Here is a 72,089-nt window from a genome sequence, read left to right on the forward strand (position 1 = left end):
TGTGTCCCTCCGCTTGTTTAGTCCGATGGTCGCTTGTTCTAGGACCCGGGTAAGCAGTTGCGGGGCGGAGTGGCCGTTCCTGAAACCGAATTGTTCGTTTCGAATGATTCCTCTTTCCTTGATATGTGCTATTAGCCTTTTCAGCAGTATTTTCTCGAATACTTTGCTGAGGGCGTCCAGGAGACTGATGGGCCTGTAGTTATTAGGGTTAGATTTGTCCTTGCCTGGTTTGCCAAATACAAGGATTCTCGCCTTTTTCCATTGTTCTGGATAATACTGCAATTGGAACATTGCGTTGTATATTTTAGTGAGTAGTGCGAGGGCTTTCGGAGTTAGCTTTTTTAAAATTATGTTCTGTATCTCGTCTGGGCCGGGTGCCTTCTTCGGGTTAAGGTGGTCTATTATCCACTTAATTTCGTGGATATTAGTCTTCTTAACCTCGGGCTTAGGTGCGTTTGCTAGGAATTCCGCTACCTTGGCCTCTGTTTGCCTAATGAAGGCGGGATCTGATGGTTCGTCATTGGGCGAAAAGGCCTCTTCCAGTGAGTCGGCTATCACCTCAGCTTTATCTTGGTTTTCGTATACTGGTCCGTTAGGTCCCTTAATTGTTGGGATCACGTGTGGTTCTCGCGTGAAATATCTCGCTAAGTTCCACACCGGTCTGGTATTAGTGTCAAACGTACTCAGTTTGTTATTCCAGATCTGAGACCTATACTCCACTATTCCGGTTTCGATTTCGACCCTGAGTTCATTTTTGCGTATCCGGTCTTCATCGCGGTGGTATCGGGCCCAGTTGCGCTTGTGTCTGTTGCGCTGTCGTATTAGATCTTTAATGTGGGCCGGTAATTCGATGTTAGTGTTTTGTCTAGGTTTGTGAACCGGAATACTCGCAGTTGTGGCTGCCTGGATCGCATTTATGAGTGTTTTTAGGGATTCATCCGTTTGGGCTGGGTTTACTATTTGTATGTCCTCAGTCCCCTGTAGGAGTGTATCGAGTTTTCTTTCAAATTTACCCCATTTGGCTGCTTTATAGTTGAGTCGGCGCTTGGGGTTATTCTCATATTCCTCCGGGTTCGCTTCCAGTGTAAATATTACTGGTTGATGCCTCGACCCTAGGTCGTTAATGACCTTTATGGTGTGTCTTTGAGGAATATTTCGCAGTAGGGCTATGTCTAGAATATCATCGACCTGTTCGTTTGGCGCTAGGAACGTGGGTTCGCTGGGGGCTGTTACCACATAGTCCTGGGATAGCATGTGGTTATACAGCCTTGTGCCGTCTGGGTTAGGTTTCAGGCATCCCCAGCTGGCGTGTTTCGAGTTTAGGTCGCCTCCTAGTATCGTGTTTCGATTTAGCCTTAATACTGATTCTATGTCTTGTGTGTTTAGATGTTTAGGTCTGGAGTATGCCGATATGACATTAACGAGTGTTCCTCGCACTGGCATGGCAAAGCCGCATGCCTCCAGCTCGACCAGTTCTGGTAAGTCAATTTCCATATGTTTAATGTCCTTCCTTACCAGAACTGCCACTCCTCCGACTTTGTTTGCCTTGTCGCTACGGTGTATTTTATAGCCTCTTATGGTGAACTTCTTCCCCGGTGGGAGGAAGGTTTCAGTTAGGAGGGCTACGTGTATGGTGTTCGCGGCTAGGAATGCTTCGAGTTCATATTTCCTAGACCTGACGCCCTGGCAGTTCCATATTAGAACTCGGAGCTCCTGCGTGTTGTTATTATTATTATTATTATTATTATTATTATTATTATTATTATTATTATTATTATTATTATTATTATTATTATTATTATCTTCGTTGGGTTCTTCAGCCATCCGGGGTTAGGAGTTCGGAGATTGCTTTAGCCAGGTCCCTTAGCCAGGGGTAGGGGAGCATGTTGGCCATCATAACACCAGTGGTTATGGCTACCGAGAGGTTCAGGTTCGGAAAGAAGGTTTTCAGGATTTCTTCTATCCTTTCCCTGAACGCCTTCACTGCCATGTTCCCCGCTGGCTGTTGTGCTTGTAGCTGTGTAGTTGGTGAGATTGGTGTGGTGAGAGGGGGGGGCGAGGGGGGTGGTGGTGCGGATGACGGCTGACTATCGGCAGGTTCTCTGCGGGGGGTGGAGCTGGCTTGGGGCGGGCCCTCTAGCAGCTCGGGAGGTGCTGGCGTGGACTTAACCTGCCTTTGTTTATTTTCGTGGGGCTGGGCCTTCCTGTTATTGTTGTTATTTGAGGTCTTAGTTCGGACGGTGGTGGAGACTGGTTGGGCTGAGGGCCCGGGGTTGTGTTTACCTACCGTCCGTACGGGTTTGAAATTTAAGATGCCTCCGCCTGATGGGCGCTGGTTGTCTGAATGACTTAGTTTTCGGCCCTGTGTGCCTGACGGGCCTGTGGGACCTGAAGGGTCCTTTTTACCTGAGGGGCCTAGGTTCTTTTTGCGTGAAGCGCCTGAGCCTGAAGGGCCTGCTTGGGCCTTAGGGTTGCCACGCTTGTTACCCCTTGGTCCTTTGCCTTGATGGGCGGCTTCGTAGTCCTTGCGGCTAGGACAGTCTTTAAAATTGGCCGCGTGTTTTCCCCCGCAGTTAGCGCACTTGGAGTACGCGGGGTCGTTGCCGTGGGGGCAGTCGCGGGACAAGTGGGAGGCGGCGCATCTGCGGCATCTGGGCTCCAGTCGGCACGCCGCCCCTGGATGGCCATGCCTCTGACACACTCCACATTGGGGGCCAGCGGCTGGGGGGCGGTATGGCTCGACCGACACCAGCATGTTCGCGAGCATCCGCATTTTCCGCAGATTGTCCGCGCCTGGGGTGTCCGCCACGGCAACTAGGAATAGGTTGCCCTTGGCTGGCCTATTCCCTGCTCTCATCCGCACAACGGAGAATGCGGGTATATCCTGAGCCTTCAAGGCTAGCTGGATTTCGTCCGCATTGCTTCCGTTAATGGGGGTCCTCACTACGAACCGCCTCATAGTGCTATTGGGCAATACTCTTACGAAGTTAATATTTAACCGTCTTAGCACCTCGATAGCGGTTTCATAGCTCTCAAAGCTCGTCATATGTAGCCGGATCGCTTCATGTGCGTCTACTCTCGGCCTGGAGAAGTAATATTTTCTCTCTTCATGCGGCAGCTTTTTGAGGAGCTCCATTTCAAGTGTCTTCGTGTCTTTGGTGTATACCGTAAGGGGTGGGGGGTTGACCCCTTACGGGTGACCTGTTTCTTTTGTTGTGGTGGTGGAGGTGGGCTCTGACGAGTCTGCCTCTTGTGTGTGGAGTGCTTGGGTTGGGTTGAGCCGATAGATGTTTCGGTGCTACTATCGACTCGGGTAGTAGCCGTCGCCCTGGTTTCCCGGCTGGGTGGCTGGGACCTCGGGTTCGGTCACCCCGTGCTGGCTGGGTCTCTCTCCCTCGGAGCTCTCAGATTCGGCCTCCTGGGATGCGCCTGTAAGGTCGATCACCAGTGAGGCCTCGTCCGACTCCGAGTCCGAGTTTCCCGCTCGCCCGGGTGGGGGTTGGACTTTAATTGGCGCCATTCGCCGAGTCCGCTTCTTCATCCTCCTCCCTCCCTTGTGCGCTGATGCCTCTACGCTCAGGTTGGCGGAACTGGGTCCCGCTTTCCCGGCGTCCGGCTGGCTGACCACTGGGTTCGGTGTGAGGGTTCGGTTCTTGTTAGGGGGAGAGGTAGCCTCCAGTTTGTGTTGGTGTTGCTCCACAGTCACTGCCTCAGCGGAGGCATGTGACTGTTCCTTCCCGTGCTCGGGTTCCGGCACTTCGGGGCCTAGCTCCGGTTCCCGTTCGACCGAGCACAACGTCACGCACCCCAGCTCAGCTTCCAGGCTTCGCCTGCTCTTATTTCGGGGTTCAGCCCTGTGGCTGGCCGACCGAGTGGGGAGCGGCTGCACTGGTATGTGCGAGCTGGCCTGTGCTGACGGGGTGGTTATTGGAGATGTCGTGGTGGTGGTAGTGATGGTGGTGGTGGTGCACGCATAGTTGCGCATAGCTTGCCCCGTCAGGTAAACGTTTCCCGTCAGGTTTATTAGCTGTGAGTCAGGGGTAAAGTCTGCTCTCAGCTCCTGCACTTTTCGTTCCCTGCTCTCGGAGCACGCTAGGCGCTGAGTCATCCCCAGCTGTCGCTCGGCCGGGTCATTGACCGGAGCGAGGGCCGGTAGCGTGACGCTATGCGCGCTGGTAGTGTTGAACCCTAAGGACGTGTTCAGTACATTGCTACTGAAAAATAATATATTGCCCGTGGGTGTTATTGGCGGGGGGCAGCGCTGTGAGAACTGCGATTTGCCCTCCGCTGAAGAACTGTCGGCCGTAGAGTGAGAGCGCTGTGAGAACAGCACTTCATTCACGACCGGCGAAATGACGCCCGCTGTTTGGGTAGAGTGCTGTGATAACAGCTGCTCCGCCTTAGCGGTCATCTCTGGACGTTCTCGGCGATCGGTGAGTGTCTGTGTGGTCCCAGGCTCATCGACAAATTGCTCTTTCGAAAGATTGCTCTTTTGGAAAGAATGAACCTGGTCCCGTGTGTGTAGATGTGGGGAAGAGCTTATACGAGCTAGTGAACGCGGGGTGATCCGACACGAACGGGCCCCTGGCTCACGGCAATCCCTGACTAACCCTAGGCACCGAGAGGCGGTAGCCGGTTGGGGCGAATGTGTGTCAATCTCGAAGTTCTTGACGGTCTCGATGTGGGGCGAGTAGTGCATAGCACTACCCGCAGCCGTTGAGAGGGGAGAGAGAGCGGAGCGATAGGCACGTAGGTCCTCTCGCTAGCGCAGTCGAACTCGTCCTCGTCAAACTGTACCTCTCCAGTCTCCGCTCTTTTATACCCGAAGTCGGTACTGGCTGCCTGCTCCTCGTGGAAAATATGTTTTCTTTCCAACTCAATATCGTGAGAATCCGTAGGCCGATTTACTTGAAATTTTGGCGAAGTTACATATATATAATGGGTTTCACATTGATGTACTTCGTTATTTTGTATATGGAAGAGTTTAGAAGATATCAAAAACCTGCTAGTAGGTACATTCTAGACTAGTGAGCTGGCTGCACGTGGAGATTACGTCATCCTGCAAGCTTCCTGCCTGTGACGTAGCACTCTCTGTCACACGCATATCTTGCAGCTCGTTCTCGTCCCTTTATCTCGCACGCTATCTTCAAGTGTTTGCGCCTTCACGTCGCAAATACATCGCGAATTAAAAACACAATGTTCCAGGACGTAGGCATTCCTGGTACAACACCTAACTATTAAAGTATAAAATAGTTTACCGAACGCAGTGGCTCAGTGGAGATATAGGACAGAAGGAGACGGCCTAAGGGCGCTTGCGCACGATGGCGGCTATACATAGGTTCTTATGGAGAAAGATGTCTCAGGGGAGACACAGGACTTATGGATACGGCCTAGGGGGCGCTTGCGCAAGATGCGGCTATACACAGGCTCTTATGGATAAAGCTAGCCCAGGGGATACTGCGCAAGATGGCGGAAATACATAGGCTCTTATGCCCTCCTCCTCTGACAGGGCAGCCGCGTTCCTCCTTCGACGGGGCATAAGAGGTCAGCTCATGGCTTTATGTCTCTATCCGACAAGTCTAAACATGCATAACTATGACGACGCGATCTTATGCTTAAGGCTTTACGCATCATAGAAGTGAGCACGTGCTCTTATTCTGTTTTAACGTACAGTGATGACGTCATCGTGGTTATACATGTTTAGACTTGTTCGTTATCAAGATTAGTCTCTGAGCTCCTGTACTAAATCCTCAATACGCTTTACAATCGTGTAGTAGATGCGATCTCTCAAAAAAGCCTCACCCAATGGCAAAAGGGAAAAAGTGCTCCTCCTCATCCGTTTGGCAAAAGGGCTTCTCCTCCTCAGCCGTATAGCAAAAGGGCAAAAAGGGCTCCTCCTCCTCCTCCTCATCCATATGGCAAAAGGGCAAAAGGGCTCCTCCTCCTCACAGTTACTGAGGTTACCTCAATCCCTCCTACAGGTTCCTGCGCAAATAGAATTGATCATCACATCACAAAAAAATAGTGCAGATATACTTACGTTACTAAACAGGTGTAGAGTTGTTCTCTTGTTCTCGTTGCATAAGTTCCGCTTGTAGAGGGAGCGGCAGGAGGAGGATGCGGTAATGAGAAGGTAAAGACGGTAATACTTTTTCTTTTTGCACGCACGAAAAAAAAATTATTGAATGTAGAATAAGCAAATGCTGTATGTCACCATCCGACATGACAAAACAGGTTCAATCGAGTTACAGAATGCAATTGCAAAAAAAAAGGATTGACAAGCTAATGCTGTATGTCTCGATCGGACAAGACAAAACATGTTAACTAATAGTCATTTCCTATCATGTTCTGAACAGAAAAACTTATAACGCGAACACACAATAGTTACTGTGTTGTATGTATCCATTCCATTCAACCCTGGTACAATTAGCACACACGCCAAAATATCGAATTGACAAGCTAATGCTGTATGTCTTCATCCGACAAGACAAAACATGTTGACTATTAGTGTTCAGAACAGACAAACTTATAACGCAAACACAATAGTTATTTGCTGTATGTCCCCATTCGACAAGACAAATTCAATCCTGTTACAATTAGCACAGACGCGAAAATATAGAGTTGATGATCTAATGCTGTATGTCTTCATCCGACAAGCCAAATCTTATAACGCAAAACATTATGAGATTTGAACTCTGTTCCCTTTCTCGAATACGTGCATTATGGGATTAATCTCTCTGTTGATACATGATAACAAACGGACTTCTATGCAATCAGCAAGTACACATGGAATTGATTGTAGAACATGCAAATATTGTATGTCTTCATCCGACGTACAGTTGTACTTCCTCTTAATCACTACCGCTGTGCAGATAAAATGATTTTACTACGTAGCAGGGGATACCATGAAAAATCGTTGTCCTAAGGAGATGGATTTTGCGAGATTTGAACACATGCAACAGAGAAAACATCTGTATAGATTTCGATCTCTGATGTAGTTACCGTAACAGAAAAAATCATACCACTGTGTAGATAATATGATTTTACTGCTTAGCAGGGGATACAATGAAAAATCTTTGTCCTACATCATATTGTGTTAAGGAGAAAAATCATAAATTCAAACCCTGTTCTAACACCATAGTTAGAATAAAAAATCATGGGATTCAAATTTGTTCACAAGGGAGAGGAATGGAAGTGTGATTCCTCTTAAATCAATAATCACTATCACTATGCAGATAAAATGTGCTGTGAGAGGGATGGGAAATGTATATTGTTAACTTACCTTTTAGGGTCGCCTACTCGGGCGACACACTTTTTAGTCGACACATACAACAGGTGTTTGAGGATGATTATGCTTGTTGTTTAAAGGCGCCTAACATCTAGGTCTTTGGCCCAACAGGTGTTTAGAACACTGAATTTTTGATTGTAACATTTTAATCTTATAGAATTGAAAACTAGAGACATTTCATTGTATACTCTCATGTTTTCACTACCTGGTGAGAAATAGGAAACCACGTAAATCTATCTGACGTACCACATAAATCTACTGACGACATAGGTTCTTCCCCCTCTCTCTTACTTTCAACGCATGCCCTAAACATGTAGCCAATTCGCTTGGTGTTGCAATGGCAATGCTACTTTACAGTGTGATCATTATTACTCTACAGCTACGCGAATGTACAGCCGCCCACCATTTGACAGGTGTAAAAATGAGAAACCACGGAAAACTATATTCAGTACTGCTAACAGTGGTGTTCGAACCCTAATATTTCCTTAATGCATGCTGATAGCTACGTCACCCAACCCGCGCAGCCAGCGACCGTGATCTTTTAACGGTCTGAGCCGGTAGCACAAGGAAGGTGGATACATCCGCCATCTTGCGCAATCGCGCCTAGGCCGTCAAGGTGAATGGCTAGTCTACTCTCAACGGTCTTAGCCCGGTAGCACAAGGAAGATGGACATAGCTACTATTTTGCACAATCATCTCTAAGCTGTAAAAATACGATTATGGATATGTTACGATCCAGTTGTAGTCAGATAACGTTGTAGGAACAGAACATTATGTGAATAATTTTTTCACAATATTCTTCTGCATTAGAGAGAGGCATGACAGACAGTGCATACACACATGCACTCAGCAATGTTGCATCTGCAGTAATTTAACACCCGTTTTCCTGTCGCGAGGAGTGCGAACAGCTTGTGCGGGCCAGCTTGCTCGCTTACTTCTAATGTATACAGTGTTAAATGATGATCCCTTTCTGTTCTTATTTGCAAAATTTCCCTTCCATGTTGTTCATCTCCAGGTAAGCGTGCACGTGCGTGTAATTCAAGTATGTACAGTGGTAGTGATTATTGATTTTATCGCAATACGTTGAGAACACTTCCTGCCTATGCTACAGCATTCTGTGCCTGCTGCAAAAAGGATCCTCAATATGGGTATCGCCTGCCTGCTGTAAAAGACACCTAAAAGGGGAGCTCTATATGTATGGGTCATCCCAATTAAGCGTATGTGTGCGTGTGGTTTACGTGTGTATAGTGCAGTGTGATGGTTTTGGTAATTTTTTATTTTACCGCAACACGTTGAGAGCACTTCCTGCCTGTGCTACAGCATTCTCTGACTGCTGTAAAATGAATTCTCAACATGGGTATCGCCTGCCTGCTGTAAAAGACGCGTAAAAGAGGCGATCTGTATGTATTGTTCATCCCCAGGTAAGCGAATGCTTGCGTGTAATTTAAGTATGTACAGTGCAGTGTGATGGTGGTGGTTGTTATTGATTTTACCGAACACCGCAACGCGTTCGAGCGCATCTGTGTGTGTGTGTGTGTGTGTGTGTGTGTGTGTGTGTGTGTGTGTACCCCTTGCCTGTTGATAGAAGTACATCCTGCCTATCGTAAATACAACAGTGAGCAGCCTATAATTTTTCTTTTCGTAAAACCACGGAGGACTTTAGCTAGCGCTGTTTTTTTTGCTAGTTGTTTTACGTCGCACTGACACAGATAGGTCTTATGGCGACGATGGGATAGGAAAGGGCTAGAAGTGGGAAGGAAGCGGCCGTGGCCTTAATTAAGGTACAGCCCCAGCATTTGCCTGGTGTGAAAATGGGAAACCACGGAAAACCATCTTCAGGGCTGCCGACAGTGGGGTTCGAACCTACTATCTCCCGAATACTGAGCTAGCGCTGTTAAAGGCCTGCAGATTATTAGATAATGTGTGGTCAGCTTACATTATCTTAGAACGATGTAAACGGGATTCTCAGTTTGTGTATCCCCTGCCTATCGTCTAAAAGGGGCTTCTAAAGTTGTGTATCCCTTGCCTGTTGAAAGAGATATCTTGGAAGTACTTCCTGCATATCGTCAGCAACCTGTTATTATTTCGTTTTCCGTAAAACCACGGAGGTCATTAACGACTGCTGCCGAAGACCTGCAAATTATGACGTAATGAGTGGTCAGCGTACATTATCTTAGAATTATGTAAAATGGATTCTCAACTTGTGTATCCCCTGCCTATCGTCTAACATGAGGGCTCTAAACGCGTGTATCCCTTGCCTGTTGTAAGAGGTGACTTGAAAGTACTTCCTGCCTACCGTCAGCAACCTATTATTTTCGTAAAACCATGGAAGACTTTGGCGAGTGCTGTTAAAGGCCTGCAGATTATGAGGTAATGTGTGGTCAGCGTACATTACAAGAATTATGTAAAAGGGATTCTCAACTTGTGTATCCCCTGCCTATAGTCTAAAAGGGGTGCTCTGAAATGGTGTATCCCTTACCTGTTGTAAGTGGTGACTTGGAAGTAATTCATGCCTGTCGTGAGAAACCTATTATTTAGCTTTTTGTAAAACTACAGAGGACTTTGGCGAGTACTGTTAAAGGCCTGCAGATTATGAGGTAATGTGTGGTCAGCGTACATTATCTTAGAATTTTACAAAATCAGTTTCGAGTACAGGCAAATTAATGGGAGGATTATTTTACTCGAAAGATGTGACACTGTATCAAACGATGTGAATTTTCAAAGAAAATTCGGGGCAAAATTTTTAAGTATATCGTATGGCTGGACGAAACTTGGGTGAATGCTGGGCACAGGAAGTCAAAGTGATGGACTGATGGCACGTTGCAAGGGACTATGGCTGGTGCTTCTTAGAAGAAAGGATGATTTATAATCGTGCATGCCGGGACATCTGAAGGTTTTGTTGCTAACGTTCTCCTTTCATTTAAATAAAAAAGAACTGGAGATTACCGTGAAGAAATGAGCCACGATGGGTTTTAAGGTGGTTCTAACAACAGTTATTGGCAAACATATAGTCGAACAGTTTCATTATAATGGGCAATGACCCATATCACTCTCTTCAGTTAGACAATGCATCTACAGTGCCGTGTAGAAAGGATGGAACGGTCGAGTGGCTCGTTAAGCACGGGATTGTAGTAGACCGCATTATGACGAAGGGAATTCTTTTCAGTGTCATTTATAACGTTAAGCCGAGGATTCCTCGGTATTATGTGGGTGAATTTGCTAGGAAACATGGCCACTAAGTCATCAGGCTACCACCTTACCACTGCCACTTCAATCCCATAGAACTGATTCGGGCTCAAGTAAAAATTATGTTGCCAGTAACAACAAGACACACACACACAATGTCAGAGATCGCAAGACTTGTCGTTGAGGGCATTGATCAGCTAACCCGCGAAAACTGGGAGGATGCCGTAGGACAAGTATAGGGGAATAGGGTAGGTGCAAAAAAGAGAAGGATGTATTGACACTACACTGGAGTGGACGATTTAATTATTCACGTAGGCAGTTATTCGAGCTCCAGTGAAACTGAAAGAGACAGTGAGAGTGAAAACGAGCAGGACAGTGCAGGGGAGGACATTGATGAATTGAAGCCCCTTATAGATGACTGATTGCTGTCGGCAGAACAGTGAGTTAAATTCTTTTACAATTCACTGCTTTCTGTACAGTACATGTCTGTACATTTTATTGCTATTTTCTGAGCAATTACGGGAGAAAGTCTAAATGTCTCCTTAATTTCATTATTGTCAGTCGTATTCTGAATGACTTCTTTTCGCGATGAAGTATCGTCTTCCTATTGTGCTTATTATACCGTAGTTTATTCCTGAAGTTTACGGGTGCCGTTAACAATCGGCGTTAAATTATAAAAGCTATCCATGCGGGCAGTATTCTATTCTGTACTTGACAAGTGCATTTTTTGTTCTTATTGTCAGGAACTGATGATTTTTGTAGTGATTATGAAATCTTATATTTATCGGCGATAACGTGTTCTGTCTTAAATGCTGGAATTATTAACACGAGCTTAGGAACCGTTCAAGTGTTATTGAATTGCATTTTTCCTACATGTTTTATTAAGCACTCAGCCTGTATAAAAGGGTGATATGCCGTAAATTTAGGTAAATATGACAACGCAGCGTACTTCGCAGTTACTACTTTCGCCGCTCAAATGTCAGACTTCAACTCTCGTGGACACAATTATAGTATTGCGTAAGAGAAGGATTAACTCCAGAAAATATTTCATGGTTAAACATACGCTCACAAATTAAGTGTTACGGAATCCAATGTCAGATTTAGACAGTCTATCATTGTAGGACGTACATATAAACCAAAATCTGATAGCAGATAAGACTACAAGTGCTCTTTGGCTGACACCCGAATTCATAACTGAGTTTCATCTCTATCTGTGTACAACCTCTTTGGATAAGATCAACTCTAGTTCGTTTGTAGCAAGTCGCTCTTGTGGATCACGTTGGCTTGAAGAAATAGAACCCCTTGTGCCTGTATCAAATAAATGTGGCCACGCGAATTTCAATCAAAATAGTTGGTAATTTATAGGATGAGTATATTCCACTAACCTAATGCCTCTGTTTTAGTCAACAGGATTTTTACATAACATGTTAGTTTCAATGCTGCTATCCTTACCTAGAAATGGTTCTGCGGGAGAGATATGTTCATTACGTCTGCCAGGGAGCAACCCACCCGCTCCTACAAGTGTATTTACTTTTTTAACCTAAAGTAGTTGTCTAGGCGTCATTATCAATTGTTAATGCCAAGGATGACGGGCCGAAATTATCAACCACTGCAAAAGAAGAAAGACTAAAGAGGTCCGCGAAGTTTGAAAGTGTCATTGCGTCAGACGGTAACCATATACTTTCTCAATTCCTCTTTTAATCTCGGGGCTTACGACAATAAATAAAGGTCATTTATTAGTGTTAACGTATTTGTATACATCCTGACCTGTGGCCGCTGTCCCATCGAGGCTTTATCTATGGCCACGGCGCATAGTGTTCGCACGGCAAGTAGAAATGTTATTTAGTTGTTGTAACCTACCTTTGCACATCCGGGCCAATCTCTATCATGAGAACAGTGGTCCTTCGGGGCCACACCCCGTTCAAGAGGCATTTCTCTATCGCCCCGGCGCATTCAGTCCGCACGGCAAGAAAAGTAATATAGCTATATCAAACCAACAACCAACAGTTGACAGCAGTGCTATTCTACCCATCTCTACTTACCTCAGCGCTACTAGTGGAAACCTAAGTAGTGATGCGCTAAATAATGGATAAACGTACTCTATAAAGATAGAATTTACATATCACCAATGTAGGACTTGGAGTTACGTAACAGTTGCGTCATATGTAATACGAGTTTAGTAAGTTAACAAGTACAGGGAATTTGACGTTCTAACAGGCAAGGAGACTGCTGCAGATATTGGGAACACTTATCTTGCTTCTATTGTGGGTAGTCGGCTGGTGATACGGTTCTGCAGGGAAGAATGTACTTTTACCGCTGGGATCTGTGTCAAGGCTGAAAGCGAAGCCACACAGTTAACTGTTCCTTTGTTAAGACCCAGGGGAAGAGCCGAAAACACCAAGCATCTCGCTGCGTGTGAAGAAAACTAAAAGGGATATTCACAACGGTAGATCGTATTAACAAGCTTTCGCATTTGAGCACTGCGTAGGTTATGCATATATTAACTGCTTAGTGTTTTAATAATTTTATGGGAGTGTGACCATCAAAAAGAAATCGTGTATAAGTGTATTAGTGTCAACTGTAAGTAGCAAGTAAGCAATATGGATACCTCAAGAAGGATGAAGAAAATAAATTATTGTAACATGGATCACTAATTCACCATGACCGCTTCTTCAGACGGGTGAAGATTGTTTGCTAAAAATGTGAGTATTATCCTCATGTTATTTATAGAATCTAAAGCCTTTCTTTAAAATGATCTATATGTAAGGATGCCCGAGTCGTAGATTTAAGAGACCCGAGGGCACAGTCAAAGTACTCAGGTTATTTTTGTCGTAATTGTATGTTTAGATATTATTATTATTATTATTATTATTATTATTATTATTATTATTATTATTATTATTATTATTATTATTATTATTATTATTATATGTTGATATTGCAGATTTTTGGTAATGGTCTCTACGAGTGTATGAAGCACAATTTCAGTTTAGTGTGGAGTCGTAAGCATATCTATTTTGAGACATCCATAGGTTCGTCGTCTGTGACTATTATTATTATTTAATAATAATATTATTTTTTGTGTGTGCAGACCAGTATACCGTGGTGTGAGGGTAATAATGTAACTAATGTTGTAATCATACTTATGGAGTCACTATCATAAATTTAAGGATGGATGATGGTAATCGTTATTTCTTTTTTTTCTTATTATTATTATTTTTCTTTTGCAAGTACCGTAATAAACAATTGGGTGATTAATATTAATATATAACTTCTATTCATTAGATTAATCTGTTGTTGAATAAATAGATACGATGTTGAATTACGATAACATTTTGAGATTTTGTAAGGTCCGTATGTAATAGAACAGTGTGATATACGACGTATTCTCAGATGAAAGTGAGAGGCATATATATAAATATATATTTTAGCAGGTTGACTGGAAATAAAAGTAATCAGCGTGGCAGCTGAGATGTATTGAATGCCGGCAGTGTGGAGCCGAAGCAATTTATTATTGAAAAGATGATATGAGGATGAGCCAGTCAAAAATTATTACGTACTTGAAGGGACCTAATGACGTTTCTACGGGTTAATTGTGATACAACATTGATTACTGACGTAGAATTTATTGTGTAAGTTTGATTGCCACTGAAATGTTATGTTGGCGTATGGTGAACACACAATTAATTTATTAGTAGTGCTTGATATGCCTCACCTTCAGGAAACTACTTTTTGCGGGACATCACGTATTATTATTATTATTATTATTATTATTATTATTATTATTATTATTATTATTATTATTATTAACAATCTTTTTACGATCCTTATTAACGACCCGATGTGGATTTCATACTGTCATTGTGGTTATTTGTGAGTTAGCCGCAAGAATAATTGATCATGGTTGTGGTTAATGGTTACTTCAGCGAATTAATATTTTTTTGGACGCTGAAATAAACCAACAATTATATTATGCTTGAGATAATGTAATATTTTCATGGAAAATTTTATGCTTGTTATTGATCTTTAATGTATATTTTTGTATATAATTAATGCTATTTTGCATGGTAGGCTATTACCTTTGACTGTGTCTCTCGTTTGGTGTAAATAGTAGAATAATTTAGGAGCTATTTTCTTAAGTGGGAGAGTATATTCTCTTCGGTGTAATGCAGAATAAGATAGGGTAGAGACTCGCGCACAACATAAAGAAAAGTTTTAGATTCTAAAGCAACAACAACAACACCCTAAAATTTAGTATGTTACCGAACTGTAACATTTAAATGAACATTTATGTATTTTATAAAGGAGCAAGTTATGGAATATGAATTATATTTGGAAAGTTCAGTAACTATTTGATGATAAATATTATTATTATTTTGGAGAAACATGTTTCAGGCAGTTGATGTTTCTTTCTTTACACAGTGAGCAAGTTTATTCTTTTGAATTGTAAAATGTCATGGAAAATATTATTTTTAACAAGGAAGTTCAATAAGTTCAGTTAATGAAAGTAAAATGTAACTACCAATGGTATAAATTACTAAAATGTGAGTGTTCTGAGTTATAGACTACACATACACAGTGGTAATAAATGATGGTGGACATTAGTGGCTACACTTAATATTATGTTAAAAATATTATTATTATTATTATTATTATTATTATTATTATTATTATTATTATTATTATTATTATTATTATTATTATTACTATTACTATTACTATTACTATTATTATTATTATTATTATTATTATTATTATTATTATTATTATTATTATTATTATTATTATTATTATTATTATTATTATTTTAGTATGTCACCAGTATGCTTTACAGGTTGGTTGGAAGGCCTAGTTAACCATGGTAGCAATTATTTAAGATAGTCAGTTGTGCATTAAATGAATTAAATTTATTGTAATTCTATTAATTAAATATATATATATTGTAACTTTTAAAATGTGTTATTATCAATTTGTTTGCTTTTGGTGGACGATTATTAGTATCTGAGAGGGTCGGTTTGTGGATAGCCACTAAAATCTTATTTGGTAAAACTTATATTATTATTATGATTATTATTATTATTATTATTATTATTATTATTATTATTATTATTATTATTATTATTATTATTATTTATGTTATCGCTAAGGCTTTCCAAAATAATATGTGAACCTGGTATAATGAGGAGGCATGTTATTAATCTTTCAAAGCAATTAAATATGCATTTTATAAGTATAATTATCATTTAATTAATTAAAATAGTAACATATTTATTTATTTACATAAATTCTGAATATTTCTAGTATCGTCTTTTATTGAGTCTGTTAGATGATTATTAGTATTTCCGACGATTGATTTTTATTAGCCACTGCAGTTTCATTTATAAAAAAGAAATTATTATTATTATTAATTTTATTATTATTTTTACTATTATTATTATTATTATTATTATTATTATTATTATTATTATTATTATTATTATTATTATTATTATGGTCCACCTATTATTTTACATCAACACTGTTACCATATTGGTGTGTACATCTACACAGGTAGTCATAGAATATTATGAACAAATATTATACATATATAAATTTGATAATTATTTAATTAATTATTCCAAAATTAATCAATGATGTGATAACGCATTTTATTTTGAAAAATAACACTCTTGGACATTGAAATAATGTAACAACGTGATATCAGTTTAAAATTTACCTTACATTAATTAATATTTGATCGATTGTATTCATTTTTCTTGATTTTGATTAATAAAATTTTATACACAGTTTTCTTAAAAACATTCTGTGTTATGATTTACATAGTAAGTAGACTATCGTAGTCAATTATCCCTATGCATTCCTATTCGACTACGGGAACTGATCGCACCTGGGACGGAGATCTCACATCTTCAGTAAGTATATTCTTTTCCGGGGCAGCCGTGGCGATACTGGACATCTTGTCAACACCGAAGAAGCTCTAGAAGCGTGCTTAACATGTACCTTCTCCTTTAAGATATCATTCTCCACTTTTCATGCTTGTAAATCCTGTTTATAATAAATAGAGAATTACAAGTACATTATCATTACCTCCATCCTCGAAGGAATGAGACGCCAGCGATTCGTTGTCCATTGTATGCCTAGGTTTGTTACCGCTATTCAAATTGCACTCATCACAGCTCACACAGGTCAAAGTATATATATTCATTTTTAACAAAACCAGCTCTACGTGTACTCTCAAAATGGTACCTAATTAAACACTTTTCATACTGGATATTGTTCTTCACTCGCTTCTTATTTACATCACACTTATTCCCGATTATTTCGCAAGAGAACCGGGAGCTACTGCATCTTCACTTACATCCTACGTTGACGCCATCTTCATAACCATATGCATTTGTAAATTGATATACCAATGTTTCCTTTTGTAACATTAAAATAAATGAGCTATAGGTCTAATTATTCAGTATTATTGTTATTATTTTGACGTTATTTTAATTATCTATTGTCCAATATTCCCGTTTCGACTACTATTTAACGTAAATGCATCGGAAAAGTGTAGTGATACAAGATGGTGGCGGCCGCACGTTTCTGGCTTCAGAATCCTGCTGCTCACTGCCAGTATTTACAATGTCCAAGAACTAAATAAGAGCTTAGCCTACAAAGGGGCTAAAAGTCAGGTTGTCAGTTTTACAAATAGGAAAAGTCCTCTCAGTTTTAATTACTGCGTTGATGGGGTGAAAGTTCCTTTTGGGGATCATTGTAAGTATCTAGGTGTTAATATAAGGAAAGATCTTCATTGGGGTAATCACATAAATGGGATTGTAAATAAAGGGTACCGATCTCTGCACATGGTTATGAGGGTGTTTAGGGGTTGTTGTAAGGATGTAAAGGAGAGTGCATATAAGTCTCTGGTAAGACCCCAACTAGAGTATGGTTCCAGTGTATGGGACCCTCACCAGGATTACCTTATTCAAGAACTGGAAATAATCCAAAGAAAAGCAGCTCGATTTGTTCTGGGTGATTTCCGACAAAAGAGTAGCGTTACAAAAATGTTGCAATGTTTGGGTTGGGAAGAACTGAGAGAAAGAAGAAGAGCTGCTCGACTAAGTGGTATGTTCCGAGCTGTCAGCGGAGAGATGGCGTGGAATGACATTAGTAGACGAATAGGTTTGAATGGCGTCTATAAAAGTAGGAAAGATCACAATATGAAGATAAAGTTGGAATTCAAGAGGACAAACTGGGGCAAATATTCATTTATAGGAAGGGGAGTTAGGGATTGGAATAACTTACCAAGGGAGATGTTCAATAAATTTCCAATTTCTTTGAAATCATTTCGGAAAAGGCTAGGAAAGCAACAGATAGGGAATCTGCTACCTGGGCGACTGCCCTAAATGCAGATCAGTATTGATTGATTGAAGGCCTGCCCAATAGCCACTCATAGCTGTTCGCGCTGTGGATGCTATATTTGCCGCTAGAGGCACTGCAATTCAACCTCACATGAACATCTCGGTTGGCGGTATTTCTACACGTTGTGTGCCTACTGGTAACGTCGTCTTGTTAAAATGCGTCATTTATATTACAGTGGTGTACTGTTGCTTACTGTTTTTTACACAAGCCTCTAGAAATAAAGTTCATAGAACTAGTTTCCATGAATTCCCTTGCCAAGAGCCGAGTAGTGAATTATGGATTAAAGCAATAAGCACACAAGGTATGGTACAGTAAATACGCAGACCATGTGACGGCAAAAATTAGGTTACTTATTATTGGTCAATTGCTCTTGTTCTGATGATAATAATATTATTTTCGATGTACTCGTAAATCTCTTGGCTCGAGGGACGGTGTCACCGTCTAGGAAGCCCGCCTCCCACTTCAGGGGAGGAATGAAAAATTTAGTAGTTATATGATCCGCCAACATTAGCATATTATTAGGGAAGGTATAAGCGATGCCAGACTCCTTGGGTTTCATGGCCATCGTATTTGGCACAAATATTGGAGTAGGTATCCCATGACTTGAAGGCTCTCTCATACTTCCATTATTTCCGTGGTATACTCTACATGAAACTCACATTGAGAATTGCCAGTGTCGAAACTGTGATTTGAAACTTGGATTATTCGAAGAGTGCAGCTGCCCATTCTTATCATGTAGCATAAGTTAATGTGCTCGTCTATGCAGAAGAAAGAGAGGAATAGTTATGGAATGTAAAGTGACACAATATACAAGTAGTTCCTCTTTACCTTTCCGGTTTTTCGTGAAAAATAACCAGAAAAGGAATAAATGGTCTCCTATAAGCTTCTAAATGGTTTTCTTATTTTTCGGAACAAAATGAATAAACTGTATCTTTTCCAACTTTTGCAACCGTTAGTTAGTGAGCAAATCGCACACGCGGATGAACCGGCAGCAGCGAATCCTGAGTTAGCAAGAAATTTTTAAACACAACTGGAAAGCATCGAAAAGGAAGCCGTAGGAGCACCATGCGTTTCTATGCCGAGTGCTGCAACGGCATATGTTGGAGGGTGTTTGGTAAGAGTCGTCGAAGATCACATGCCATGTCAAGAGAGTGTAGATAACATTAGTAGTATCAAGAGTCGATCTCCACTAACGTCATTAATGAAAATCAAAGATAGAGGTGGTCTCAGGTACCCAAAGCCAAGTTTTGTTTCACGGCTGATGAAACTGGGGCAAGTAACGGACGAAATGATATCGGTAACGTTGGGCGGCAGGGTGCGAATTCGCTGGGGGGGGGGGGAATAGAGGGATTTTGCTCCCCACCGATTATTTTATCTGAAAGGTCCCCCCCACTATAATTGCCCGGGGGGATTCTTTCATTATAAAATTATGAGGAAAATATAGAACGTATATAATTTATGACTGAAATTAATGATTTTTACTGTACATATTTTTATGAAATCAGCAATAATTCAAGTGACTGCCAGACCTTCATCAATAAAGCAACGCAGCAGTGGTAATCCGGGCCTGCAACCTTGTCCATCTGAAACCCGGAAAAAATATAAATTACTTGAAGCTCTTCTCCTTTGTCATTTCTCTAAGTAGCTCGAGCTTACACCACTCCTGTACTTCATGAAGAGGGTGTGTTTCCGATAAGTAGCCAATAGGACAATATTAAGCAGTGTACAAACCGACACATTTTTTCAGTCAAAACTTAGCCCTGATAGAGGAAGATTCCACTAATAAAGCAATAAATCAGGACAAATCGCACCTCGTCTGGCCTTTCGTAAGAAAGCGACAGTCTTTCAAAACTTCTCAGCTGATTGGAATGATGTTCTAATGTTTATCATTCTCGTTATAACAAGAAAATTCAAACAAAAAGATCTACAATTTACATTTGTCTGGGTGGAGGGGTAATTAAATTACAGGAGAAATTTAACCCCCCCGCCGGTAAATACTGCCTGAAATAAACACTAGTAGTTAAGCCCTATGTTCCTACCCCTCCCCCCAATTTATTTCCGATTTCGCATCCTGCTGGGCGGTCCTAAAATAGCACAAACATTAACCGAAATACTGTTGCCCCATGTTGCTAAAAGTCATATTCTATAGTGCAGGAAAAGTGATCATCCTGAGGAACTAAGCAGAATAATACTGCACACGTTTCTGGGGTCATCTGTCACTAACTACACTAATGATATAACAGATGGTATCGCCGAGAATATTTCTTGAGAGGAAAAACCATTTATGAGAAGAAAGTATCAAGGAAAATGGTTAAAGTCGTTCCTTTTCACTGAAAATCTACGGTGTGGAAGTAAAAATATCTAGTGCAGACCTTATATCCTTTTAAATGCCAGACATAAATGTCGACAGTTATGTGTGTTATCTGAAATGAAAATCCACAGCTGAATTGAACTCCTAGGGGTATAAGGTGTATAATATACAGGAAGTATGGTTTTAACTCCCGTTAGCAATGCTAGTGAGTGCTGATGTGAGGTGTTATACTAGCGCTGCAGTGGTCACAACGCGCACTGCCAGGCGGACATTGTTTCTGAAGAGAGCACTGCGAGTGAGCAGGCTTCGTATTCCTTGTAGGCTAAGACAACAGCAGTCGGAGAAGCAGAAGAAGAACATCAACAAGAACAACAACATGAGTATGATCAATGGATAGTCACTTGGCGTGTGTCACATACTGTAGTGGTGCCTTGTGTTACTAATATTCGGGGGCGGACTATGTAGTTTTTGTCCAGCTGGGCCGTTGATTGTAAACCGTCGAACTAGGTAGTGGGACGTAAAAACAATAACATTATTTTTGTGATTATTATTATTAAACAGTTTATTTACGTATCGTATTTTTCAACTGGTCGTAGTAGTTTGCAAAGTCCAAAAGCATCCAAATGTCTTCACTTTCTGTTGTTTAGTTCTGGTTTTATGCATTGTTGACAGTGTGGCGTATTATATATGGAGGTTATTTTATTCGTAATTGATTACAGTGCGTTTACGTGTAACATTTTCATTTGAATTTTGAATTTCATTTCAGACTACGTTCAAGTGCTCAAAATGTATCCAAGTCTTTACATTTGGCCAAACCACTTTCGCTTGTTCACGAAATATACTAGTAGAGCTTGCGTCCCACTGTGCAGGAATGTTGACGTAAAAGCTTGTATGAAGGTGGGTTGTCTGTTTTATTAATTTGATTGAATACTGTGGATTATTTATTTAAATCCAGGATTTCTTTTGGTTCTTTCCCAGGTTATGTGGTTCATGTATAATCGTAAGCTCTCTACGCAAAAAAGTACGAGTGACAAGGAAGATGACCCAGTCTACTACGGAAATCTTGCTCCTCAAATACGGAGAGTTAAAATATTTAGTCTGTGCACAAGTTTTGGTGGGATTGCTGCTCAGCCTTTTTTGCTCCAAGAGGTCACTCATTTCGGTGGATATGCCGGCTTGTTAGCTGTGTACAGTTTTATAGGATTCTTCACATTTGTTTCTCCATTTCTTATTCACAGCATTACAAAGAAGTATGTAACAGAACTTTCCCTCAATGCACATACTGGAAAATATACTGCTACAGTGTATACTTTCTTTGTCCAGAAGAGGAAGGTGAGTAATTCCCGGTTCCTTATATCCAAAATTGTAACTAAACTTAAGGTTTAGCCTATGTTCTTTGAACTGTATTAATTTTATTTTTTTCATGTTTATGTTACATCTGGGTTATCAATTCTGGTGGCACTTTACTAATGGGGGTGCATATTTAGGAATGAGAGGATTATGCAGAAATGAGGTAAAGTGATTCCTGAAATAGGAGAGTGGAGAAATTTTTTCTTTATGCTTGCCAGGGACTCACCAACCTGCCCTTAGTATTATTCTTACTTACATAGAAAATGGTTCATGTTTGTGGATTACTGTAGTCACGTCCTAGTTCGTGAACCATGGGCAACGTCTGAGTGGCCTAGTAAGTGGTCCTGAGAGTCAGGATACCAGTTGCTATGGAATGGGAGTGGGCATCTCGGACATATTCTGAGTCTTGGCCCTCCTTGTGCTCAGGCGGCTAGGACTATACAATTCACCGGTGGTCCATAACCCGTTAGAGGAGAGATCCTCACTTAGACTATGTGCAAGTAGGGTAGCATCCTGTTTCATGAATTTACCGAGCTCAGAACATTTTAAGCAAGCCTCGGACCTATGGGAGTAATGGAGTCCCTCTCCCATTTGACAGGCGAGGGACTCCTTCGAAACAACTTGGCGAACGAAATGGAATTTGATGGGGAGCTATCAATATTAATGGGGCTTATGGAAGAAAGAAGGTAGAACTGGCTGAGTCAGCAAAGAGGATGCATCTGGATGTGCTAGGAGTAAGTGATATTCGGGTAAGGGGAGATAATGAGGAAGAGATAGGAGATTATAAAGTGTACTTGGGGGCTGATGACCTTCGATGTTAGGCCCCTTAAAACAACAAGCATCATCATCATCATCAAGTGTACTTGACGGGTGTTAGAAAGGGAAGGGCAGAGTCTGGGGTAGGGCTCTTTATCAGGAATACCATTGCACGCAACATAGTTTCTGTTAGGCACGTAAATGAGCGAATGATGTGGGTAGATTTGTCAGTTGGAGGGATTAGGACAAGAATTGTGTCCATGTATTCACCATGCGAGGGTGCAGATGAGGATGAAGTTGACAAGTTTTGTGAAGCATTGAGTGACATCGTGGTCAGGGTCAACAGCAAGGATAGAATAGTGCTAATGGGCAATTTCAATGCGAGAGTTGGGAATAGAACTGAAGGATATGAAAGGGTGATTGGTAAGGGTGGGGAAGATATGGAACCTAATGGGAATGGGAAGCATTTGCTGGACTTCTGTGCTAGTATGGGTTTAGCTGTTACAAATACATTCTTAAAGCATAAGGCTATTCACCACTACACATGGGAGGCTAGGTGAACCAGATCCATAATAGACTATATCTTAACAGACTTTGAATTCAGGAAATCTGTTAGGAATGTACAAGTTTTTTTTTGCAGATTTTTCGATGATACGGACCACTATCTGATATGTAGTGAACTAATAAGTATCTCTAGGCCTAGGGTAGAGAAAGTGAAATCTGCCTGCAAACTAATAAGAGTAGAAAATCTCCAGGACGAGGAAATTAGACAGAATTACATGGATATGATTAGGGAGAATTTTCGAACAGTAGACAGTAAGCAGGTTCAGGATATAGAAAGTGAATGGGTGGCATACAGGGATGCTGTAGTAGAAACAGTAAGGGAATGCCTAGGAACTACTGTGTGTAAAGATTGGAAAAGGCGAACATCTTGGTGAAATGATGAAGTGAGAGCAGCCTGTAAACGTAAAAAGAAGGCTTATCAGAAATGGCTCCAAACACTGGCCGAGGCAGACAGGGATTTGTACGTAGATGAAAGAAATAGAGCGAGACAAATAGTTGTTGAATCCACAAAAGAAGTCATGGGAAGATTTTGGTAATAACCTGGAAAGGCTTGGTCAAGCAGCAGGGAAACCTTTCTGGACACTAATAAAGAATCTTAGGAAGGGAGGAAAAAAGGAAATGAACAGTATTTTGAGTAATTCAGGTGAACTCATAATAGATTCCAGGGAATCACTGGAGAGGTGGATGATGGAATATTTTGAGCATCTTCTCAATGTAAAAGGAAATCATCCTGGTGGTGTTGCAAACAGCCAAGCTCATGGGGAGGAGGAAAATGATGTTGGTGAAATTATGCTTGAGGAAGTGGAAAGGATGGTAAATAAACTCCATTGTCATAAGGCAGCAGGAATAGATGAAATTAGACCTGAAATGGTGAAGTATAATGGAAAGGCAGGGATGAAATGGCTTCATAGAGTAGTAAAATTAGCGTGGAGTGTTGGTAAGGTACCTTCAGATTGGACAAAAGCAGTAATTGCACCTATCTATAATCAAGGGAACAGGAAGGATTGCAACAATATCGAGGTATCTCATTGATTAGTATACCAGGCAAAGTATTCACTGGCATCTTGGAAGGGAGGGTGCGATCAGTCGTTGAGAGGAAGTTGGATGAAAACCAGTGTGGTTTCAGACCACAGAGAGGCTGTCAGGATCAGATTTTCAGTATGCGCCAGGTAATTGAAAAATGCTACGAGAGGAATAGGCAGTTGTGTTCATGTTTCGTAGATCTAGAGAAAGCATACGACAGGGTACCGAGGGAAAAGATGTTCGCCATACTGGGGGACTATGGAATTAAAGGTAGATTATTAAAATCAATCAAAGGCATCTATGTTGACAATTGGGCTTCAGTGGGAATTGATGGTAGAATGAGTTCTTGGTTCAGGGTACTTACAGGGGTTAGACAAAGCTGTAATCTTTCACCTTTGCTGTTCGTAATTTACATGGATCATCTGCTGAAAGGTATAAAATTGCAGGGAGGGATTCAGTTAGGTGGAAATGTAGTAAGCAGTTTGGCCTATGCTGACGACTTGGTCTTAATGGCAGACTGTGCCGAAAGCCTGCAGTCTAATATCTTGGAACTTGAAAATAGGTGCAATGAGTATGATATGAAAATTAGCCTCTCGAAGACTAAATTGATGTCAGTAGGTAAGAAATTCAACAGAATTGAATGTCAGATTGGTGATACAAAGCTAGAACAGGTCGATAATTTCAAGTATTTAGGTTGTGTGTTCTCCCAGGATGGTAATATAGTAAGTGAGATTGAATCAAGGTGTAGTAAAGCTAATGCAGTGAGCTCGCAGTTGCGATCAGCAGTATTCTGTAAGAAGGAAGTCAGCTCCCAGACGAAACTATCTTTACATCGGTCTGTTTTCAGACCAACTTTGCTTTACGGGAGCGAAAGCTGGGTGGACTCAGGATATCTTATTCATAAGTTAGAAGTAACAGACATGAAAGTAGCAAGAATGTTTGATGGTACAAACAGGTGGGAACAATGGCAGGAGGCTACTCGGAATGAGGAGATAAAGGCTAATTTAGGAATGAACTTGATGGATGAAGCTGTACGCATAAACCGGTTTTGGTGTTGGGGTCATGTGAGGCGAATGGAGGAGGACAGGTTACCTAGGAGAATAATGGACTCTGCTGTGGAGGGTAAGAGGAGTAGAGGGAGACCAAGACGATGATGGTTAGACTCAGTTTCTAACGATGTAAAGATAAGAGGTATAGAACTAAATGAGGCCACAACACTAGTTGCAAATGGAGGATTGTTTCTACATTTAGTAAATTCTCAGAGGCTTGCAGACTGAACGCGGAAATGTATAACAGTCTATAATGATAATTTATGTATCTATGTATGTACATAGAAAAATCCAGGAAATATTAGATTAGGAAATTGAGGCTTTAGGAAAGTAGATTAAAATTGTTAGTTTGGTAGTAGAATAACTACTGATGGAAGAAGTAAGGAAGACATAAAATGCAGACCAGCAAATGTAAGCCTTGCATTATTAGTTCAGCCTGTGGGTCACCATTGACAGAGACGCGTAACGACTGTAGTTTGTTTACTCGCTCGCGGCCTTCTCGGAAAGGATGTTCTGCAGCATTGCTCAGTGCTGCCAACCTCTGTACTTAGGAACTGTGCTTCGATTGTTCCCTGTTCTTGCCGTGCGGACGGTTAGGCTGGGATCTGGACAAGACAATTGGTCTGGACGTTTAGGATTCTTGCCGTGGACAAGACGATTGGTCTGGACGGTTAGAAGCCGCGAAGCGGCCCTAGGTCCCTATTTTCGTATACAGTTAGGATAGGATCTAGACAAGACGATTGGTCTGGACAGTTAGAAGCCGCGAAGCAGCTCTAGGTCCCTAGTTTTGTATATGGTTAGGATAGGATCTAGACAAGACCATTGGTCTGGACGGTTAGGATTCTTGCCGTGGACAAGAAGATTGATCTGGACGGTTAGGATTCTTGCCATGGACAAGACCATTGGTCTGGACGGTTATTGTTTTCTTCACGTTACATTTACTTCTGCTTTTATTGTGTTGCGTTTGGTAACGGATTTTGATCAACATTCTTCACGGAAAGGAGATCACATGCCGTTTTACATTGGCTAGTAGGAATACAAGTAGCTACTTAGAAATGAAAATGGCGTGCAATAATCTTATTTTAGGTTATAAAAGTAAATTTGCTTCTTGGGGTGGGATGGTGGGTTCCTGGACATTGCAATGAACACATCTCTCCTCTGAGATGCTCTCCAAGTAAGATTTTACTAATTCCATTTACTTGTAACATTACAAATATGGTGGCCCACGGGCTGAACTAATGCCGGCCTGTCTTAAGAAAATAAATTTGCTCACTTGAACATGGTAGAATTTTACTAACTGCTGCTCAACCTTAACATTATAAGGAAGTTTAAATGATGCAAATCTTACCTGGAATTGTTATTAGAGGAGAGATGTATTCACTATGATAGCGAAGGCTCCACCATCCCAACCCCCAGAAGTTTTTTTAAAAACTTTTATAACTGAATGAAATGTAGCATAACCATCGTCCATTACTTGAGCAGCTACTAGTACTGCCAATAGCTGACATATATTGGGAAATGACATCATTCCCCAGAGTGATGGTTTTGTCACTAGCCATACCTAATCAATCCAGACCAATAGCCTTGTCAATATCCAGCATACAGGTACCTCGTTAATTCAGCTTTTTGCCACTATCAAATGTAGAAGTGCTGCCGTCACCTGAGGAAATGCTAGAGGCTTACGCCACCTGACCCCCTTTGCTTGCCTCAAGCATGACGCTTTTGTCAATAGCTGGACCAAACAATGTAGACCAATGGTGTTACCTGTAGTTCTTTAGTTGGCAGCCTTGTGCAGCATACTAACTTGTCTTCCGAGAACAACAGAAAAAGACAATTATACTGCACCTAGACGCTTGCTCTGCAAGTGATGGCTGCTAGTTTTAATGTTGGGCAGCACATAGTAAAATTTTGCCTCTCACTTCCATATAATACCACATTGCAAACAAGTCTTTCTAATTCTTATATATATATGTATATATATATATATATATATATATTCAAAGGAATTTGTATATTCTGAAACCTCATAAATTATTCCAGATCTGTAAATGTTCAAAATGAACTCGGCGCAATTTGCACAGCTGTTAGCCGCGTTTAACCAGCAGCAGCAGGACTTTGTCTTCCAACTTGTTGCTGTTATGCAGGGTGGATCTTCATATAATAATGGCAAGGTTAATTTTTCAAACATCAACCCTTTTGTAAATTTTGATCCCAAAAAAAAAAAAGAAAAAGAAATTCACTTGCTACATGGAACGTCTCCAAAATTACATGGCTATGAAGAATGTTATGCTTGTGGGTTAGTTGAATTCATCAGTCCAGAAAAATCTCATACGCACAACTAGTAGGTATTTTCAAGCATATGCTAATCCCAAGAAAAAGTGCAGTTGTGTCTCTGCATTACTTCCTGAACTTATATCAGAAAGAGAATCAGAATGTCGTTGAATGTGTTGCCGCACTTCAGTGTGACCTGAGCATATGTGAATTTATTGTGAATGTGATTGCACTATTTCGATACATCAATCCAGTACAACAAAATTCAATGAAATTCTTGCAGAAGGAATTACCTTAGAAGCTTCATGGGTTGAAAGTTAGGTGTTAATACAGCAAAATAGTTCATGATGCATAGTATTCCTACAGTGATGCCAATAAAATAACCAAAACTAGTGATCATTTTTGAGAAGACCATTCTCAAGGTGCTTTTCGTCATCGCTCAGCCTCACCAGGTCGCTGCCACCATTCATTGACTTCAGGGCATGTTTGCAAAGTGGGTATCACATCGCTAATAAAGAATTCACTGACAGGACCAAATACAAGCTCTACAAACACACTTGACACTCTTGTAAACAGTTAATCCAGTCACTCCTATGGACTAAATTAGCATCAACACATGTTAGGCCACCTAATTTTGATATTATTGACTTATTTGAAACTGAACCAGATTCCGATAAGTACGCTGTTATGATACTGCTAAATGGAAAACCTCAACAGTTTGAGATACAGACCATTGCAGATAAAACTATTGAAGAGCCCTCTTTCTTTTTTCATTTTAACATCATTGATCCAAATAAAATAGTCTTTGGAAGTTTGTCAGTCTAATTGCTCATAAATCAAAGTGTAAGATTCTCAGCATCTCTTCCCACATATTGGGCAAAGACAGGCAGGCCCCATATTATTAAATAAGCATGAAAAAAAAAGAAGAAAAAAAAAAAGTGTGTGTGTGTTTTAAATGAAGTTCAAGAGAAATTGATCCATTATTATTCTCAGTCTGTGGGCAATCCTCAATCTCAGTAGGCCTACACATTTTTGTGTGTCATAACAAAAGTGTCAATCAATAAACGCCAAGCACCAGGCACTTCTTGTTTAGCATAAGGTATTGGTGCCGCTGGTTTATTCAGCTCAGTTTTCCAGATTTATTTACATTTATTACAATAACTTCCCATTGTGTACTGTGCTTTCCTATCAGCTTATCACCTGCAAAGTGTGGTCAAGTTCTTCAGGCATCTTCTCTGATACTACGAGCCCTTCCATCTCTTAATAATAATGATAAGTGCTGTTTTAGTTGCCTTATACCGTAATCAATTTGCATTCTACATAAAACAAGTCACAGAATTACATGAGATGCATGTGGTGACTTTTTATAACTCCCCTTTTATAAATATATACAACTAGCCTACCAATTCTTATCACACGATTTGAAACGTTATGGATTTTCAATTTGCATAGAACAACAAATAATTACAGTTCATTATATTGAAATTAGATGTGTTTGCCTTTTATTATTGTATTAAGATACCTTAAATTCATGGCACATGTAAAATCATTGAATAAATACAGTAGGCTTACTTGTATATCTCTACATACGGTACTTATTTTCATTTCTGCAGCAACTTCATCCTTAAGCTTATCTATAACAAAGCGATTGTTGTGTTGTGCGTCCTGCTCCCGCAGAGCATTATGAATTAAAACAGCACTAATTAATTGATCGACATCCATATTATATCCAAGGGAGGCCTATATATGAGCAGCAAAATAAAATTATTTAGGGTGCTATGCTTTGTCGCTCATGATAAAAGAGGATCTCTTCTCTCCATTTCACTATGCAAGCTTCCACTTGCAATCGCGAGTTAGGTTTCTCTGCATTGCTTGTCACTCTGCTCGCTGCTTTGCTCCCCACTTCACTATGTTTTCTTCGTGACATGGCCGTGACTGTTACTTGTTACATTGATATCCAGAGGCTGCATTATTTTATCACAGTTCCACACATCACTAAAGGAACACTTTCATTTAGCGCTAACTTCAAATTGAGATTATGAGAAAACTTGAAGTTAGTTAACATCTAAAACATGTTCATAAAAAAAGTAGCTTATTGTAAATTTTTGTTACAATGGGATGTGCGATTATAATTTGTTCAATTCTATTCAGAGAAGAAAACTTTTCTTTACACAGAGATTTGTTAGAATGAGAATTAAATAACGTGCTGGTGGTGATTTGGCTGGGGCTTAAGAAAATTTTCATTAAAAGTGGGAATTCCTTAAATGCGGGCATTGTGAAGTGGGGTTCTACTCTATTTAAATATGGGGAGATGCATTCAGTAATGTACAGCATTAGGTAGAAAAATCAAGTGGAATACAACATGAATATTTTAGACACAGGAAACTTAATATTTGCAATATTTTAAAATGCAGATTAATTTCAACCTTCCATATAAGTCATTTTATGGAATTCTTTCATTTGTACACATTAGTAATTGATTTCATATCAGTAGGTAGATGTTAAAAACATTGATACCTAAGGATAATATGGTTTTCAGATCATATTTTGTGGTACTGGTAGATTGGAAAATTTTGAGCCTGTCTGGTTGTAAGATTAAGAGTATTACAGTTTAGAGGCCGAGTGGCACCAAGCTTGATAACTGCAGTCGCGTAAGTCTGGCCAGTATTGTGTATTCGGGAGATAGTGGGTTCGAACCAGACTGTTGGCAGTATTGAAGATGGTTTTCTATTGTTTCCCATTTTCACACCAGGCAACAGTCTGGATAATGGACTCAGCACTGATCTGATGTTTGTACTTACATTTTCGATATGCTTGGAACAGTATGGGTGATTTCTGCTTTTAAGTTAATGTTATTACAATTTTAAATAAAAATGAAAGTCACATTATGTAAGCAATAGAAGAAAAACATACGATAAAATACGAATTTCTGGATGTTGAGAAATTCTCTCATAAAGAAAATATTACCGACATAGAAATAACTAATATACTTCTCACATAAATGACATGAATAATATCCTGCGATGCTGCTTTACTATCAATATAGAATCTCTTTTGCCTTTTTTTTTTTTTGCTAGGGGCTTTACATTGCAGATAGGTCTTATGGCGACGATGGGATAGGAAAGGCCTAGGAGTTGGAAGGAAGTGGCCGTGGCCTTAATTAAGGTACAGCCCCAGCATTTGCCTGGTGTGATGCTGTACGAAATTAACTTGTTACAATGTAATCCATGTATATATTTATAAAGTATGTCATGCTTCCTGTCCAACTATCACAGAATTGTTAAAGGATTTCCCAAGATATCATGTTGTTGCTACTGACTACATGAGTTGCACACAAGCAAGTCAGCGGCAAGCTTCATGGGTAGCCGTGGTCGTTAGGGTAACATCATTTGCTGCTATGCAGTTCTTCGTGTGTTCGAGTCCCAATAATCCAACATTTTTTTTACCTTCTAAATGTTAGTCGGTAGAGTACTAGAGGAGATGGTACACATTTTCAGTCTTTTTATTTTTGTCTATTCCAAATCTATCCAATGCACATATGGAGTAAAGGTATGCAACGTTGTTCATGGCGATTCGTCCGTCGAATGAGGGTGTTGAGGAGGTTATATTTCTTTGACTTCATAACAACTTGCTACTAAGTATTTACACTACAGTGAGATAAATGCTTGTCAGTTACTATTCTCACATTGTATTGAAAATAAAGAAACTAACTACTTATTCAGTGAGCAAACAAGAAATTGAATTAATAATAAAATTAATGATCCTACGCTGCATCAGTGGCATTAATTACAAATATAAACTTTACTTTCGTCATAACACGTATCCTCGTAAATAGTACCGTACTAGACCAAAAAAGATCTGAATCTGAACATTTGCGTCCAGGTTACATTTTCAGTCTTTTTATTTTCTATAACAGTTTCAGTTTCGTTATATAGTTAATTAATTTTAACATTTCTTCGTATGTGTAGATTTCAGTCCTAATTCTGTTTTTGACCTGAACTTCCACATTATAGCTTAATAAGCGTCTGATATTGGATTCTAGTAATACAATTTCAAAAGGAATAGAGCTAAACAAACGAAAACACCAGAGAACACGTATACCACTGTGCTAAATTTCACTATATTATCAGTAACCTTATTACCAACCCAGTAAAAATGTTACTATATCTTCCGCATTACAATACTGTTGTTAAAATCCGTTGGTAGTACGCAAGAAAATATTTAACTTCTAGTTTGCAAAACTGCAGCCTACGTATCTGGCTGTTTACCTGACAGTCGTAGTACAGGCCCTAAATTGATTAATTTAACAGAGTAACAGCTGCTGCTATTGTCAGATAATATAGAAAAGGAGAGTGGGCGAATTGTGTGCACTTAAATAATAATCAGTCTTGTGTTTATCTCATAGACCGGACGAGTTGGCCATGCGGTTAGGGTCGCGCAGCTGTGAGTGTGCATCCGGGAGATAGTGGGTTCAAACCCCACGGTCGGCAACCCTGAAGATGGTTTTCTGTGGTTTCCAATTTTCACACCAAGCAAATGTTGGGGCTGTACCTTAATTAATGAAGCTGTAGTAACTCTACTTTTGACATGTAGAAACAAATTTATTACAAAACTAAATTTCATGGACTATAATTAAAAAACTGCACCATTACCCACCCTACAAGGTAATCATGTGCATGGATTGCAAAATTGTGCACATCGGATGTACGTTGGAAAATCATTATAAAACAATGTGGGTGTCAATTGCTACTCTCTTCTCTTTGTCAGCAATACTGGATAACAACCGGAAGGAATACCATTCGGAAAATCATGCACCATTGTCTTATCTGCCATAAGCTCAAGGCAAAAAATGCCCAGCAACTAATGGGTCAGTTGCCGAACTACAGAGATTGATTATGCTGGCCCATTGTATATAAAATCAGGCTCTTGTAAAAACAGTGCAAAGCTGAAATGTTATATATCAATTTTTGTATGTTTGGCTACTAGGGCTATTCACCTGGAAATTGTTAGCACCATGACTACCCAGGCCTTTCTTGCTGCTTTCAAACGCTTTATCTCACGTCGAGGGAGACCTGCGCACATATATTTGGACAATGGCAGAAACTTTGTAGGTGCTGACAGAAAACTTTGGGAACTACAGAGATTGTTCAACGAAGAACATCATCAATGAGAGATCTCAGCCTTCGCTAGCACTGAAGGCATTCAGTGGCACTTCATTCTGCCTCAGGCTCCACACTTCAGAGGCATTTGGGAGCCTGGCATAGAATCATTCAAGCATCATCTTCGAGGAGTGATGGGAACGGCATTGCTTTCCTTCGAAGAACCTGCAACATTCAACACAAATCGAAGCTTGTCTTAACTCTATAGGCCTCTAGTCCCCCTATCTGATGATCCCGACGATCTAGTTGCTATCACTCCAGGTCACCTTCTAATTGGAAGACCTGTCACTACCCTTCCCCAACCAGATCTGAGTAATGTACGCCTCAATGTACTTTCTAGATGGCGCCTCCAAGGATTCTGGAAGGCGTGGTCAACAAATTACCTCTCCCATCTGTAGCAGAGAAGTAAATGGACACTATCGAACAATAATGTGCAACCAGGCACATTAGTGATCGTCCGTGCTCAACAACATCCTCCAAATTGGGTCGACTATCCAGCAAGATATCTGGTCCATCAATACAAGATTCTACACTTACCAAGTGTGCTTTACAGCCGGCATTCGCCAGATGTATCGACAAGTAAATGTTGATAGGCATGACTGCAACCTTCAGAGAATCATATGACGGTGATCGCCGGAAGAACCTATAAGACATTACCAACTGAAAACAGTCACGTACGGAACAGCTTCAGCACCCTTCCTCGCTACTAGGTGCCTTCAGCAGCTCGTTATTGAGGAGTCTAGCAGTCTACCCATGGCAGCAGTTGGGGGGGGGGGTGTTGTCTTCCATGAGGAACTGCTTTCTACACAAATTGGGCAATAAAATTGTCTTCTACCTGTTTACACTTTATAACAATACACTAGAATAAAATCAGCTGGTAGTGTATTCTTGTAAAGATCTCTCATAACAGAATGTATAAAGGGTTTTATATAGCTCTTCCAGGCCAGTTGTATATTTTTAACAGCTATTAAGATATAATTGAAAAAGGAAATTTTATCTGAAACTTGGTGCTATAATTAATTTTATGCGTAGTTACAAAAAGTCCTATAACCTCTTCCTAGGCTGATGATGGCAAATAAAATTTCTGAAACCGGTACCAAAAATGGCAACAAAAATGTGATGTTTTAATAATTTCACATTTTTTATAGTATTGAACAGGTGGAAAACCCTACTTTTATCTTTGACTGTAGATTTCGTTTCAATACGGACCAGTAATGAAATTTTTGATGTTATATCCTCAGTTGTAATCACATAGTCTGAGTGGACCTCGAACCAGCCCTCAGGTTGAGAGAAAAATCCCTGACCTGGCCGGGAATCGAACCCGGGGCCTCCGGGCGAGAGGCGGGCACGCTACCGTACACTACAGGGTCGGCTGTCAAACACACACTTCAAGTAAATTCCTGGTCTAGCAAGTATTCTTGCATTTTTCGCTGTTTCAGTCTTTGTTAAATTAACCTTTTTTTAGTCATAAAATTCTAATTTATTTACTTTTGAAGACTTGTTCTGTCGATTAACTTGCCCTTTGCACTATATAGTGTGATTCATCATCCCCTTCCAGTATCGTTTGCTGCAGCCCAACTAACCTGCACATGGTTATAGGGGTGCTATTGCTCTGCAGGCGTACTGTATGGTACTAATGTTCGCTGAACACATTTTGCACACGATTCTGAACCCTAGCGAAATGTTATATCATCCGTTTGCAAAACATGGCGCTTTGAAATCGTGCAGCAACGTCCTTTTACCATGTAACTATGTAACGTGTCATGCCTCGTGACCGGGTGTAACGAAGAGGGGAATCAATGCATAAAACTAGGTAACAGTGCAATAATTAATGTCTTAAACAACAAACCAGATGGTGTATGTACTCTGTTCTCGTCGTACTACCAACATGTTTCCAGCAGTGCAGTGTAGCGGATGTGGTTAGGTATTTGCGTAGCAATCGACGGAATGTGCCAATGGTGGTTAGAATACTGCATTGTTCAGATATTTTTGCATCGGTATGATGTTTTGAATACGTAAACACAGGCCCACGTTTGCCACATTCAAACAGTAGAATGATGCTGTTGTTCATCTTGTGCCCCGCACATACTTCGCTGGTTAGGGCCTGAATGTACTGTAACCTCTGCTGTTATTCGGCATGTTTTCCACAGAGGAATACGTTGACATGCTCATTTATAGGGAAGCAAGACAAAACGCGTGCGAGGCATTACGTCTGTACCAGGAATGGTATCCCGACAGGCGACACCCGGCTGCTATGACATTCCGCCGTGTTGAAAGACGCCCAAGGAAAACAGGCGTGATTTCCAACCAGCCACCAGTCTGCGATAGGCCCGTTACATCAGGTGAAACAAAAGAGGCCGTTCTGGAGGCAGCTCGTAATAATCCGCACTTCAGCACAAAGGCGATTGCACGACAGGCGAACACCAGCCAGCTGTCCGTCTTGCGAATACTGCATGAAAATAAATTTCACCCATACCATCTTGTGCTACACCAAGAGCTCCATGGGCAGGATTTTGAAACATGAATGGAGTTCTGTCAGTGGCTATTAGGTAGGCTGGACAATGATGCAGCATTCGTATCGCATATCTTTTTCTCAGGCAAATCGCACTTCCACAATAATGGGAATATCAATCACCACAGCATGCACTATTGGAGTCCGGACAATCTTCACTGGGTGCGACAGGCGGCCCATCAAGTATGAAGGGGAGTGAATGTTTGGTGTGGAATCTTGGAGGATCGCCTGATTGGACCTTATTCCTTTGAGGGCCATTGCTACCTGCACTTTTTGCACCAGAAACTCCCAGTGCTGCTGGAGGATGTGCCCTTGCACGATCATTTGATGCTGTAGTTCCAACAGGATGGAGCTCCACCACATTCGACTTTGCCCGTTCGTAACCGTCTGAACGAGGAACTGCCAAGGAAATTGATAGGACAAGGAGGCCCTGTTTATTGGCCCGCCAGATCACCGGATTTAACGCCATTGGACTTCTTCTTGTGGGGACTTTGAAGAACATCGTTTACACTCGAACACCGGAAAAGCCTGATCAGCTCCGGCAACTCATTATGGACACCTCCCGAGCAATTACACCTGAAGTACTTCAGTGTGCAAGACGATCTATTGGACACATTGTCCGCATGTGCATAAACCAAAATGGCCATCACATCGAGCATTTGCTGCAATAAAACAATGTCAGGGCAGTTGAATATTTCCGGTCTGTATGTGTCTGGCCTGCTAACTAATCAGCACTTGTTAGGGCCACAAACACATTCATTCATACACAATTTGCATGAAAGCGGGTATTGAACTTGCATTGCATGCGGTACGTATTAAACAAATATTTCAAAATTTTGTAATCTTTACCCCGGACTCGAACCTCCCACCTGACATGCAAGCCTGCTCCGCCATTCCTTTACTAACTACACTACAGTTCCGTACAGCACACTAGGCAGCTTATAGCAAGTATTAGGTTTACCGCAGTCACAATTTCAACTTAGTGTTTCGCTGGCATGGCAGGTTCATATGATCTAGAAGATACGCATGTCTTCCAGTGTTTAATTCGAGTATAACATTATGGTGTCCTATCATTGTGAGGCGGTAAGTACCGAGATCTCCGGTTGTGTTGTCTGAGCATACCTGCAGGGCAGATGTTTTAAGGATGGCATGAATATTATGGGTTGCATAAAACTACATTAGAAGGGGCGGCTGAATCACGCTGTATAGCTGCTCTCCCACCCTTTTTCTTCTTACCTATTTTTAGGTTGTTACCTATATTGAATATGTTGATCAATTTTGTTGTTAAAATTAAATTGTTAAGAAAGATTTTTTTCTACCCTCACATTCCATCACCTGGTATATGCTTATACCTTTACCATCCTGAGCCAGTCTTCAAAAATAATTTGTCCTTTCTTTGGACTCATTATTTTCCACCTTATTTAGTGTTGTATATACATATTTCTGCTGCAAATTGAAACAGTAAAAGCAAAGCTTACAGTGAACAGAGAAGTGTCTGTACACATGATTCATTTACTTTTTTCCAACAGTCAAGGAGAGTTTTCTGCACGTATTGCTGCTTAGCTGCTTGACGTTCCACAAACACTTTAGCCTTAGGAAACCACACCAGCCATATCAGAATAATTTTGTCATAGGGCATATTGGTATAGTTCATTTAAACTCTTGACAGCATCTTGATAAAACTTTAACCTACACTTGTCCAACTCAGTGCCTTTATCTTCGTTGTCATCATCATCATCATCTGCCACAACCTGTTCCCCTTTCTGATTTTCCGTAAAATTCTTAGTTAAGTCATCTTTATCCATTGTGTCTGTTTCGGTTTGCACATTACTGTCTATGTTTACACAGAGCTTGGCATTGCAATTGAAAGTAGCTTCATTAATGTGGTTTTGTAATTCTTGCTCTTCATCCTCATTTTCCTCACTTTCATTAACTTTTCTCATTGGAAACCGTGGCTTTCTGAAACACACTGTCACTGTTTCTGGTAACAACTTCTTTACACCTTGGCTTATCCAAAATACTACACCTAGCACCAAGATGGATTTTGCTAGTTTGGAGTCGGATGACGTATTGTACCGGGAACAGCGGTACGGAACTAAGTCCCCGCAATTAAAATTTAAAACTTTGCGCTACGTGCTGGCCCAGCAGCAGAAGACAGACAGGAACAGCGAGCAACATGTGTGTGTGACGTAGAGCGGAGTGATGTCACAGCCTGCCTCCCCTTGACACAGAGAGAGCCTAGATCAGTATGGAATGTTCCTTGAGTTTCTTTGGCTAATAACTTCCCCCACAGTAATAGCTGGATAAAATCAACCACATCATCATGTAGCCCCATATTTTATCTCAATTTCTACAAGGTTTGGTAAAACTCCGGCAAGAGACTACGAAGTTGTTGAGCGAGATGTAAAGGCATATTTTGGCGTGGTTCGGGTATAAATAGAAAGCTGCTTCCCTTAGCAGACCAGTGTATATCGCAGTGGAGTTCGTGCGGCTAGCAGCGAGCGGTCGGCTCGTGGGGACCGCAATACTACGTGAGTGACAGTCTCATTTTACCAAGTTAAAGACTTAAAGTCCATAGTACTGAGTTTGGACTTTAAATAATTTCAACAATACGTGAGTGATAGTCTCATTTCGCCAAGTTCAGGACTTAAACTCCACATTTGAACTTAAAAATATTTCAGCGAGTTCCCAGTGATAATTTTATTTAGCCGAATTTCCGTGATTCACGAATGATAGAATCCAACCTCATTTAAACTCTGGTGGTGATATATTTAGGCAGATGTTTCAACTTACATTTCTTACGAGTGTTTTTGATGAAACAATCCGAACAGTGATAAATTGTGAACCATATTCACCTTGCCAACTAATAGAAATACTTTGCTAATTTTGTGTGTCGGATTCTAATCTCTTCAGACTGTGACAAGTGATTAATTATTGAATTAATTTCAATCTATGACTGTGTCTTTGGACTTATTGAAGTCGTGATGTTTTCCAAATATCTCGTGTAGACATTGGACTGTGATTAGTTCCAATCCGTGTTTAATCTGTGCAGACCTTGAACTGTGAGCTTATGATAGACTGTGAATTACATATTCGAACTTTGCTCAAGGTAGACATTGAACTGTGTTGAGAAGTGAACTACAATCATGGTAGACACTAGATTGTGTTTAAGGTGTACATTTACCACAAATTAAACTGTTTATTCATGAACTGTGCATTTAAACTGTGAGTTTTCAGTAGACTATTTTTTTTAGTGTGATCAAACCACGGACTGTGGAGGAGTGAAACATATTTCATTTCAAATTGATGTACCAGATCGGTTCATATGTGAAACATTTTTCTTTTTCCGAGTGACTGAGTTAAGATTGCTCGTAACTCTAAACAAATATTTTGCGTGTGATAATTTCAGCCTGTTTCAAGTGTCACATTTTCTTTAATCACACTACGAGGGACTCTTTCGTTCAAATCTGTCATTCAAGGAGCTCTTCCCGTGTCCAGGTACTAATGTGTACAATCATAAGCCATTCTCCGTGCAACCAGATCTCAATGTTCACACTACTACGTTATTCCGATCTTCTGGACATTGTATGGATATTCCAGAACTTCTAGAATTTCCATCGCGGGAGAAATCATGGTTCCATGGTGCCGAGAGGGGACTGATGGGGGTACAAGGAGAGCAGCCGGATTTCGAGTACATCACCAGCCTGGATGAGAAAAGGATCATTTCCTGCATATCTGCTGTATGAAGGTGATATAATTTTGAACTTTGTCAATAAATTCAGAAAAAAAACTTCAGAATTTTTTTCAAAAAAGCTCTCTCCCTCTGTAAGCACTTCAATCAGAACGGTACACGCCCTGCGTCTAACTCATGCTCATCAAAGTACCATATTTACTGTTACAGTATTATTCATATTGGTGAGCGAAGATTGCATTAACGGTTTACGATAATGCAATTCAACATTGTGAATGATGCCTGAAACTGATAGTAGTCACAGAAATGGTATAGCAATATTTGTAAAACCAGAATTTGTGAAATATGTTGCCAGTTTTGTCCCAATATCAGACAGATATTTACAACTACATGGACAACCCTTCAAGATCAATATAATACAAGGATATGTTCCAACAGCAGATAAAAAGTGTGACACTGAGGTGGAAAGATTCTATGAAAGCTTGCAAAATATTCTGGAGTCAACAAAAAATGATAGCATAACCATAATAATGGGAGATTTCAATGCTAAGCTCGGCAGAGGCCGACGAGGAAATTTGGTAGGAAATTGGGGACTCGGAGAATCCAATAAATGTAGGGATAGGTTATACGAATTTTGTCAAGAAAATGAGATGGTTATTACAAACACATGGTATCAACTTCCTGATCGTCGATTATACACTTGGGTTTCACCTGGTGACAGTGAACATCATGTTCCTATCAGGAACCAAATTGATTACATCCTCATAAATAAGAGGTTCAGAAACTTTATTAAAAGAGTTATTACATACCCAGGAGCAGATATAGGTTCTGATCATAATCCACTACAGGAGTTGCTGATGTACAACTAAAATTGAAAATTTTACAGAAAATAAAACATTCCAACCGAATTGACCAAAGAAAATTGTTAAACAGTGAAATAAAACAAGAAGTTGCAAAAGTAATTAATGAAGAGCTAAGACAAGTATCATTGAATACAACAGGTGGAAAACCAGTGGGAGGAAGTAAAAGAATCTATACAGAAAGTAAACAGGAATTACCTACAGTCCGATAAAAAGACCAAAAAGAAGTGGATGACGAATGATATCTTGGGTTTAATGGAAGAATGCAGAAAAGCTAAGAATAATAAGGCTCAATACTGTCAGATACATGGTCAAATTAGAAGAGAAATTAGGAAGGCAAAACAAAATTGGATGATTGAAACTTTGGAAGAAAAACACGATACCTTTAATATGCACAAAATTATAATAGAAGTAACTGGAACTTTCAGAAGAAATATTCCTCTTGTTCTAGAAGATAATTCAAGGAAACCTATTATAAATCTCTTATTAGGATAGGGGAAGAATATATAGAACTCTTCTATGATAATCGACCGACATTAAATGAAAATCGTGAATGCTCAAATGGACCAAGCATTTTGAAATTGGAAGTAATTCATGCGATAAGCCAATTAAAAGATAGGAAAGCTTTAGGCTCAGATGAAATTCCAGCTGAAGTTATGAAACTTATCAATGAAGAGCAAATTAATAAGATAGTGGACCTTTATAATAACATCTATAACTCCAGAAAATTACCTCAAGATTCGCTAACCTCTACTTTCATCCCCCTTCCAAAGAAAATCACCTCAACAAAGTGTGGTGAATATCATCTCATTAGCCTAATGAGCCATTTGTTGAAATCTTTCTTGAAAATTATCCATGTTCGAATAAGAACGAAATGTGAGGAAAACCTGGATGATACCCAGTTTGGATTTCGGAATGGATATGGAACTCGTGAGGCTATTTTCAGTTTGACTCTTCTTCAAGAAGGTTGGGATCAACAAGATGTCTTTGCCTGTTTCATAGATTATGAAGAGGCTTTTGATAGAGTAAAACATACTGAACTCGTCAGACTACTGCAGCAAACTGGAATTGATGATAAAGATATAAGAATTATTAAAAACCTGTATTGGCATCGGAGGGCTGTGGTGAAGGTAGATGATGATACAATGGACTACATAGAAATCCGACGAGGAGTTCGTCAAGGCTGTGTTTTGTCTCCATTATTGTTTAACATCTATTCAGATGCCATATTTAAGGAGTTTGGAAGTAGGAATTAAAGTAAATGGAGAACTAATAAGTAATTTGTGATATGCAGATGACACAATAATTCTTGCTAATAGTGTTGAAAGTTTGCAACTATTCCTGGACAGAATTAATATAGTTGGGGAAGAGATGGGTCTAAACATCAGCATCAAAAAAACAAAACTAATGGTTTTCGGCAGAGGAAGAAATAATGCTACTCTTAAACTCAAAGACCAACATATTCAACAAGTAAATAAACTTAAATATCTTGGTTGTTGGATAACGGATGATTTGAACCCAGACCTAGAAATTAAGAGCCCAATAGAAATTGCAAGTTCAACATTCAGGAAAATGAAAACATTGTTGTGTGATGATGCATTACATTTAAAACTTCGGCAGAGTATGGTGAAATGTTATATTTGGTCTACTCTCCTTTATGGGGTTGAAGCTTGGACATTGAAAGACGCCACCATCAAAAGACTGGAAGCCTTAGAAATTTGGCTTCATAGAAGAATGCTTAGAGTCTTGTGGATTGACCATGCCACCAATGAACAAGTATTTCAGAGAGCAAAATGCAAAAAGGAACTGGTAACCACCATCAAATGCAGAAAATTTGCATACCTAGGGCATGTTTTGCGTGGTGAAAAATACGCAGTTTTACATCTAATTTTGAAAGGCAAAATTGAAGGGTGCCAAGCAGTAGGCAGAAGGAGAACAACATGCCTTAAGAATATTAAAGATTGGACAGGCATAAAAAGCACTGAAGAACTGTACCGTGTTGCTGAAGACAGAAAAGCACTCTCCACATTGATCGCCAGCGTCCAGGAGACTAGGCAGGGCACATAGAAGAAGATAGAAGAGGTGGATTCACTTTAATTTTTTAGCTGAGTATACTAGTATTTTATTTATAAGAATATTATTTTGTATAATTTTTTTTAGAGGGTGATGTATGTATTATCAGTTTATTTATTTTTTTAAATTGACTTTTCTGGCTTTTATATTTATTTGATTTCGAGCACACTACCTCGATTTCGATATGATAAATTAATATATTTGGCATGAAAGGCTTATTCACCTTTGTTACTTAATTATTTATTTTTTGGTGGGTTAAAGGTTTTTATATTTTCATTACTTATTTAATGAATTTTATTTAGCAAAGTTAATAGAGGAATTGATCTTTTGTCTTATGTTTTCAAAACATATGCTTTCATAAGCTTAATAACTAGTTTGCTAGATTATCCCAAATATAGAAGGTTAAAGGGTTTAAAATTAATAAAGGAAGCATAGGACAGTGAGGATTTGACCTGTTAAAATATATGGATCTTCTGCAGGTCGAGCACCAATTCATGTTAGGAGGACAACAATAGATACTATAGATCAAAATAGTATTCGGTTGATTGGATAAAATTGGATTCCACGGAATTTATTATTATCAGTAAAAGGGAGGATAAGAAGGACAGCAATAGATATTACTAATGCAATAACACCCCGTAATTTGTTAGGGATAGGTCACAGGATTGCATAAGCAAAGAGGAAATATCATTTAGGTTGAATCTGGTGTTACCAAGGGGTTGGCGGGTGTAAAATTATCTGGATCTCCTAATATACATATATGGTTCAAGAAGAGTTAGCAGTAGTAAAATAGCTACTATAATGAAACTGAAAATTTCCTTCAAGGAGAAATAAGGGTGGAAAAGGATTTTATCTAAATTTCTGTTAAGACCTAAGGGGTTATTTGATCCTGTTTGATGAAATAAAAGATGAATTATATCCATTATAGCCATGATAAATGGAAGGACAAAGTGAAAGGTAAAGAATCGGGTAAGAGTAGCATTGTCAACAGCAAATCCACCCCAGACTCATTGTACTAAATCAATACCTAGATAAGGAACAGCTGATAAAAGGTTTGTAATTCCTGTTGCCCCTCAAACAGATATTTGTCCTCAAGGAAGAACATATCCTATAAAAGCTGTTCCTATTACTAGGAATAAAATTACAACACCTGTGGATCAAGTGTGTATGTAGTTGTATGAACCATAATATATTCCACGACCTACATGAAAGTAGAGGCAGATAAAAAAGAAAGATGCTCCGTTTGCATGTAAAGTGCATAATAATCAACCGTAATTCACATCACAACAAATATGGGCTACACTAGAAAAAGCTACATCTACATTTGCAGTATAGTGTATGGCTAAGAAAAGACCAGTGGCAATTTGGGTTATTAAACGTAATCCGAGGAGGGAACTGAAATTTCATCAAGCAGAAATATTAGAAGGAGCTGGTAAATGTACTAAGGCGTTTTTAGCAATTTTTAATAAAGGGTGGAATACTCGTATAGGTTTAGCCATTAACATTTTTGTCGTAGAAGACCCTGGAAGATATTTGTGATTTTTACAATTAAAGTTAGAAATAAGTAGTTACTCATATTAAAGTGATTAAGTGATTAGGTTTATTGTGAAGTTTAATAAAGTGTGGTGTAGCTTTTGTATTTAGGAAACTGGTTATTAGATCAATAGATATAAGATCTATATTTTTGGTAAATGTATTTCTAAAGTATGGATCTCTAACTTATGAAATTATTAGCATTAAGGTAATTGATAGTAAGATGATGACAAGATTTTTTTATGGAAGTATAAAATAGTTCATTAGAAGCTAAACTAGTTATATAGATAAAGAGGACTAATATTCCTCCTAAGAAAATTAAGAATAGAATGTAAGAAAATCAAAAAGAAGATGATATTACTCCAACGGTTATAGAAATAATACATGTTTGTACAATGATAATAAGGGTTATAGCAAGAGATGATTAGCTTGTACAAAAGTTATAAACTATTAAGGAAATTAATGATAAGGATTCTTAACCCTCGGGACGTCGCGCCGCGGTCTTTTCGACCGTACGCATTCTTCTTTTGTTACGCTGTCTGCGATTGTTACAGGACAGATTTCTCCCTCCACCATATCTACCCTGCAACCTTCCTCTAGTGTTTATAGCCAGGTAGCGCTCCCTAATTGCTCTTTTGTTGTCAATGTGGATGTTTATGTGAGTGTGCGGTGCCTTCGACCGCGGGCGACTACTGCCGTTTGTTGAATTTGGTTCTAACCCTGGACGTACAACTATTCGTATACACAAATTGTTTGGCTGTTTACTTGTGTTGTGAATGAAAATGGATTCCGAAGAAGTTGATTGGATAAACAAATTGATTGATGGTGTGGAAAAGGAAACAGAAAGACGAAGACTTCGTGTGCTACCTGCTCTCTGTGCATATGCCAGGAGCACACTGTCTTCAGCTGTCAAGCCTGCAGTATGGGGACAGCAGGTGAAGATGAAGAAAATGAAGATGACCATTTTATTATCTAAGGACACAGTCAGCTCACGAATATAATGAAGAACGACGAATAAATTGTATTTAGTGAACAGTAAATCTCTAATTGCTGTTACTCTTGTATCTGTTGTAGCCTTGCTCTTACCATTGGACTGTATACCTTATGTATATTGCTGTAACTTTGTTTTGTACATATTTTTACTGATAGTTGTAAATTACTCGTACAATGCACTATACATCTTTTACCAGTTTACTTTTGTGAATTCTGTAAATCCATATTCTTCCCATTTCACTGTTTTTTGATGTGTGTTAAGTAGAGCGTAACATTAGTTATTGTATTATTTTAAAGCACTATTTAAATGTAAATAAATAATATTTGTATTTTTAATGATGAAAATAGAGAGTAAACAAAAATATAGCAACATAAAAAAAATAAAGAGCAAATTGAAATACAAAAACTATAAGGAATTCTTGTGTGGTCGTTTCCACCGCACGCGACGACTTACGTTACACTGCCTCGCACGACATCCCGAGGGTTAAATTTATAATTCAGAGGGTAGTTTAGTAAAAAATATTAATTTTGAGGATTAATGAGAAGAATTCTCTTTCCTCTGAGTTTTAGAAGAGATCTTAATATTAGTTTACAAGATCAATGTTTTTATTAAACTACTAAAACAATGGTAATAAGTAGGGGCCAGCTGTTGATGACATGTCATCTTTTTACTGAGCTGTCCAAAACAATGCTGGAGCACATATAAACTCTGGCCGGGCTACCCCGTCTTCAAATATGTCATTTTTATTTAGCATTTTTTGCTATTTTTCTATTTTAAGAGCATTTTTTAAAAGTTTGGTAGATTTTTGGGTTCATATTTTAGAGAAATCCACCTATTAAGGTCATTTTTTTTTTTCCGATTTAGTCATGTTACAGCTTTATATGAGGGAGTTACGCCTCTCGAAGTTAAGAACAAGCTAGTAGCTGATACAAGATAATTTAAAATATTTCAGTATTGCTATTAGTAGTAAAATATATATCTTGGATGCAGAAGTTTATGGGGGTAGGTATAGAGATACTCTTGTTTTCGTCGCAAACCAGTTATTAGCGGAATGGAATGTTACCTGCTCTGTTGACCAAGGTCAGCTGTGGCGGGGTAGAAAGGGAAAGGGGTGGATATTCTTGTCTCAGTTACGCATAGTTTACGACGAGAGATATTAGTTCATTGCCGCTTTGAAAATGCCTAAAATAAAACAGTGTGTGTCCGTGCATTTAAAGCAACTAGTATCTGAATTTGGTGACAATGTGTTTTCTACCGATGGAAGCGTATTGTTTGGCAAATTGTGTGGAACTAAAGATGATTTACTGTAATGCAACATATCGGTCGCGATAAACACATTCGAGCTCTTCAGCTTGTTTCAAATAAAGCTGCAACTCAGCGCTTACTGCCTTCAGTTGCTTCGACTTCCGGCAAGTCCTCACAGTTCAGTAAAGAATTATGTGATGTATTTGTATCTGCAAACATTCCGCTGTTCAAACTCAACAGCCCGAAATTACGTGGATTTTTGAAAAAACATACGAATCAAGAAATACCAGACGAATCAACTTTACGTAAGAATTATTTGCCGCAGTGTTACGAAGCCACATTAAACAAAATAAGATCTGAAACTCGTGGGAGGATGATGTGGGTGTCATTCGACAAAACGTCGGATGCTATGGGGTGTTATATAGCCAACGTTGTGATCGGAAGTGCATACACCAGGTGAAATATTTTTATTGACTACCGAAGTGTTAGAAAAGACCAATTATTCTACCATGTGTATGTATGTATGTTTAGTCATCAGCCCGAAGGCTGGTTGGATCCTCAACAGCTCCGCCATCAGCTGTCATAGATGGCCTAGGCATCACTGAAGAGGCGTACTAGGGATATGAGGAGTGAGGTAGTTTCCCGTTGCTTTCCTCACTGAGCCAGAAGTTGCTATTACATATCAGTCTGCCAAGCTCACTGAAATGCATGCGCCAATCGACCCTATGAGCAATAGTTTCACACCATTCATAGCAGGGACTGGCTGCATAAGGAATGGCATTACTAGCATTGCTCATACCTCAGTCACTTTCATATTGTCAAAGCCAAGTATACGACAGAGACAGATCAATGAAAGTAACAAAATTGATCTAGCCTATACCAGAAGACATAGTGCACTGTAAACACTAGGTCTTGCCAGCAAAGGCACTATTCTACCATATCAAAACTGTTTGATAGTGCTATATTTCTCCTGTGGCCTGAGGGCATCAAACATGATGATGTACATTTATTTTTAACTGATGCTGCACTGTATATGGTATGAGCAGCAAATTCATTGAAGGCACTCCATTCTAAAATGGTCCATGTTATATGCCTTGCACATGGACGGCACAGAGTTTGTGAAAAAGTAAGGGCTCTATACCCCAGTTTTCTTAAAAGGCACCCTCGCGAGTCGCACGTTTCAGAGCTGAAGCTCCAGACATTGCATTACCTCCACAACCTATCATAACACGCTCTGGCACGTGGTTAAACGCGTGTATGTATTATTGCGAAAACTTCAAGTTAGTGAAGGAAATAGTGCAGAGTTTTGACAGTGAAGAAGATGCAGCAATAAAAATTGCCCATGACATGCTATCTGAACCAAACATTGAAGGTAGTTTGGCATTCGTAAAATCAAATTTCGCCTACATGACAGCAACAATCACATCGTTGGAGAAAATGGGCGAAGAAATGGTTGATTCCATTTCCTTAACCAACCAGGTGTAAACTAGTCTTAGCAACAATCGTGGCGAAATTGCTGCGGGTATAGCATCAAAACTGAAAAAAGTGCTGGACAAAAACACCGGGTATAAAACATTACGCAAAATCTCAGACATTCTTTCTGGTGAAAACTACTGCATGGATGGGATTGAGAAGGATTTAGCACCAAACGACCTTCCTCACTTCAGGTATGCTCCGATCACATCAGTTGATGTTGAAGGCAGCTTTTCGAGATATAAAAACTTGTTGGCTGATAACTGCAGATCATTTACATTTGACAACATCAGAATGACATTCGTAGTGCAGTGCAACTCAGACTAAAGTGAACATAAACCTTTTGTTAAGTGCTAGAAATCTATTTTGATTGAATTTTCAGTTTGAGCTTAAGATGTCATTTTTGAAATATTGGTGAGTTTATTATTATAAGATCATTTTCTCCATTTTATAGTGCATTTTTTGAATTTTTAGATCATTTATTAAGTCATTTTTAAACTTTTTTACGGCATCAACATCCGGGCCCTAGTAATAAATATAGTTATGTTGATTTTAGTATTTTTAATAGGGGTATGACCTTTTTGTTCTGAACGTAAACATTTGTTGCCCATGTTGTTGAGTTTAGAATTTATTGTATTGAAGCTATTTGGTTTACTTTATTTATATTTAATTTTTTTGTGTATGAATTATATTTTAGTATTTTTTTATTTTTTTTTACATTTTCTGTATGTGAAGGGGCATTAGGACTATCTGTATTGGTTTCTATAATTCGTACTCGTGGTAGTGATTTTGTTCAAACATTTAGAGTCTTACAGTGTAAAGTTTATATTAAAATTTTATTTTCAATCCCACTGTGTTTTTTATTGATTATTGATGAGTGGTTCAGTCTTTAATATACTTTATAACTTAATTTTTTAGGATGTATTTTATCTGGAGATTTTGGTCATTTAGGTTATTTTGGATGTGATATTTTAATAATAATAATAATGTTATTTGTTTTACGTCCCACTAACTACTTTAATGGTCTTTGGAGACGCCGATGTGATATTTTATCTTATGACTTATTTTATTAAGTCACTGAATTTGTGCATTGATGATTACGGCGAGAGAGTCGATTTTTGTCTGAACCTGACAGTCCTCCTTTGGTTTGAAACTACACCGGTTCTTAGCCAGCGGGGCTGTGTTGCTCAGACGGTTGAGGCGCTGGCCTTATGATTCCAACTTGGCAGGTTCAATCCAGGCTTAGTCCAGTGGTATTAGAACAAGTGATTCCAACTGAGGTGCTCCCAAGGCCCCGGCAGCAGCCCCGGTGCTGTGTGGGGGAAGGAAGGTAAGTGGCAGAGGCAGAAGCAGAACCACAGGTCGTCAAGTCACGCGCAGCTTATGAAAACAATATTATTTATGGCAGTTCTATGAACATATAAACACACAATTTATTCTGTACATAATTTGCGTTTGCCTTAGCATTTAGCATTTAAGTCGATTGCTGACATCGTTTTGTGGCAACTTATTTACCAGTAATGAGTACAATCGATTTGGCAGTAGAAATTCTAAGTACAGTTTTTAAGTCTGCATCAGACAGAGAAATCCTAGTTCTCCATTTATTTAAATTCAGAACAGAAAACATCTCTTCACATGCATACGTTGTACCGAACATTGACGTAAATTTTAAGGCAACTGCTTGAAGTTTTGGAAATTCTTGCGGTTGAACACCTTTGTAAAAGGATATTAAACCACCACTGTAGTGGTAATACCTGTCCTTTAGGATTGCATCGCACTCTAGCTTTATCAGCTCTGTTTGGAAATATAATGCTGATTTTTCAAGACGTGCTGAAAATGGGGTCATAAATATTTCAAGTTGAGGTACCATATCATTCATTTCTTTGAATCGGGCATTGAGTTCAGAGTGCAAAGTCTGTAATGACGTCTGATAGTCTCCAAGATTTTCATAAGTAGACAAACGTAAGTTCCTGTGCATGATGAGAGATGGTTTGTTTTGACAAGCTTATCGCCTCAAAGTGAGCCACAGCGCGTGGACCCAGTACTTCCAAGCACTCTATTAAACATTCTTTTACAAATTCACCCTCAGTAAAGGGTCGCCCACTTTTTGCAATTTTCAGAGCAACAATAGCCCATAACGTGCTTGAAGTGCGCCTTCTAAAGTGTTGGGTTCAAGTATCTGCAGGACAGGGAGATAAAATAATTAAAATAATTATCTTTGTGGTTTTTTTGCAATAGGCCTTATGGCGACAATGGGATAGGAAAAGCTAGGAATGGGAAGGAAGCGGCCGTGGCCTTAATTAAGGAACAGTCTCAGCATTTTCCTGGTTTGAAAATGGGAAACCAAGGAAAACCATTTTCAGCACTGCCGACAGTGGAGTTGGAACCCACTGTCTCCCGGATGCAAGCTCACAGCTGAGCGTCGCTAACCGCGCCGCCAACTCGCACAGTGTGTTTTCTTAGCAGCATATCTAAGTCTAATTCTAAACAGTTCTTAATAATACAAAAATGAAAACAAATCTCCTAAATTGCATGTAAAACAATTCCTAATGAATAAGTTATTACGTATCTCTGAAGAACTTGGCAATTCCGATTTTAACTTAGCAATTTGCTCGGTTCTTGCTGCGCCAACAATGTCATCATAGGTGGAAACAAGTTTATTGTGGTAGTGTCGTTGAACAGTTGAAGACTTTACGCTTAAAATGACACGACAAATTAAACATTGAGCTTTCCCTTCGGTATTGAGAACAAAATATGGTTCCACCCATGAAGGATTAAACAACATTTTTAACGAAGGAGAAACCAACTGCTCCGCTGTCTGTTTGGTCAGATAGATTCTACTGAGAATGACACACACAGAGAGAGAATGTGAATGAATGTACTGTCTCTTACGTACACATGCAGCGACCGCTGCTTGGGGTAGGTGTGGAAGGAGGGGAATGGTGCTGCTTAGTGCAGCGCTGGTGCGCCCCAGCACTAAGTGCTCGAATTGGAATGGCCTGTATTAGAAGGTGCTAAATACGTTAGCCTCATGACAGTAGATTTTCTGGCACGTAAAAGAAATCTTGAGGGACTAAATTCCGGGACCTCGGTGTCTTAGAAAACCATAAAAGTAGTCAGTGGGACGTAAAACAAATAACATTATTATTGGTTCTTAGCCAGCTTATCCTTGATGCAAGTGTAGTGGACTAGTATAACTTGGAAACAATGTCTAACCCATGGGTAAATGATGGAAAAAGCAAGCTCGATGATGATTATTATTTATGTAGTTATGTCCGGACTTGATTTGGTATAAATCATTATCGTATTATTTGTGGGGTTATGTCATGAAACATCCCCTGTATGTATATTAATATGAGTTTATTTAATGACATGTAATTAATAATATATAATTTATTATTACATGTATATATGATGTATAACATTGCAGTAAATTTATACAACACACAGTAACAGTCCAGAACAACGTATCTTTGGAACTAGAGAGTTACAGAAAATTCCATTCATTGTAAATAAGTTATTGGAGACTCAAAATTACGAGAAAACATGTTGTGTCATATTCTTCTAGAAGCCTGGCCAGGTAATGTATATAAAGAGGCAGTCTTGAGGGTTGAGTGGAGTTGTTTTAGTGAGAGTTATGAGTGCAAGTCGTTAATCGAGTATGCAGATTTGTTACGTTGGTAGTTAGTTGACATGCAAGTGTTGCAGTCTCCAGTTTTTTTCTGCTTCTTCATAGCAGTGTTTTGTTCATGATGGCAGTTTATTAGTGTGTGTGTGTACTATGTATATATAATTTGTAAATAAAATAGTGTACACACTTGACAGCATTTCATATGTGCATCTTTGTGGTAACAACATCCTCCACCATTAGTCACATTCTCTTTCCTATAGTACCTGAAAATATATTTCATGGTATATCTGTGATCATAATTAGAGCTGCTTGTTTCTTAAGTACTGTTTAACGGGGTGATTTCGGACGGTTTTGAGGTTATTTTCATCTTAACTCACGAAGGGAATCTTAAATTGTATTGTTTATAATCCTAATAATGAATATATCCAATTAATACAATACCCTACGAACGAAAAATATACGCCAACACATGTTTTCCTGAGAAAACAAAAAGGGTGTCCGAATTCACCCATACATCGTGGTGATTTCTGACGCACGTGCTTTTTAAACTGCCGTCCGAAGTTTCAGAGCACGTTAGGTGATTTCGGACACAAATAGTCCTTAATTTAATTCTTGGTTCTTTTTGCTTTAGTGCTGGAATATTTAAAGTGTTCTGAGGGTGTCCAAAATATGGCTGGCTGGTTAAAATCATCGTAATGCTAAATTTAATGTGTTGCTGATCAATCTTTATTTTCTGACAAGGTAAACGTAAAATTTTCCGATCTAAATAAGAATATTAATAGTTATAAACTGCACAGAAATCTTACTGAAAGATTTTAATAATTTTTCTTACAAACGATACAAATCTTAATGCAAAAAAAAAAAAAAAAAGGAAGTCGATACAATGAATATGTAGCTGCCATGGCCTATGAATCTAAAATATGTTTTCTCTGAAAATAAACGTTCCTCTCTTCTCAACTTGGGCTGGAGTTATTCTTGAAATTTGTTCTTTAGCTATTGTATCCTCATCAGGGATGTTAGGGGACACAAACACTTTTCTGCTGTTTTTATGGGGGCTCAAGTATTTGACATCCACATCCCTTGAACGAATATTTCAGGCCAGGCCAAAATACTGCCTCGTATGCTCTTTGTTCCTCAACTTGTATTTATAATCTGCAACAAGGAAAGCCTCTTCTTGCACTAGCAGTATGTCATTACCTTCATTGTGTGTTTCATCGCATTCATTTTCACTTCTGCAGCCAGCACCATCACTTGTTTCTGCAGTGCTTTCATCTCGGCGGATGTCACAGCTAAAAATCGACTTCCCAGGAAGAACCTTTCATTTGCAGCAGCGGAAGGTAGCAGGTTGTATTGAAGCATGGCCAGAGTGTGACAAGCTTCCTTGAGCATTTCCTTCTTCCTCATGTAGCACTGGTTGTCTTCTCATTTTTTTGGATGTACTTTCTGCACTTTATTTTGTAGGGTGGACCAGGGTACACCATACAAATCAAATGCTTTTCTATAAGACAACTTGCTGCTTTTAATATCATGTACGGTTTTATCTAATAATTTTGGTTTGTAATTACACCTTGAAGCAACTCCTTTCTGCCTCTTATAATTTCTAGGTATTATCCGAAGTCACCGAGACCGCTTTCAATTTTCAGTAAAATCTGCACTGAGCTCGATAGTTGCAGTCGCTTAAGTGCGGCCAGTATCCAGTATTCGGGAGATAGTACCGTAGGTTCGAACCCCAATGTCGGCAGCCCTGAAAATGGCTTTCCGTGGTTTCCCATTTTCACACCAGGCAAATGCTGGGGCTGTACCTTAATTAAGGCCACGGCCGCTTCCTTCCCATTCCTAGATCTTTCCCGTCCCATCGTCGCCATAAGACCTATCTATGTTGGTGCGACGTAAAGCAACTAGCAAAAAAAAAGAAAAAAAGAAAAATGTGCGTAAAACACTGTTTTTCACTAAATCACACCAAAATTCCACAGTAATCGTTTATAAACACTTCAGTCACTTGATCTCACTAAGAATCATAGTTACAATGCATTACTTCCGGTTGCGACAATCAAAAGTATTCACTTAATTTTCCAAAATATGAAGTAGATTCTTAGTAAAAAGCGCAGAACGCGGTAAACATAACCTCAAGGTCAAACTAAAACGTGCACGGAAGTGCAAAGCAGCGGCGACTCATTGCTATGCAACAAAATACGGCAAATCTACCATACTGTCCGAAATCGTCCCTCCTCTTCAGCCTTTACAGGACAATCTTTTGTGTGACATTGCTTCACTCTAATTGATGAAAAACCGAGCTCGATAGCTGCAGTCGCTTAAGTGCGGCCATTATCCAGTATTCGGGAGACAGTAGGTTCGAACCCCACTGTCGGCAGCCCTGAAGATGGTTTTCCGTGGTTTCCCATTTTCACACCAGGCAAATGTTGGGGCTGTACCTTAATCGAGGCCACGGCTGCTTCGTTCCCACTCCTAGCCCTTTCCTGTCCCATCGTCGCCGTAAGACCTATCTGTGTCGGTGCGACGTAAAGCAAGTAGCAAAAAAAAAAAGTAATTGATGAGAAATTAAATGATCTATATAAGAGACCATGAATATAAAGATAAATTAAAATCTGTTACAGGTTAAATGGCTGGCGGGGTCTTCCTAGCGTCAAAGGGGCAAGCATTTGTACCATCAGCACCATCTTGATCAGTTGTATGATTTACAGGGACCTGAATATTTTAACCTTAATTTGGGGTTTGCCATAAATCGAGGTTTCAGTAGAAAGCACACCTTTTCCAGTAATCTTTGCCTGCATTAACATAACACACATTATTTATACAACAGCAGCAATGAAACAAGCAGATATCTACCCTACACCCTATACTGTTGTTACAACTTTGTACAGTTTGTGCTGAAGGTTATTCTTGTGTTTAACTGCCCATGCTATCTAAGCAAGGGACCTGTATTGCACTATAATGAGCTTTGGCCTTTTTTCAGCGCAGACATCTAGCACATACATCTTCATTGTACACTGTTATGCCTTTTAGCATTCAGTCTGCAGGCCTCTGTGAATTAACAAAGTTCTTCCATAATCCTCTATTTGTAAACAGCTCTGCAACCTCTTTTAGTTCCACACCTCTTAAAACTGATTTCCTTGGTCTCCCTCTACATCTCTTAGTTGGTTAAGAAATTTTTTCAATGTTACTTTAAGAATATGTTATTCCTGATATTGGTGAGCCCATGGTTAACCCTTCCTTTCGACAACAGATTTTGTCGGTGAATGCAAAATAGTTTTGGTTAAAGGTGTTCTTGTAAGGTTATATGTGATTTTCCATAAAAGTTGTAAAAGATACCATATTCACACAAAACCACATTTAAATCGGTATCAAACAGAAATCAGTTTGTTCAAAACTTTTCGCAGATGTTTTCCATACAGCAGCCAAGTCATTACTATGGTATTTTCTAATTTCGAAAGCCTGTGAACTCACATGTACAGTTTCATTCTTAAGAATTGTAATAGCTTCACTCCAAAGGCTTCTGTGGCAAACATTTCCATTTTCTTACTCCACGAACCTACTACGCTGGCGTAGCAGGGGGAGAGGTGATACTCCCACATGGCACATCCCAGGTGGCAGATAGGGGGGTCCTAACCGGCTTGCCAGCGGACTTGAGCAAAATAAAATACCTTTCACGGACCAAACACACAACCCCCTGTGGGTAGGGGGTGCAGACGAAGAATACACCCACGGTATCCCCTGCCTGTCGTAAGAGGCGACTGGAAGGGGTGACCAAGTGACGATTGCATTAGAACCATGAAACTACTTGTGATTAGTACCACCACGCGGGGAACACCATGGGTTGCTTTTACTTGTGCGTAGTACCACTACAAAGGGCACTAGGAAAGTTTTGCAATGTGAGTGAACGCTTTAGACTTTTTCAAAATAATTTCCACCACACTCAATACACTTCTCCATACGTCGAAACCAGTCACTGAACCAACTCTGCTACATTTCTTCGGTTACATCTTCACACTCTTGATTCCATGCTGCCAGAAGCTCCTCGTCGGATGCAAAACGCCGCCCTTTCAGCTTCATCTTTACTTCTGGGAAGAGTGCAAAGTCACATGGGGGAAGGTCAGGACTGTATGTAGGGTGATCAAGCACAGTAAACCCTGATCTGGCAAGAAAATCCATTGTTACATTAGCACGATGTGCTGGAGCATTGTCGTGATGCAAGACCCAAGTATTGAGCCATGACCTTGGATGGAGCTGCTTGAGAGCCTGGATGACCTGAGGAAGACAAGTCTCACTGTACCACTTCTCAGTAACTGTCCTTTGTGTTTCTAGCACAACCCGCGTCAAGATGCCCCGTTTAGTGAAGAATACTGCAATCATCCTTTTCTTCACTGACCTTGACTTTCGCACAGTCACAGGAGTACCCTCATCTTCAAACAGCCACACCTTGTTCTGGGATTTTGTTGGGACATCGTAATAATAAAGCCAAGTTTTGTCACCTGTAACGATTCTATTGACGTTACGCGAAGTGCCATTTTCAAACTGTTTTGGCGTTTTTCGGCACCATTTCACTCGATGTGCCCTTTGTTCGTGTGAAAGTGAATGGGGCACCCAAAGGGAACAAACCTTTCTAACATGGAGATGGTCTTGTAGAATTGAATGAATAGCTGGTGCAGGGATGTGGACGGTCTCTTCTACCTGCCGATATGTCAACCATCTCTCTTGCTGCAACATTTTCCTCACAGTCTCAATGTTTTTCTCAGTCACTGATTCAGACGGTCGCCCAGAACGAGGATCGTCTTCAACCCCAAAATTTCCCCTTTGGAACTCTTTGTACCAGCAGAAAATTGTTGTCCGATGTGGACAATCTTTCCCCAGCACAGGAGTCATTTGCTCCAGGCACTGGTCAACAGTTAATCCACGAGCAAAATTGTAATGGATAATTGCGTGATATTCACCTTTAGACCACACTGACATCTTAACTTGCTTTCAATCCCATTGCTTGGTAAGAACTCGTGTGAAAGTTGCGCCTTGCTGTCTTCTAGAGCGGTTTTCACCCCTCTTTTCATCCCTCACCTTAACAGGGGTGTCCAGCCAACCGTTTTTGCATATTGCAAAACTTTCCTAGTGTCCTTTGTGTGTTAGGTACACAATAGGTTTGTGATTAGTGGCAACAGTGCGCGTTGCCGGCTTTTACAGTACCTGTGATTAGTTCAACTTTAGGAGCGACACCTTGGTTCTGGCTTGCCCAGGTTTAGTACCCACTATATGAGGAACACCGCGGGATAGTGCGGATCCCTGTGGTTAGTACACTTATGTGATGAACACCATAGGTTTGTGTTGCCTGTAAATGGCACCGCACTGTGCGAAGCACCATAGGTCTGTATTACATGTGCGAATTTCATTACCTGTGAGTAGTACCCTAATGTGTGGAATACCGCGAGTCTACGCTACTTTTGATTAGTACCGCAACATGACAAATACCGTGGTTCGACATTCCTAGCGATAAGTACCATTATGAGGGGCCGATGACTTTCATTTCGGACTCCTTTAGACTACAAGCATCATCGATTCAGTATTATGCTATAGAAGCCGTCCCTTGGTCAGTAATGCTATTGTTTTACATCAGTTTCTGTTAATGTGAGGCATTACGGGTCGGATCAACTGATTGTTTTAACTTCATATCCATTCATTCATTCTTCGAACTCACGTTTTGAATTCTGGTCAGTGGAGGATTTTGAACTTTTAATTTTTCATCACATTTCATCTCATTTCGTACCATTAGGGGCCAATGACCTAGATGTTAGGCCCCTTTAAACAACAAGCATCATCATCATCATTTTCTTACTTCAGACGGCATCACCTAAACTAGGTTTACCATACACATGTCACGAAAAGATATTTCAAGCTCCCCATAGAGTAATGTTAACCTTTTCACAAGAAATTTACATGGTAACAGCCTTTTGGAAATTTAACCAGATACGAGAATGTGTAACCTAACCTCTGAAATAAGTTATGCACACTGCTGTATCTTGAGAAGAAGTATCACTTTCTTATTTTATTTTGGTACCTGGTATTAAAATTAAGCAATCATTTACTTCAGTCTTTATTTTTAAGTAGTTAACAACAGCTGTCAATGGACTTACGTGTGTGCTTATCACAAAAATGTTCTCCCGATGTTTGTTTACTATCAGTCTGAGTTGTGGGGTATTATTAATCGAAGCCGACAGCACGTTTGAATGTTGGCGATAGCTCTCTGGTGTGTGCATCGAGGAATCAATGCGGAACGTGATCGATTGCATTCTATATAAACGCTGAAGTTAAGTGTATGAATATTGATAACAGAAAAACTAACACGCCCAAATTTGTTTGTAATAACAGATGACTCAATGAAAGGGTTCTCATTGTAACCAAAGAATATTGCACAGATTAATATAGGTATTTCCGGAGGGCATAAAGATATTGTCATTACAACGGGGTTCTCTTCTACTGTACTAGAGCGCCCTCGGTCGAATGTGTATGCGAGCCTGACATCTCACTTTAGTGCTAAGCACCCGTGCTCTAAATCCCTCTTCTACCTTGAAATGTACTTAGCAAGCTTATGACGTATTTTTCATAGGTTGTTAATATCCCAAAGCCATAACTAATAGAAATAAATACTTAAGAATTTTTAAATGTTCTTACGCTAAATGCAGGTTTCGACCTAAGGTGAATTGCGCTAAATCGAACATAAAATTACGTTGCTCTTATGGAATAATTTTCAGGACTTGAAATTTCTTCGGTTTAATGCGGGTTTACGCTAAGTCGAGGTTGTTCAAAATCAGGGTTATACTGCAGTTGTTTCTGAATTCTGGGTAGTTTTAGGCTCAGCATGAAGGTGTAATGTGATGGATGTAACAGCTCATACGTTTCCATATATCCTGCTATATATGAAGATCCTCGGCATTATAATAACTTCCTGGGACACAATGAACCCATAAATTTAAAGTGGGAAATATATCATGCAGTAGACAGACATTATGTGTGAAGATTGTGTAGACAAGTCCATCTAAAGGGTAACCATGTTGCTTGCTCACCATCATTAGAGCTACTTAATATGAAGGCAAATTGTGTGTGCACGTGGTCAGTACGATAACTTGCTGCATCTTTTTGTTTCAGATAACGTTTTCCACAGATGATGTTAACGTGCCAGACATACCTGGAATGTTCACAAGCTTTTGTGTCAAAGGAATCCCGCTCTTTGTTGATCCCAGATTGTTTGATGATCCTGTGCACTATCGCAATATCATGGGTTTCAATAAACCTTTAGATTTGAAACTGGGAAATAATTCCATTGACGATGGGAAAGCAGAGAAGGGCCAGTAAACTTAGTTTACATGCTATTGTTTTTTCTCAGTTATTATGTCTCATTGAATTTTATTGATGCCATAATATTGTATGTACGTACACAGTTAAAATATAAAATAGTGTGTGTCTATCTATATTTACCATGATATCAGACCAGACATTCCCTTATTGTAACTTACCCACCTTCCATGACAGGACTGTTTAATGTAAGTTGAAAGGTTCAGTCATGGAATGTGATGACCTCAAGCTGTCCAGCTCCGTGGCTAAATGGTTAGTGTGCTGGCCTTTGGTCACAGAGGTCCCGGGTTCGATTCCTGGCAGGATCAGGAATTTTAACAATAATTTGTTAATTCCCCTGGCACAGGGACTGGTTGTATGTGTTGTCTTCATCATTTCATCCTCATCACGACGCACATGTCGCCCACGGGAGTCAAATCAAAGGAAGTGCATCAGGCCTCTCTGGAGGCCACACACCATACTACTACTACTACTACTACTACTACTACTACTACTACTACTACTACTACTACTACTACTACTACTACTACCACCTCAGGTTAACTGCTGTTTGCCTTTGGCCAACAATTATTAGTTGTATAGTCTGCTCCATTACCGTAGCAAGAAAGCTGTCATTTCATATAATAAGATCGGGCTGAGTGGCTCAGACAGTTAAGGCGCTGGCCTTCTAACCCCAACTTGGCAGGTTCGATCCTGGCTCAGTCCGGTGGTATTTGAAGGTGCTCAAATACGACAGCCCCGTGTTGGTAGATTTACTAGCACGTAAACGAACTCCTGTGGGACTAAATTCCGGCTCCTCGGCGTCTCCAAAGACCTTAAAAAGTAGTTAGTGGGACGTAAAGCAAATAACATTATTATTATTATCATATAATAGGTTAATTCTTTTTATAATAAAATGAGTTGAATGTGTGGTACGGGCTTTGTAGCTGTAAGCTTGCATTTGGGATATGGTGAGTTTGAACACTACCATCGGCAGCCCTGAAGATGGTTTTCCTGTGGTTTCCCATTTCATTCCACAAAAATGCTGGGGCTGTACCATAAATAAGACCGTGTCTGCATTTCTTTTTTCCCAGTCCTAGCCCATTGTTGCCGAAAACCTATCGGAGTTTGTGAGACGTTAAACAGCTAGGGGAAAAGAGCCTATCTTCACAATAGTCTGCACAAATATGTATATATTTCTGCCAGTGATTTTACATTGCTTCCACTCAGACACATGTTATGATGACAGTAGAATAGTATAAGGCTAGGACTGAGAAGGAAGGGACGGTGGCCTTAAAGTACAGCCCCGGCATTTGCCTGGTATGAAAACAGGAAACAACAGAAAACCATTTTCAGGGCTGGTAGCAATGGGTTTCGAACCTACCATCTACCGAATACAAGCCCACAGCTGTGTGACCTGAGCTGCACAGCCAGCACACTTGGTTTTATTTATATTATTATGGAAATTCCAGTAACACACATTAAAAGATCATTTATTAAACAGTTAAAAGAACCACAGTTGTAAATAATAATAATTTTTTCACAAATGAGCTTTTATAAACTTGTCAGTGTTAATGAATGGTCATTCATCTGCAAACCTTGTATTTTGCACCCCGTCCTGGAGCATAAAATATTTTGCACCCCACTTTACACTCAGTTCCCTCCCTCCCTCTCGCTACTCAGTAGACTGCACATAAATCTGGCTCACAGGAACTTATGTTAATAATAATTAATGGCCTGTGACAGCAAATGATGCTAGTAAAAATCCTCTAAGGATGCTCTTAGTGCTTTCTTTGGAATTGTAGCATGCTTTTCTAGGAATTTGACATTTACTTTCATTGTTACTCATGATGCTTTAAAAAGTCTATAGCTTTATTCACATACTTCTTATGTTTTGTCTGGAAGTGTCTTGTAAGTTTTACAGGTCTCAAACTGCCATTGGCTAAAATATTCAGGTAAAGAACACACTGTGGCCATTCCATATTATTCACAAGGTTGTTAGTGAAACTTAGTTCGAGATAATTGTCTTGATATATGCGCACATTTTTTTGTCAAATGATTTACCTTGAAGGCGAAAGCTGAAGCAAAATTGGAAGGTGAACATATAACTAAATTTTCATCCTGTTGTTTATTAGGTATTTTTCTGAGAGAAAACTTTCACTTTTGCAAGATCGCTTTTTACTGCTGTGAATCTATCACTTGTGCATGATTATGATGATACATTTTCTACTAAAAAGGGTTAACTACCCCTACTCAGAACACGCAGAAATCCATCTATACAACACAGTATACTGTTCACTCGTACTCTTTGCACTGACTGATGGTTTCAGGCTGAGATACAATAATATATATTTTCGTAGCATAACCATTGTCAAACGACTTATTGATATCAAGCTACAGAAGGTGGGATTTGTAGCCATGGGTGGTAGGTTCCGATCTGAAAGGGTGCTAGGTTAATTGCTGTGGTCAAAGATGTGTGACAGCACCTAATCTGTGAACTACCCCCTGTGGGTTGGGGACGCAGACAAAGAATACACCCACAGTATCCCATGCCTGTCATAAGAGGTGACTAACAGGGGTGACCGAGGGATGATTGTATTAGAACCATGAAAATACTTGCAATTAGTACCGTCACGCTGGGAACACCCTGGGTCGCATTTACTTGCGAGCAGTACCATTATATTAGGTACACAACAGGATTGTGATTAGTAGCAGCAGAGAATAGCTTCTCTGTGGGTTTACAGTACCTGTGATTAGTACCACTATATGAGCGACACAATGGCTCTGCATTGCCTGTGATTAGTATCCACTATGTGAGGAACACCACGGGAATACCGGCGCCCGTGATTAGTACACCTATGTGAGTGGCGGTGAGAGACACCCTAGGTCTTTGTTACCTGTGCAACGTACGATACTTGTGAGTAGTACTATAATGTGCGGAACACCGCAAGTCTACGCTACTTTTGATTAGTACTGCAATATGACAAATACCATGCATCTACTTTACTGGCGATAAGTACCATTATGAGGGGTCATTGACCTGGATTTTGGACCCCTTTAGACATCAAGCATCATCATTTCAAGAATGTTCCTTAGAAGCAGTCCCTTGGTCAGCAATAATATTGTTTTAAGTTCATCATCACATTTTGATTTCTGGTCAGTGGATGATTTTGGACTTTAAAATTGTCATTACATTTCATCTCATTTCGTTCCACTAGGGGCCGAGGACTTAGATGTTAGGCCCCTATAAACAACAAGCATCATCATCATCATCATCATCAATCTCTGAACTCGTGCTGTCAAGGTCTAATTAACAACCTTTCTGACCATCACTTGTGAAATTCTAAGTAAGGTAGTGTGCTTCCTTGAGAGAATATTACTTTTGAATAGGTGTGGAAGAACTTCTCACCTTGCTTAATGCGCAGAGGATCCGAGTATAGCAATAATCATTCAAAAATAAAATGAAGTTTGTAATATCATATGAACTTCCGATCTTAGACACACCTTCCTAGATTACCCTCCGTGCCTCCCACTTTGCGGACCACTGATTTATATTATAAACAAATGTGAAAACTACTTGAATATTAAAAGTCCATATTCTACATCTTAATAGATTCAGATATGTTTTCTGTACTTATCTTATTGTAGCTCCAGTTCTGGGAATTTGATCTTTCTAGTCCCTCTGCCTGGACACACCAGAGACTGCAATTTTCGAATCTATTAAGGTGTCTAGTACAGACTTATAATATTCATCTGGTTTTTCACAGTTGTTCATAATACCATCCGTTCATAATCATTGACAAATTTATGCAATGTATACAATATTGTGTGTATATACACATATGGTTCTAAAGTGATTTGATAGAATCTAATAGAACGAAATATGTTATTCTGTTATTAATGTGTCCTTTTACAGGTATGTTAGTGTTAAAATAAATTTTGTGTTTTGACAGACTGCAGAAACTTAAAAAGTTATATTAACTGAGCTGGCACTGAAAAGAATAGCTTCTTTCGTAACAAATTACAATAAAACCCCTTTAAGCCGACCAGATGAAAAGAACCAAAATTGGTCTTTTAGAGGGGGGTAGTCTTCTTAATAGGGAATGTAAAACTACTACCACCACCTGCAATACAATGCACATAGCAGTATGCTGTAATTAACTATGATGGTCTTAATGTAAACACAAGCATTAAGCATTGTGCATAATTACAACTACAGTACTGTTCAGTACTTTAATGAACTGTATGGTTCAGTAATTAGAAATTTACTTACTTCAGATATAATGTAGAGTATTTGTATAAGAACAGTACCTCAAGAATTTTCCTTCCGCACTTATTCCAGTATTGAAATCTCTGGCATGAGTGCGGTTAAGCGATTCAAACACAGCATCATGGCTTCATTCTGGGGAAATCATGTACAACTCTTTTAATAAAAGTGGTTGATGATTGGCAGAACTCTTTAGAATAAACTAACATCTCCCAATTATGAGGGGCATTCAATATATAATGCAACACATTTTATTTCTTGGTCAGTTTCAGTTTAAAAAATAGAATTTTGTTTGGGACATCTTCGAATATTCCCGCTTTGTCTCGTAGAGTTTCATTATTTTGCGATAGGTGGCAGCACTATAACTAGCCTTCAAAATGGCATCTGTAATGGAAGTGCGTACCAAACAGAGCAGTTATTGAGTTCCTTTTGGTGGAAAACCAGCCCATCACAGATAATCACAGATGCTTGCAGAATGTCTATGAAGACCTGGCAGTGGACAAAAGCACGGTGAGTTGTTGGGCGAGGCGTGTTTCATCACAACAGGGTCGAGCAAACATGTCTGATCTCCCATGTGCCGACTGGTCGCACACAGCTGTGATGCCTACAAAGTTGGAATGTGCGGACACCCTCATTCAAGGTGATCGATGGATCACAGTCAAACACTCGCTGCTGAACTTGACATCTCTGTTGATAGTGCAGACACACTTATCCATCAGTTGGAGCATTCAAAGCGCTGTTACCAGTGGGTCCCTCAACACCCAACGCAAGACCATAAAGAAACATCTGCGCAGAATTGCTTACTCGTTTTGAGGCTGAAGGTGATAATTTCTTGTCAATCATTGTCAAAGGTGAAGAAACATGGATTCATCACTTTGAACTCGAAAAAAAAAAAAACGGCATTCCATGGATTGGCACCACACCAACTCTCCCATGAAGAAAAAGTTCAAAAGCATACCCTCAGCTGGTAAAGTCATGGCTACAGACTTCTGAGACTCTGCAGGGGTTATCTTCTCTTGTGATGAAACGATCAATTCTGAAGTGATTCGTGCTACTCCAATGAGTGTTCAGCGTGTTCGTAGCCACAAAAATGCAAACAAACTTCTCCTTCTCCACGATGACGCAAGACCTCACACAAGTCTGTGCACCCGACAGGAGCTCACAAAATTTCAGTGGACTGTTCTTCCTCATCCACCCTACAGCTTGGATCTCGCACCTTCTGACTTCCATCTGTTTGTCCCAATGAAGGATGCACTCTGCGGGAAGCATTATGTGGATGATGGGGAAGTTATCATTGTAGCACGACATTGGCTCCGACATCGACCGGTCAAGTGGTACCATGCAGGCATACAGGCCCCCACATTACAGTGGTGTAAGGCCGTAGCATTAAATGGATTTTATGTTGAAAAGTAGGGTATTTGTTGCAAAAGGATTGGGGAATAACAGGGTTTATTTGAATCCTCAATAAAACCAACCTGCTTTTAGAAAAGAGATGTGTTGATTTTATATTGAACTCCCTTCGTAGATTACATTGCTCTGGACTGGAGCAAGGCTTCTGACCGAGTTCCTCATCAAAGTCTCCTGTTCAAACTTAGCACATGTGGCATTGAAGGCACGCTGATGACTTAGTTGAAGTCATTCTTGGCGGGGTCTGGTCACTGAACACAGTGGTAACCCCGGGAGTATTGCAGGGCTCCGTGATTGGGCCTTTGTTGTACATGGTTTTTACCCTCGAATTTCCAGTCTGTGTGATGTCCACTATGGAGATGACTCCATAATTTACAGAGCCATACGAAATGACAAAGATATTAAATCACTTCAAGCAGATCTGAACAGTGTGGCAGTATGGTGTGATGTAAATAAAATGACTTTGAATGTGATCAAATGCAGTGTTCTCCCTAGGACATTTTTAATGGGCGCACTACCCTGCCATTTTTAGAGACTGCCCAGCTAATATAACCTAGATATGTGCTAATTTCATAATATTAATAGGTACATATTTGAGTCATTGTGTGCTCCAATACTGTAAAACTGTTCATTTAAATTATAAATCATTATTATTATTAGCATAATTCCATGAATTGCATCGGAGGTCAAATGTTTGGCTTGAACACTACGTAGTCGCGAACAGGGGTCTGGATTAGCGTGGATTCGCATGCGAGCCCTGTATTACGCATGATGTCACAAACCTGTATGGCAGTCCACATGTCCACAGCAACTGAGTGGTAGGCCTAAGCCCGCTGTTACATGATTTGGAAGGAGCAAGAGAACACTAGAAGTTCAAAATACTCTGTTATGTCTTGTTCGTGATAATAACACTAAAATAGTTCAATTTTGCAGTTAATGTTTATCTGTCTGATTTTTTTGTTAACACCCTGAGGGAAATGAATTGAAATTCTTTTCATATTGAAGTTTTACGTAGTATTCCCCGCCCGGCCACTCATTCTTACCACCCAGCTGACAGAAATTTCTGGGGAGAACACTGAAATGTAAATGTATAAAAGATAAAGTACGGCCGACAGACAGCCTTCTACACATAGCCTTTCACTGTGCAGTTCACTGCAAATGTTGGGAATACACACACATAATATCATCCACTCATAATCCTTGACAAGTTTACGCAATGTAAACTTTTTTTTTACAAGTTGCTTTATGTCCCATGGACATAGATAGGTCTTATCGTGATGATGGTATAGGAAATGGCTAGGATTGGAAAGGAAGCAGCTGTGGCCTTAGCATGGTACAGCCATACTATGCACAGCAGTTTCCAAACAGATGTCTGCCTTCTATACATGTATTTCGCTTAACAGAGCTGCAGTTAAGAACTGATGGATCATTCAAGGTACAGCGGAGCAGGGACAGACCCGTCTGCGGCAATGCTGGCGTTGTGCAGAATGTACTGCAATATTTTGAATGCAATCCTTCACACAGTAAGTTGAACTTCACCTTACTCTGATGATAAAATAATACCAATACTACTACTAATAATAATATAAAAACCATCATTGTTACAAACGTGCACATGTTTAATGTTACTTGGCAAAGACAAACTGCGGATGAGCTAGGAGTATCCCAAGCGCCGATACAAAGGATCCTGAAGGAGAGAAAATGGCACCCATTCAAGGCGCACCCACATCAGCAACTATATGAAGATGATTTTGATCGCAGGGTAACATAATGCAGAAGAATGGCTGCGGCATCACAGGAAGATCCTCATTTTATCAGGAATATCCTGTGGCGCAATGAATGTTACTTTTTGAATGATTCCATTGTCGGCACTCTCAATCTCTATTATTGGGCTCCAGCAAACCCCCACTGGATTCGAGCACAGCATGTGCAACTCCAGTGGGGGGGGTTAATGTGTGGTGTGGTATTCTGGGGGACTACATCATTGGGCCTGTTTTTATAGCCCCTAGGCTCTCACTGGTAGGGGTTATCTGGAATTTTTAGAGGCCGAATTGTCTCTAGAAAACCTTCTAGAAGATACTCCACTGCAGCTGGTACTGCAACAGTGGTCTCAGCATGAGGGTGCACCACCTCACTACTGTCGAACCGTGGGGGAACATCTGGATGCACAATATCCTGAACGGTGGACCCTGGCAGTGGCCACCACAATCGCCTGATCTCACCCCTCTGGACTTCTTTTCTATGGGGATATATCAAATCGAAAGTATGTGAAGCTGAGCCATAAAATGCTGAACAATTAAAACCACAAATTCATGAGGCCTGTGCTGCAGTGACACCTGAAATGTTGAGATGTGTCCGTGCAGACACTGTGAGACGTATTCACCATTGCCTACACCATCAGGGACATGTTTTTGAGCATATCTATTATAAGTAGTTGTAGAAGGAAACGTCTTAATTTTCTCACTTTTTGAAGCTATAATAATATGTATAGTTTTTGTTTCATACAAACAAGTTTTTTTAAAGGGTAGAATGGCTCCACCTGTATACATTAATAAGTTATTAAATTGTCTTTTCTGAATCTTTGACAAGTTTACACGCTAGCGGCGATTACGGGGTGAGGCGAGGAGGGACAGCCCCTCCCTCCCACTTTGTGGAGCAAACATTATATTTTTATTCCACTTTAGCCAGCTGGAACCAGGAATTATTTTTTTAAAAAGCTATTTGTACAAGCCTTGTTGCCTTATCTGCTAATTATTTCTTTTCTTTAATTATTAACATAATTATTGGCAAAAATACACACAAAATGCCGTTTGTCACGGCTAACCAATTTCTATAGCACTACGGCAAGTAGTGGTAATTTTGCATGTGCTGTGAGAAAGGGTAGTAGGGGTACATATTTTTTTGCCAAGGTCCTGAACACTGAGGTATAATTCGCCCGCTTGCCACATGCATTAGTCAGTCTGGCAGTCTCTTTAGTGTCTGTTAGTTTCTTAGTGTGTATTCAAATACTAAATGATTTTTAATTACATAATCATGCTGTACTGGTATTTAATTGTACCGGGCGAGCTGGCGTGGGGTTAGGGGCGCACAGCTGTGAGCTTGTACCCGGGAGATAGTGGTTTCTAATTCCACTGTCGGCAGCCCTGAAGATGGTTTTCCGTGGTTTCCCATTTTCACACCAGGCAAGTGCTGGGGCTGTACATCAATTAAGGCCACAACCAATTCCTTTCCATGCGTAGCCCTTTCCTTTACAAAGGAAAAATTAAATGTATCCTAATTCAGTACAAAACAATTCCATCATTAGATGGAGCAATAAAATTCGAACATATTTGACTCGTTTGAGCCATCTTCAGTGAAATAAGGGGGTTAAAGTAATCTACATAATACAAGCTAAAAATGTGCTAAAAACATAATGCTGCGCGGTTACGGTTCGCGCAGCTGTGAGCTTGCATCCGGGAGATAGTGGGTTCGAACCCCCACTGTCGCAGCCCTGAAGATGGTTTTCCGTGATTTCCCATTTTCACACCAGGGAAATGCTGGGGCTTTACCTTAATTAAGGCCACGGCCGCTTCCTTCCCACTCCTAGGCCTTCCCTGTCCCATCGTCGCCATAAGACCTATCTGTGTCGGTGCAACGTAAAGCAAAATAGCAACAAAAACATATTGAAGGAACAAAAGAAAACACAATAGAGACATTACGGAAATAAAAACAATATACAATATTTACATCACTATATTGTACCCGCTCACAGCCTGAGTCCCAACCAGCATTTATCTCAGGGGGCGTTACAGTCCGAATCTATCGCAACTAATAAACAATTTAAAAATTATGAAGATATAAGATCTCCAATTAAATGTATGGGCGCCATCTAATTAGTACTACAGGGTTGAACGGGACACTCTAATCATTAACTTAAAGGCTCATCGTAAAACACACAAAATAGATTAAATCAGATCAAAGGGAAAATATGGAAGGCTCCGTCCTAGGAATGGGGACGGCTGTGTAAACGGGCACCAAGGGTTTACTATGCTACAAGAACCTGGAACTGTTTCCTTGCAAATGCTAAAGGAGCATTTTATTTAAGTTGAAAAATTTTTCACACAACAGAATTCGTTGACCCTTAATTTGCCGGTAATTTGGCAAATCATTCCTGAAAATTTCACATAATATTTTACACTGTTGACCACTCATCCACTTGGGTGGTGGAACCGTTGATTTCTGAGGGTTGCAATTCGACCCTCTTGAACACAATGACCATTGATGGTCATGGACCAATTACCTGTTGGCCAAGTGGGCGCGATCACAAGAATCATGTCATCGCCTCCACTTTTATTGAGATGAGACCAACCCGGGATACTACAAAACTCTCCCCGGGTTCCTAACCAAGATATGAAGGGGTTAAAGGTATAGTGGTGTAAGTCACTTTATCATCGTTTTTAGGAAATGAGCATAATGCGAAAGGTATTGTAGTTAATTCAGTAGACAAGTTTTTGTGATGGTATTGTTTTAGAGGTACTACGTAGGTCCAAACTTAGGGATTAGGCTTGATTTGAATTTTTTTTTGCTCAAAAGTTGTACCTCACGCACTAACCAAAGTCACTTGCACCACTGTGCCTTACCAAAGCCTGTGACATACACCACTGTATGACCTAAAACCAAAGACTTACACCACTATGGACATCAACAAGATGATGTAAAGTTGACTTGCACTTCTCAAACACATTTTTATTGAACATTACACAAAGTATAAGAATAATACAAACAATTTAATTTTTTATCACGAATGGAGTCTTAATGTTTTTAACATGGCAATACGGATTCAGTCTATTTCATCAGGATATGTGGTTTCCACAATTTCCAGAGGTCCAACATCTACAAGCTCCTCACCTTCTTCAATAGTGGTTCGCAGGGAAACGAAGAATTCATGTTTCACTGGTGGAATGTATGGCAGAAGATCAAGCATATCTTTCTTTTTAGCCTCGGTAACAGGCCTTCCCCTTGGGTACAAAACATCTTGAGAAACGTTGGCCAGAGAATGTCGCCTACCGGGCTTTGCTGCCTTTAGATTTAGTTTAGAAAATGGGATATCCTCATTCACAGTTTCTTTGTAGAAGAGAGTGTAAGGTTGATCTTTCAAAATTCGTATCCATTGAATTTTCAACCAATTAACAGCAATGTTGTTCTCATTTTTCTTTCGTCGCGTGATACAACTTTCCAACTTTGCAACAGATTTGAAATCCTCTCGGCTCATTTTCGTCACCATGAATGGATTGTTCCTTCGGCACTTCATTATGATACTGTACCAGTCGTCTGCAGTATAAATGGACTTGTTCTTTGCGTACGATTCAATTGATCCAAATTCAGCGTCGTTGGGTAGAAAAGAGTGGCCACTTACCATAAATTTGTGATCGATAATTTCTGCATTGCTTTGAGGGCCCTGTATGTACTTCATGAGGTACAAGGAAAACTTAATATTACGGTTTTGGCCCGTGCATGCGTCACTGTACAACACTATGTGCCTAGCAGATGACGCTCTTGCTGCAAGATGTTTGACGATACAGGAACCAATCTCTTGAGACCCACGAGAAGCGATCGTTTCATCCCAGCAGAACATGAAGCCTAAACCTGTTCCAAGTTCATGGCAGCCAAGGTTATAACAATACATATTCCGCTTATAGTAAGCCACGGACGTCGTCAAAACAGGAAATGGCAAAGCCTTTTCGAGGTCGAATGTCAGACCATAGAAAGATTCGTCTTCCCGTGCTTTCACTTTGTCCCGATCTCTAGCCTCTCTCACCTTTTCGGCATTTCTGAGGTGTAATTCTTTTTCAGCCTTCAGCTTTGTAGATTCGTCTTCATCTTCACACACTTCAATCTTCTTGTCAAGCACATCGCATCTGGTGCACGTATCTTTAAGAGGCCGGTGGAAATGCAAGTTGAACTCATTGCTAAAGGTTCGACGGTAGATGGCTTCAGAAACAGGAATATCACCTTTTTCCGTGCACTTTTCTTTGTACAGTTCATACATTGTACGTACATTCATGTCAGGAGGAAGGTATTTCCTGTTAGGGTTCTCTGATCTACTGTAGTGCGATTGATACGATGGGAAAGATGCTATGTGGTCACGCACACCATTCATGGCAGCCTCCGGTGTTTTATTTTTGGGGGGATGGCGTCCTCGGCCATCACTTCCTGGTTGTTGACCCTCTCGTACTTTTTGTATTGCCCTTGTCATTCGCCCATCCGAAACTTGGAGTGTTTGTAAGAAAAAACGCTTGCACACAGTAACGCTATTGCCTCTGACTTGGAATCTGAAGCTGTTTGAAACAGACTTTGCATTTCTCGTTGAATTTCGTGGGCGTCTTACATTAGGTTTCTGTTGCACAATCAAACCACATAAAAATACGTTTTGTTCAGAAAAACTGCTTAGCTTCCAAAAGGTGTCGAAAATTTCTCGCCTCGCCACTTCAGGTACGTTCTCCACACACTTTTTTTTACATTTACAATCAAAGTTCTGATACAGCTTACCGGCCACTTCTTTTCCTCTAGAGGACACGTACGGGAGCCCTGAATTTCGTGCTCGCTTTCGCTTTTGAGCTTTACTTTCGTGTTTTTGTCTTCTCCTCGTTCTCGGGTGAGCGTTTTCTCGATTCTCAGAAGTTCCAGCAGTAGGAAATTCGCTGGAATGGTTGCGCTGGCGTCCGCCGTCTACCTCTGCATCTCCTTCTGATTCTGAAACAACAAACATCTTGTTACACTTACTACCGAAATAAAAAACTGCAGGGGAAGCTTCGATTCAGCATTCAAAATTACGTGAAAAACGATACTCAACACGACCATTTTCAATAATCACAGAAAATTCACTAAAAACATCACTCTTCATGCATTTTTCTCCATTTTTCCTTTCTTTTTTTCCGAACCGATTACAAAGGTGTATTATTCAGGGAATAGTAGACCAAAAGGACCTAAGGCATAATCTAATATAAGTACTTGCTAAAAACGTTGCAACAAAATAGGTTAGTAGGTGAGTAACTGAGAGGTTAGAAGGTGAATAGTACTTACCATCATCTGTTTCTGATGTGTTTTCTCCTTGTTCACGCTCCCATTCATCACTGGACTCCAGCTCATCCAACGGATCACTTAAACTTATTTCAGAATCCATCGTTTCTTTGAGTATTCACGCATGCATTCAACACTCGATGAACATCGCGGAACAATTACAACCACACTGGTGTAAGTCTGACTCACACCACTTCAGTTATCAGCAAAACAGATGATCCATTACCAGTCTAACTTGTGCTGCCATCTAACGACGAAATGAGTGAAGCTCTGACTTACTCCACTTTTTCTATGAACAGTTTTTTATTTCTACATCGCCTTTCTGTGCCTAAGTCAACTTCTACCGAAAATTGACTTACACCACTTTGACTTTAACCCCTTCATATGCTAATCGTTAAGTGAAGGAAACGACAAAGAAACTCTAACCTAATGGTCCAGATGTAGGGATTTGCCATCATATTACAAATAACAAACTTATTATTTACAACAACTTGACATTATTACGTTACTTCGCCAGCTCACTTCCCTAGTATCATTCAACATCATCATCCGAAATAATTTAAAAAATATTTTTATTATCATTATTATCAGTGGAGATCATGATTATCGTAACACGTAATCATCGTTGATTTAATATTTCGATTTCAATTGTTCAGTATTATTATAATTATTCTCAGAAATAATATAGGTAATAAATTCTTCTTCAAAATATTATTATTAGTTTGAAAAGTTTATATTTTAATTTCAATACCCACCATTGTTATTATTCTCAGAAATAATATAATAAATTCTTCTTCAAATGCTAATTATTATTTATAAAATTTATATTTTTATTTCAATTCCCACCATTATGATTATTATGTGTAATGCCTCACCCTTTACAATTCCGATCTAGTTTGGCACCAATCAATCAAGACATGATTTATTGGGAATATTATTATTATTATAAATTAAATTTTACTTGTTACACGGCAGTTAATTATTATTATTATTATGTTTAAATGCACAACCCTTTACAATTCCGGTCTAGTTTGGCACTAATCAATCAAGACATGATTTATTGGGAATATTATTATTTTTCTTTCGATATTTTAATTTTCAATCTTTAGAACTTAGTCACGTATGTTAACTCCCAAATATGAACCACCAAGATCCGATTTCATATCGGTCGGGACAAATTAATGGTATTCGAACCCGCAACCTTATTTTCGTACTGCCGTTAATTTATGGGAACACCGTGTCCTCCCAAGACCAATCTCAACTCCCATGGCACCTCGCAATTGGGCAAATACATCCAATCTCTGCAAGTGCTAAATTATTCCTTCCTTTTCATTTTGAAGTCCATTTATTCCACTGGAGCTCTTCAAAACATTTAATTCACTAATTAATCCTCGGTGCGTGGACTCTGTTCTGCCACTCATAACACCGGAATCGGCATTTTATATCGACGTAGGCCTCAGGGTACATCTATTTCTTCATCAACATCAGTACAATTCAATTTCATCTCGTGTCGGATTTTTGTACCGCACGAACTCCAACATCAAAATTTTGCTCAAAAATCACTCTGAGCTTTCAACCTAGCGTGAACATCCTATACAAGTGCCCCTATCGCTTCTACACAAATATTTATGATTGTTGTGGAGTC

At 39.8% G+C, this 72,089-nt stretch overlaps 1 protein-coding gene across 2 annotated transcripts; it reads left to right on the forward strand.

The window, feature by feature from the left end:
• Nucleotides 1-20,536: 20,536 nt before the first annotated feature.
• Nucleotides 20,537-57,844, forward strand: LOC136864031 (transmembrane protein 70 homolog, mitochondrial). Of its 2 annotated transcripts, none has more exons than XM_067140546.2 (4): nt 20,537-20,732; nt 20,959-21,089; nt 21,171-21,524; nt 57,526-57,844. In XM_067140546.2, exons 2-4 carry the CDS (start codon nt 20,979-20,981, stop codon nt 57,730-57,732), a joined length of 672 nt encoding a protein of 223 aa, XP_066996647.1. In that variant the 5' UTR covers nt 20,537-20,732; nt 20,959-20,978; the 3' UTR covers nt 57,733-57,844. The 2 variants fall into 2 exon arrangements, with proteins under 2 accessions (XP_066996647.1, XP_066996648.1); XM_067140547.2 differs by having other exon boundaries at nt 20,539-20,699.
• The last annotated feature ends 14,245 nt before the right edge of the window (nt 57,845-72,089 follow it).

Source organism: Anabrus simplex, chromosome 2 (genome assembly GCF_040414725.1).
Source record: "Anabrus simplex isolate iqAnaSimp1 chromosome 2, ASM4041472v1, whole genome shotgun sequence".
NCBI classification, from domain to species: domain Eukaryota; kingdom Metazoa; phylum Arthropoda; class Insecta; order Orthoptera; family Tettigoniidae; genus Anabrus; species Anabrus simplex.

Excerpts from the sequence above, each read along its gene's own strand:
- LOC136864031 (XM_067140546.2), top strand. The coding sequence starts at position 20,979 with ATGTATCCAAGTCTTTACATTTGGCCAAACCACTTTCGCTTGTTCACG. Across the intron at positions 21,090-21,170 it reads ACGTAAAAGCTTGTATGAAG|GTTATGTGGTTCATGTATAA; the intron begins GTGGGTTGTCTG and ends GTTCTTTCCCAG. Across the intron at positions 21,525-57,525 it reads TCTTTGTCCAGAAGAGGAAG|ATAACGTTTTCCACAGATGA; the intron begins GTGAGTAATTCC and ends TTTTTGTTTCAG.